The sequence below is a fragment of the Triticum urartu genome, chromosome 6 (genome assembly GCF_003073215.2).
Source record: "Triticum urartu cultivar G1812 chromosome 6, Tu2.1, whole genome shotgun sequence".
Lineage (NCBI taxonomy): Eukaryota > Viridiplantae > Streptophyta > Magnoliopsida > Poales > Poaceae > Triticum > Triticum urartu.
The window spans coordinates 52,417,931-52,490,019 of NC_053027.1; positions in this window are offsets into that span (position 1 = coordinate 52,417,931).

Here is a 72,089-nt window from a genome sequence, read left to right on the forward strand (position 1 = left end):
GACCACACAGAGAAATACAAACCCCTTATGTCTCTATAACAGGAAGACACACATTTCAAAACTGAAGTAGGAATATTAGAATCATATGAAATTTCTTATTTGAGCAAATAAAAAAAGGAATTATGAGTGGCATAATGTTTAGCTTCAAGGGTGGAGTGTTGGTAGTGCGACACAAAGCAAGTAGGCAGATTGTATTCCATGTAAAAGATCGAAGCCTATGTAAAAGCTGGAAATGCCACTTTCTTTCTATAAAATACAGTGTTCGTTGCCCACACATGATGGAAGAGATCACATAGAGAAATACTATTCACTCATGTCTACGGTTGTAGTATTTAGAAACAGGGTGGTCCACCCTAAAAGAATATTGACAACAAACATGACAAGGAAAGCATAGATGTAGTGAATCAATCATTTACTTGTGAGCTTACTAGGACAAGTATGCAGAATTGTAACTACAGTAAGAGACCGTCCAAAATCTGAATCAAGAAGTTTGTCTAGCACTTATTGTTTGCAACTAATCGACGTGAATAACTGGATATTATATCTAATGAGTAAGAAAGACAAGTAAAATTGTCAACAAATCTAGCTTGCAGAAGTAATCTGGGTCAATGTCACTACGACCAACAACCCAAAAGGACTAGTGTCTGTTCCTAGGGCCGGAATTTTGAAAACCCTGTGAACTTTACAGGTACTAAAGATTACCAAAATACATCTGAACCATTAAGTGTTGGTAGCACTGAGCACACAACAAACCCTAATGACAGTCCTCCCTAATGAGTAATGAATCAATTAGAAAATGAGTGATGAGGAGTGGCTGCTGAGTGTTGAGGACTTATCTCAGGATAAATCAGGTTGGCTTAGCTGGTGCTGCACGCCTTTGCCCTGAACGGATGGGAAGGTAGGCATGGCAGCGTGCCCGGGCAGCGGTGACACTGTTGGGCGAGCGGCTCCTGACCTCCTGTTAGTCTGGCGTCTCCTCCTAGAGTCATGCCGTCCGGGGATGGCAAGTCACCAGCGAGGCAGGTGGCTGGGGGCGAGTAGAGATCGGAAGCGCGCAACAGAACTGAGGGGAATCGGGCTCTGGGACGACCCAAAATCCCAGGGTGGGCCGGCCCACCGTGGGCACCCTGTAGAGATACACACCCGATCGGCGAACATGCATTTTTGAAACTAATTTAGGAACATTTAGCTGACCAACTAAAAGAATCTGTTTCAATAATATCAAATTCGTATTTGAATAACTAAGCTTGTTTAGCTTGATGGGTCGAGCAGTGCTATTATGACACTAAGCATGTATTCTGATCGTATAGTGATCATAAAAGGGGGAAACCGGAGAAATGATATTTAACAACCCTTGTTTGCTTTGAACTAAGAACTAAACTCTAAGAGCTGAAAAGAATGTAGAGTAACCAAGTTAAGATATATTTTTTGGTTGAGATCAAAAAGTTGATCAGATATGAAGTACCGCCTCTCTTGCGGCGCCCTGTAGGCATCGGGGGTGCGATGGCTATCGGTGGCGTTGAAGCAGATCTGTGACGGGAGACGGGTGCATCGGGGGATAAATCCCATTGCGGTGGAAGAGTAGGTTGTGTGAGCGGCCCCGGCAAAGAGGACGACGGCGCCGATGAAGCGAGAGGACATGATGCAAGGCTCTTGGTCTGTCGCCATGGATGAGAAATGTCCATCTCTAGCAGTGGACGACGCGGTCTTGGTAGGCGCTCCAACATGGTGGAGGACAGCGGCGATGGATGTGGTGGAGGACGGCGGCGATGGATGGGGTGGCGGACGGAGCCTGGTGTGGGGATGGTGTTCTAGCGCGGACGATGTATGAATGGGAAAATGGAGGGAGAGGTACGGGGAACCATGTTTTTGGGACGCGCCTGTCTGAAATATGGGAAAGTTATGAACTTAGCCCCCATTTAAAATTTGGATGTCTCGTCGGTTGGGGATATGACGGTAATCTCGCATCTCGCCAATATTTGCCCAGAGCGATTTCGGGCGAGGAGATGGTGGTTGGCGCCCATGGTTGGTGCCCATGTTGTATGAACGGGGCTGATAGGTAGGGCAGTTGTGTCACGTCTGAGTGAAGTTACAAACCTGCCCCTATTGAAAATATTTGCCTACATCGATTTCAGCCGAGTCGAGTTTGTTTTGTCGCCCACCGTGTATGAATGGGGAAATGGAGGGAGAAACAGAGGTCTTTTGGACGAGCTTGAATCAAATGTGTTTTACCGCCCATGTTTGGCGCCCACCGTGTCGGAATGGGCTCAGAGGCCATCGTGTCACGTCTAATTGAAGTTACTATCCTACCCCTATTCAGAGCAGTGGAAATCGGGCCGATGGATTGTCCGTGTAATGGGTAGACAATAATTTCCATCTCCCAAACACTTGGCTTCGGGCAACCAACGTGGGAGTGGACATTTTGCTGCTTCTTTTGAATTTTGGGACAATAAGCATCAACGTTTACCCTGGCAACTAAATTCGAATCCATTTTGTATCCCTATACGAATCTTTGTAAATCATTCTATGTGTTTTTATATATCTTCAAAAGGACAACAAAGATGTATTCCACTGTCATATATGAATATGGTTTACAAATGCCGATACTCAAATTCAGAAGCTAGAATCCAGTTTAAGGTGAATTCGAATATTTGGAACACTTCATGTCCAACTCAAATGTCACAAGCAGCATAATGTGTACTCCCATTTAGATATGTACACAAGCGATGTATCAAGATTCAAATACCGAGTCAATCAACCAAGAATGTATAGAACTAACAGACATATAAACAATTATAGAGTATATGGATCAATAATGTCAACTAACATACATAAGCCAGGCCGCTGTACTTTTCTTTGCTACAACAGCATCCTTTTTTTAGCCAAGCTACTACAGTATCTTCGCCCTTTCCGATGCGTGCCACTTATGGTCCATCTATACTACTATTATTGCTGAATGCACATTCAACCCGATTGGCATATTTTTAGGTCTGGCACAACAATCAAAATTAATTGTCTCCGAGTCTTATCAATTAATACAGACTTGTGCTCAAATAAAATTACAAACCAAAAAACAAAAAACAAAAAACAATTATTACATGATCTCTAAAACAAATGGTTTGATTGATTACATGAACAAACAACACAAAGGTTATTCAATGATGGAAAGAACATTTCACCTATGATTTACCAAATGGGAATTTAATTTCCTTTTTTCCTTCAGGACCTTAACAATGTGGTCAGTCTCAGCTTGCTTCGTTTTGAAATCCACCAAATATTTAATGGTTATCTTGAGTACTGATAGTGATTGTGCTGTTTGCTTCCTCAACATGTCAACTTCATATCTAAGTGCAGAAGCAGAATCTCTTTCTAACACTAGTTTAGCCTCTAGAGCATCAGCAGTTGGCAATTCATAATGCACGATTGGGCCGGTGCCACTGCTGTGGGATGATACAACTTCCATGGGGACCTCGCTCTTTGATCTTGGGCTAACCTGTTTTGCCATTAAAGTTCCAATTGGATTCAGAAAAGTTGAAGTTAGCAAAACATCTCAACTCAATGTTATAACAACAAACCAGTTAAACAAACAAGGAATTAAAGAGTTTCAATTTGATACTGAAAAGTAGTTATTAACATCATTGTAACCCATTGTTGCAGCAGCAAAGCAGTTAAACAAACAAGTAGCTATTTAAGTTCAGGCAAACAGGTAATTCTTAACAGTAAGTATCAAACACAGAGATAGGCACAGTCTATAATAGGATTAACAGGCTGTGGCATTATGTAATCAATAGCAAACTAAATTAAGCCAAGCAACGTAATTGAACAATTTTGCAATAAGTGGATAACTAAAATTCCGAGAAGCAGGTAACTGAACTTACGCTAGTTCTTTGTACAGGGACACTACAACTTGTTTTTCGCTTACAAGGTTGTACGAAGGAGTCCATGGCATCAATTGCTTGGATACGCAGTCCCAATACTTCTTTCTTCCCACACTGCATTGGTAAGTCGAATGGTTAATCTGGTAAGATGGTGCGTCCTTCATATGTTATATGAGGACGTGTAGTCAGACTAGTTGTAGCCACACACATCACACTGGCTTTTACTGTATATTTCATGCGATTACTTTCGGCATATCGAGATCTAAGAAATCTACAATAGGATGAAAAGACTGGTATCCTTCACATTATTGGCAAACTCAGTTCATAGAAACATGCAATTCAACCATTCTGTGGGTAAATCAAAAGCGCCACTGGAATATTTTTCACTACCCCTATCATACACGCAAAAGGGGCGACGCCCCCATAGGGTTGGTATGGGCGGCCGCCTCGGGTGGCTCGAAAGTGTGCACCTAGTTTCAGTCGTCCAGGTTGGCCCAGGCTAGTTTGTTTCGTCCCAACGCACGAGCAAGCAATGTAAAAAAAGAAGAAAAATGTTTCAATTTGGATAGGCCAATAGCATAAGTGCAAGGAAGGCCCTATAGCAGGCTCGCGGCCCAAAAAAGCACCTCCCATATCGATCGACAACAGGAAAAATCCCAATTCATCCGCTCCAGCCTCCAGTCTGGTTCGCTCCTATCCTACCCGCGGCTCGACAGATCGACACAACACTTCCTCGTGCCCTCATTGGAGGGCGGTCGCTTGGCTTCAAGCGAATGGAAGGACAAGAAGATGAAGATCCAATCCTGGGTGTAGCCTGCGTGGGAGGCAGCGGCGGCAGTACGGGCATGGCATCGAGCTTGCGCAAACTGATAGTCGTAGCTTGCAAGAGTAGCATGCGCAACGAGTAGGTACATCATATCCCTGATTATATCTAATTCAAACCTTCAATTTCTGGCCAATAGTTAAACCTGACGGTGTTGTAAAACTGCTTGTATGTAGGGAATCTATGAGGAAATGAAACCAATTTCTACATATTTTATAACTCCCCCAATCAATACTGAACTGACTGAATCTGATGAATCTAATCAAGTTTCCGGTGCAAACATCCAAGCTCATGTTGTTCTTGATCCCGAAGTGTCTAATGAACAGATTGCTAATGAAGGATTTGATGCAAACATTTTACATGCTCCTGGTGATGAACATATAGTGTCTAATGAGGCATCTAATGCAAGCATTTTGCAAGCTCCCATTGAAGGATTTAGTGTCTAATGATGATCTGCTATGTTGAGAGAGACATAGAGATTTGTAGGCATTGTTGACAAGCAAATTATAGTGCATTTTCATGGCTTGAGGAAACATCGAGGCCATCTACCAGAAAGTCCCCGTATCATGACAACGTAGCATAAATACTTTTCTAGTCTGTTGTTTGAAACTATTGGCATACTTGTGCAGCATAGATATATTGATATGCAGTTTGCGCACTGGTAATAGGTGCAATTACACTTCGATATTTTCAACCAGAGAACGAATAATTCAAGCAGGTACATACCATGTATGTAGTCCTTGTACACCATGTTGCATTTTGTGTTTTTTTGGTGCTTGCATCATTTAGTGTTTATAATCTGAACTACTTTGGATCATTAGCTGGTTTTCAAAGTGCATGTAGCTTCACATTTCTCAAGTTATGTTGATTTCCGAAGTGCAAGTGCCTTCGTATTTTTTAAGTTAAATGTTCGCGCCAGGTAACTTGAATTCTTGGATTCGCCACTGCACACAAATCATACACAAATGCCAGTACGAATTAAATGAAATGCAGGGACTTACGCTAGCTCGTTATACATGCTCACTTCAGCTCTTCTTGCGCTTGGGATGTTGAATGTACAAGTCCATGTTACCACTTGCTTGGATGTGCAGGCCTTGGGCTCCTTGCATCCCCCTCTGAATTTTTGACACGGTGAATGGCTGATCAAATAAGAGGAATCGACCTTGCTGTTGTACCGGAGGACAGATACTTACAAGGTTATACGGGTGTGCAGGATGTGTACCAGATACCGTAGTGCCGTCATGCTTCGTTAAAAAATGGATTTGCTTATTTTAGCTGATATCTCCAGAAGAAATAAGAGTTAAAGTCAGAGTTGGATAGGCGTGTAAGCTAAGAGAGCAGTGAAAGGATATCCAAACATCGTAGGAACAGTGCACAAGGGAGTGATGTGTGGATACCTAGTTCGGGCCGGCGTTTGGGCATGCTCGCCTAGCTAGAGTGCGGGTCACTTCAAAGCCGTTGAGGGTGATGTGCTGGCGTTGGCTGGCCACGCACGGATGCGGATCTTGAGTGGCAGCGGAACGCTATGATGTGGTGGACGAGACTGTTGGTGAAGCCCCAGCGCCCTCGGGGGGCAGTAGCCTCAGTGAGCTGGGAGACAGCGTCAGTGAAGCACACCTGATGCGGTGGAAGTCCGTGTATGTGAGGCACGTCGGTTGCGGTGGCCAACGTTGTCAGTGGACCACCCAGTGCGGTGGACGAGGGCGTAGATGAGGTAGCTCCGGTGCGGTGGTCAAGCGCGACTGTCATCTTCGTCGTCGTTGTTTGGCACAGAGGTGGAGAAAGAGACGAGACGAGGGGCAATTCGAACTTTTCTTGGGTTGGCGGCAAATTAGGGATTTGAGCAATCTGGGCGTAGAAGGGACGGTGGAGAAGGGAGATTTTGCAGGGCTGGAATTGGGGCCGCCGGATATTTCAATCCGAAACGTGGAAGGGCGAACTTATTTTGTCGTTGTCCTTTTCTTTGGGGGGGGGGAGGGGGGAGGGAGGGAGGGGTGTGGGTGGCTGGGTGCTAAGCATCCATCCGACACACGCGACCACCATGACACGATCCGCGGTCTTCCTGGTGCGCCTACATTTGAGAATGCAAACGAATCTGTATGTATTACCACGCCCATGTTTTCCTTGCAATAATTAGTCATTCGAAACGAGATACTATAAATTAATTAATGAGGAGTTATTTGAAAAAAAAATCAAAATGGTATCCACGCTATCCATACTAACATGGATAAGAGTGTGTGTCACATAATTAGTTATTTGAATTAGAGTGTGTGTGTCACATAGCGATCAACAATTCTAACGTGGATTTCGCATTTCACTGTATCCATGCTACTTTTTTAATTTATACAAATTCATATGTATATGATGAACACCATGGTAGTGAGAAAACTTTTGGATGGATCCAAACATATGACCTAGAAAATAGCACAACAAATCGAGTCAATGTCAACTTTTTGAATCCTAGTATGGCACGAATTTGAAATAATTACCCATATGCGTGGTCCTCAGTTCAAATCCTACAATGTACACCGAATTGAAACATCGATATTAAGTCTCGTACTATCTACATTCAAATGTTGTTTTTAGCCCCCCCCCCCCCCCGCGCACACACGCTACATACTTCCTGTATCGGTCAATCTTCCTCTCCTAACCACCACCTTAAGAAGCTATCGGTTTCCAACACACATCCATTCTTTCTCTCCATGTTTCGATCTCTAACTCTCTCAACTACACAACCCCCTTTTTCCACTCTGTTACGAAATGTATTTACCTCACGGACCCGCCATTGCACCCCATGCCGAGCTCTCTCTCTCCCCCTCTCCCTATCACCCTCTCGTGCTAAATACATGCATTGTCTATCTAGCCCCCCAATATCTCGTGCGCACGCACGCACGTTGTCTATCTAGGTCACTACCTCGAGATTGTCTCACTCTTTCTTCCGCACGGCGGGCCACACTCGCTCAATCTCGCTGTCTTTATCTGAGTCTCATTTAACCTTGTTTTCTTTCACACACAAATGATATATCTCCCTGTTCGGGCCTCGATCGACACACTCTATACTCTCTCACGGAGATTGTCTATCTAGGCCATTCCATCGAAGCCGCCCCACTCTTTCGACCTCATGGCGGGCCACGCTCGCTCTCTCTCTCTCTTTGTATGTCTCAATTGACCTCGCTCTTTCTCAGACAAAAACTATATATCACCATGTTTGAGCCCAATTCGATTCACATTGTATACTCTCTCGCGCACATTGTCTATCTAGGTCACTCTCTCCAACCCGTCTCACTCTTTCAATCGCACGACGACCCTATGTGATCGATTGACCTTCCTTCCTCCCACGCACAAAATATATCTACATGTCTTTGACTGAATCATCTCTCACGCTCTATCTTACATCCCTCACCCTTGCCAAAAGCTCAATCGGACAATATCTGTCCAGAGCATATATATTTGTTCAATGAATGTCGGACCACACTCACTTTGTCTCTCTAGCTATATGTCTCTCGATTGACCTCGCTTTCTCACGCCGTATCTTCCACACATTGAAGCTACCTCTCCATCCCTCGCAAAGCCGTTGCTATTTACATTGCGAGGGGCCCTGCAACCTTGGATTAATTTGTGTAGGCATTTATTCCAGTCGGTTTAGATTATATTTTCGTAGCATTCGGCCCACAACTACTTGAAACACCGTTGCAACCCCCGCAACTCCCCTAGTTGATTTCCCTCTAGCTCGGTCATCACTCTCTCGCACGTCCTTCCTCGCCTTCAACGTCGCACCATGGTATTATTGCAAAAAACTCTGTTGTTCTCTTTAATTTATTATAAATAAGATACAAAACTACACACCGATAGTCCACTTGGAATGGAAAAAATTTCGACCCACAAATTAAAGTGCTACAAACTACACACCGAGGGGCCCACATGTCATGAAACAAATTTGTATACAAATTAAAAAATAAAGGACAAGGATCGAACATGCGACCAGGGCCTTCAAGCCACACGTGAATAGGCAACATACGTAGAACATCAATGTTTGTTGTACCTCCCTTTGTTCACATAATGTTTTTATATTACCACAGCCTATTTAATTGATAACATGTAATATTATTTTTAGTACTATTCGCCTTCACTTACTGGTGAGTTCCATGTGTGCTCTCTCTCTCCTCCCCTTCTGCGTTTAGACGCACGGGCAAACACGAAGAACTCGCGGGCAATGCTGCCATTGGCCATATCTGGACACGTTCACAAGTTACGGCACCAGTTTCACATACTAGCAGCACTAGTAAGTGTGTACATGTAATGCACATTAATTTGGAAGTATATTAAGTGCATGCGGATATTAAGTAGGATATTATTTGCGTGTTATTATGTGATTAGCACTATTTTGGCATGAAATTAACTGCACACTAAACGTGTTGAGTGCTCGACATTGAAGCAATCTAGGTCGTTGGATGACAAGGAATACATGTGGCTTGATGGCATTTTATATTTAATTTGATATGGCTCTAGCAGAACATTCACTCGATCAAACCATAGATTTCATTCAGTCTGACTCCGACTTTAAATTATACAATGATCGATCTAAAATAAACAGAAATGATAAATGTTCGGATTTTAAGCATGGCAATCCGAACATTTTTCATGGCAAATTTAGATTACGCGGCGGCGGCGGGGTCATCTTGCGGTGGGAAGCGGCTCCTCTGCCGTGCTCTGTGTGTCGTCGGGCCACTGACCGACGGCGACGGCAGTGCCTTGCGCCGTTGTTGGCTTACTCTTGGATGTTGGCCTAGCTTCAAGGAAGGCCAAAATGTTCTGGACTTCAGAGCGAGTCAACTGGCGGGAGGAGGCGACTGGCATTGGTGCAAGGAAGTGGTCGACGGCGGCCATCCATGCCGCTGAGGGGGGCACGGGCACCCGCGCAGGGACAGGCGCTGTCAACGGCATGGCGGAGACATTGATGTGCACGGGCACCGGCACGGGCACGCACATCAGTGCACGCGCAGGCGCATGCGCTAGCAGGTGCACGGGCACCGGCACGGGCGTGCGCGTCAGTGCACGTGCAGGCGCATGTGCTTGCAGGTGCACAAGCACGTGAAAGTCGGCGGGGACCTCGTGGAACCCCGTGGCATCAAGCTCGGTGACAATGTGCGGCTCCCAGCCCATCAATGCCACGGGGATGGGGCTGGCGCAGTCGGGGCAATGGGAGCCGGAACGGGAGCGGGGACAGGCGCGGCGTCTTCCCGCAAGGCTAGTTCAAGCTCGTCCCAAAGCACCTTATGTTCTTGAGACTCCGACTGCGTGTCTTCCTCAGGAAACTGCAAGACTAAGGGCAGACCATCGTGATGCAGCATGGCGTACGTTTAGGTCAGGCTGGTTGGAGGTAGACGACAGGAGAATCGGAGAGGAAGAGAGAAGATTGTAGCGATACCGGGTAGTACAGGGTTGATTTTAAACTGCGGCGCCGGCGACATTAAAAGTAGGAGCAGTTGGGACGAAGGTGGGCGGCGGAGCCTGGTCAAAGGGCTCGCCTCCCGGTGAGCCTGCACAGCCTTCTGCTCGCACGCCTCCCTGTCAGCTAGCGCAGCGGTCTGCTCGCACGCCTCCCGTCGAATCACACGCTTGCTCGGACGGCACCTGCCGATGAGAAGGGGGACTCGTGGCGGCACATAAACGCCCATGGTTTCAATAGTGAAAGCGTTCGCCTTAACGTGACAGGTCTTTGTTCCAAAATACCTTGGCTCTTCATTTGTGCAACTTGTCATAAGCAGCTTGTCTCAAATTGAAGAAAAAAAATTACGAAGTAATATTTGTGCCATATCATGTGAACATGCTCAGTTTCAAGAATTTATGGTCACTTTTGGATTTTCTGAAATTTAAGATCCAGGATTCGAAACAATATCATAACCTGCATCATGCAATAAATTTTCAAGCCATACATCTGTCCTGTTGTATTTATTAAGATTTCTTAAGAAAGGATTTGGTCAAACATTTTGATTAGTTAGACTTCAGACAAGTTATATATGCAGAGCAAAAGGATAATCCCTCCATACCAGTGCATTGCCTGATATACTAACTCTAGTACTAGGCACGAACAAACGGGCTCAATTCTGTGCTCATCCTGGTGTAGTAGTAGTAGTACTAGGCAATGCAGTTGACGGGTGACCTTGGCGAGCGGTGACCGAGGAAATTGAACCGTGCTCGACATGGTAGCTAACGTTGTCTAGTTACTAAAGCATCCCTCCGTTGTTCATCGGTAGTCATTATGGACCGGGGACATGAGGGGAATTTCCTAGGGTTGGAATTCTGGCCACCAGATATTTCGACTCGAAACGCGGAGGCTTGACTGGTTGGTGTTGCCTAATGTGCATACCACGCACGCCACTAGAAGAACACGAGCCTGGTTTTTATTTTTTTTATTTTTTTGGATCAACACGAGCCAAGGTCTGGCTGGTATGCCATTAGGACCTACCATTCGAGAATACGAAAGGAACCTTTTAAATTGCCGAACGAATCTATGTGTATTACATGCCCCTATTTTCCTTGCAAATACTAATCTCAATGTGGTAATTGATTTATGACGAGTTGTTGGATTAGAGTGAGTTTGTGATATAGTGATCTCAACGTGGATTTCACATTTCATGGTATCCCTGGTAAGTTTTTCAATGCAAATTCAAATTTAAAAGATGAAAAATATGGAGGTGAGAAAACTTTGTATGTATCAAGCATATGACCACACACACACACATACACACACACACACAGAGACACCCACACACGAACACAACAACAATCCAATAAGTATACTGCATCTATTTTTCCAAACCATGCATGTATGGCACGAATTAAAAAATACTCCTTCTGTTCCTAAATATTAGTCTTTTAGAGATTTCATCAAGCGACTACATAAGGAGCAAAATGAGTGAATCTACACTCTAAAATATGTCTATATACATCCGTATGTGCCAGTCCACTTGAAATCTCTAAAAAGACTAATATTTTGGAACGAAGGGAGTTAAATGTTAGACATGCATGGTCCTCAATTCAATATTTGAAACGAACATGAAACTGAAACATGAATATTAAGTCTAGTACTACAGTACATGGAAATGTTGTGTTTAATTAGGCAGAGCTATGATTGTCGGGGGTCACCCCCTCGACCTTAGATAAAATTGTGAAGCTCTGTTTAGGGTTGTTTAGATAATATTTGTCCCCACCCTCCCAACCACCGATTGGTTGTGCACCCCCACCCCTCCTCCCCAGGAGAATATCATGTGCCCCATACCTTAGATGGTATATGCCAATACGAGTTGCTTGGAGCTTGTAGATCCGAGATATATCAGCTCACATGATGTCTTAATATTTTTACAGGAAACCTTGATCAGTTTGAGAATTGCACACAATTTGTACAAAAACTACTCAGATGCCCTCGGATCCCATATCCAACGACCTCGAAGCTCGTATCACCGTAGCATCTAAGATGAAGGAGGTCATCATATTCTCCTGTATGTAAGAATATCATGTGCTACCACACCTTACATTCTTTGGTGATACAAGCTCTTCGGAGTCGTTGGATTTGTGACCCAACACCTCCTCGATGGTTCGAATGGTTTTTTGCAGAAATGCCCCCAAAGAGTTCGGCCACTCCTTACAAGCACAAAGACTGCTCAGATGCCATTGGATCTCAGATCAAACAACCTCGAAGCTCGTATCACCATAGTATCCAAGCTGCGAGAGCACCTTATGTTTTCTCGCATGGGAGAATATGAGGTGCTCCCGCACCGTAGATTCTATGTTGATACGAGTTCACGGAGATCTAATGGCCCACAGTAGGAGGTTTGAATATTTTTGCAATATACGACTGAGAGAGTTTGGGAATTGCGCAGAAAGTACAAGCACTACGCATGTGCCATCTGATCACTGATCATAGGACCTAGATGCTCATATCACCGTAGCGGGTAATTAAGCTATGGGGAGCACCTAATATGAGCAACGGGGAGCCGTTGGATCCAAGATGCAGAGGCACACACGAGGCCTGAATGTTTTATTTGAAAAAAACCCTTTGGAGAGTTTGGAAATTGCGCATAATTACAAAGACTACTCCCAAGACATTGGATCTCCCTTCCAACGATGTAAAAACTCACATCACCATAGCATCTAAGCTGCGGGGTGGATGTGATATTCTATGCCGCTGTCATTTTTGTTCGTAAACTTGCAAAATACGTGTAACTTGCACTAGTAGAAAAAGGACCTAATGTGAGACACATTAGTGCTGGTTTGATTTTAGCCCGGTACTAATGGTACCATTAGTGCCGGTTCGAACGGCTATGCATTAATGCCGGTTCGTGTTGAACCTTTAGTATCGGTTCGTGCCATGAACCGGTACTAAAGGGGTGATGGCAGGCTGGCGTCAGGCCGGGGCCCCACGATCACCTTTAGTACCGGTTTGTGTCACAAACCGGTACTAAAGGGCTAACCTTTAGTACCGGTTTGTGCCACGAACCGGTACTAAAGGGGTCTGACCTATAGTACCGGTTTGTGTCACAAACCGGCACTATAGGGCAATTTTCAAACTCTACCCCCCTCCCCGTGTGTCGCCCTTTCAGTTCTGAAAAAATCAAAAGAAAATGATAAAAACTTCAAAAAATAAAATCCTTCGAGAGGTAGTTATATTACTACATCTACTAGTTAGGAAAATTTGAAAACTTGAATTTGGACATGTTTTGCAAAAAGTGTAGGGAAAATGTAAAACGGCTATAACTTTTGCATACGATGTCGTAAAAAAACGTATAATATATCAAAAAATTCAGCACGAAAATCCGCATCCGGTGTTGACCGCCTACGGCCTGTTTGCAATTTTTTAGAATCCTCGAATTCCAAAACGAAAAAAAGATATGGTCAAATTTCAGTTTTTTTTAAAAAAATTGGTTAAATCTGGTCAAACTACTTATTCAAGAAGAATTAATGTTACTACATAATTATTCAAGAATATTAATGTTACTCAATAATTATTTCAATTTTTTAAATTTGGTCAAATCTGGTCAAACTATGGTCAAACTGTGGTCAAACTATGGTCAAACTTATTCAAGAAATATTAGTGTTACTAAATAATTACTGTTTTTTAGAATAATAGTTTCAAACTCAAACGGTGAAACGTGTGACCTAATGCTCAAGCTAAACTGCTAAGGATTAATAAGATTGACAGCTTACATTTGTCAGGAAAACAACAAGTGCAGACTTGGAACGTAGGGGTAATAGAACTCTGAAGTTAAGCGTGCTCAGGCTGGGGGAGTGAGAGGGTGGGTGACCGGCCGGGAAGTCAGGCGATTTGGAATGAGTGATCCACACTTGAGCAGTTAAGAGAGGTGATTAGAGACAAAATCATCAAATAATTCAGAAAAATTAAAAATAAAAAAAAATCAATTTTTTTTCCAAAATTTTCAAAAAAAAATTCAAAAAAACCTTTAGTACCGATTGGTGTTACCAACCGGTACTAAAGGTCCCCCATACCAGGGCGCGAGCTCACGCCACGTGGTGGCACTATAGCGCCGGTTCGTGCCGAACCGGTATTAAAGGGGGGGCTTTAGTGCCCACCCTTTAGTGCCGGTTATGGAACCGGCACTAAAGGCCCTTACGAACCGGCGCTAAAGCTCCGTTTTCTACTAGTGTTGTGCCGTTACTTGTCTAACCGCGCAAAGTATTTGTTCAAAAAAAACATCCTACACTGAAATATCGGAACAACACACGGGGGTCCCACTTGTCATTAATTAAATTTGGACCTAAAACTAACAAATTTGAAAGACGAGATTCGAACTGGCAACCTGGACTACAAAGCGTAAGTCGATAGCCTGAAACAACAATAGTTGTTGGCTTTGTCCCATAACTTGATTTTATACAGTATTACGTTGAGTAGAGTAGAGGGAGTGCCTCGTCAACATGTGCATGACCGTTGACTCACTTACTGGTGGGTCCCAGGTCTGCGATCTCTCTCTTCTCTCCATCGTCTAACCTTTGCACGGGCACACAAGAAGTGTGGCGCTAGCTTGACGTGGTGTTATTACAACTTAAAAAATCTTGGAAAATAGAAGAATCGCGGCATTGCTCTGGTGTTTGAGTGCGGCATGATTTTTAATTTTTTGATTGACGGGAGCAGGCACGGCAGGATTTTTAATTTTTTGATTGACGGGAGCAGGCGCGGCAGGATTTTTAATTTTTTTATTGACGGGAGCAGGCGCGGCAGCAATTAGTCACGATGACTCCGCCTGTAAAACCCACTGCTCCCTGATGTGAGAAGTCGTCGACTGGTGTTTTACCATGGTTAAAACCAAAAGATTCCCCGCTCCTCGGCTGGCTCCCTCCACCTTCTCGTAGATTGCATTGCCTTTCAGCCGTTTCGCCCCCTACATCACCAACGTCATGCGCCTCATGAAGCAGAGGGACTTCGGTGCCCTCTTCATGGGCATGTCCATGTCTCGGCGCAACATGACCGTTGGATCAAACTCAGACGGTGCAGATCAGTCACTGTAGAACAAAGCATGTGGGTGTGTTTGGTTGCATTCTCATCTCAATATAGTTGTTTCCTCTTCGTGTATTTGTGTTAACCTACTAGCGTGGACTCATGCACCCTTCATGCACTCTGCCAAACACCCAAAAGTGGGTCGGGAAGGTAACTTTTGCTCCCATCCCGTGCACCCTTCATACACCCTGCCTAGCACTATTCGTGCTTCATATGGTTCATGTTTCATGGAGTACTGTAGCACCATACTCTCGATGCGCTGTAGACCTATTTCTGTTAACATCGATATCACCGTTCATTCTCGACTGGATAGTCAAAAAAGCGGTACTATGTTACTACATTACTCTTCATATAGTTGACATGCGCACACCATCATTTGTTGTCGTCATATCTTACTACACTAGCAACAAGATTATGTAGTACTAATGTATGAACCACTGCACATGCCTAGTAGTAGGAGCACTGTGTATGTTCAAGTGGCTACCGTGTTTCGCACTCCTCCGTCGTAAGAGTGGAAACGCTTGCTGTAATCATTTTTTCTTCAGAAAAACAATGGACACGCTCTACCATGCGGATCCTTCTCCAGCCATGCACTAAATTACTCACTTTCGCCGACATGTGGGACAGCCAGCATCGGGGTCCACTAGCCATGCACTAAATTACTCTGTAGTAGAGTGACGCTAGACTACCCCGATCGAAGCACCGCAGTAATGCCCAATGAGCCTTCAAATCACAAAACCCCCTCCTTTCCACCAGTAAGTGGGACGGATGAAGCAACCATCATTTCAGTCTTCTCTCTCAGCTTCCTCTCCACCCAACTCGCTTCTCCCTCATCTTGTTCTTCATTTATTCAAGAAAACCCCGACCTGCTTCTGCCATTGTTCTTCTGTCCCAAAGAAGGAAAGGTGAGCGCATCAATGGTGTTGATTCTGGCCAAGGCCCGGTCTTGCAACCCCGAGACTGATCCTATAACTCCCTCTCTTTTCTTCTTTTGGGTTTGTGATTATGGTTTCTTTTCTTTTATTTCTATTTGACAGTTTCTTGATGGACACTAGAGCACCGGCCGAAGTGATGTCTATGGCTCTGGCTAAAACCGTCGAGGCTCATGGTACGAAGAAGAGCAAGCACCCCGCTGAGACTACCACAGACAAGCTCAAAGCCATCGCCCTGTCCAAGCCCCCCTCTCCGGGATCCCTCATTAAGAAAGTCTAGGTAATATCTCTTCTTGATGATCTTTTTCTCGATCTTGATCGTGTTTTTTCATCTACCACGCAGTATTAGTACTAGTAGTACAACTTTCTGGGTGATCTTGCATGTGATTTTTGTGTGCCAAATGACGGTTCTAAATTTCTCTTTTGACAAAAACATGCGAGAGGTTGACACTGATTTCTTATAGATTACTTTCAACTACTCCCTCTGTCCCAAATTTCTTGTCTTAGATTTCTCTAGATACGGATGTATCTAATACTAAAATGTGACTTGATACATCCGTATCTAGACAAGTCTAAGACAAGAATTTTTGGACGGAGGGAGTACTTTATAAACATCAATGCTACCTTTGAAGAGGGTATATTTGCCTCAGTAACTTGTGTTATGGATACTGCAAGTAATCCCTCTGCTCTCATGCCTTTGAAGACATGTTCTAGTGTCTTTGTTCACTCATTTCTATGCGTATATGTAGTCATATATGGAGTATAAAATCGAAAATCATCTTATATATTTGAACGGAGGTAGTAATAAAATATGGTTTCTGTTTGAATTAGAACCAGTTCCGTGGTGGAGATGAAGTTCTCAAAGTCATGCCGTGTGAGCGGGAAGACCTGAGGATGAGTTCTACTGCTAAACTATCCAGCTGCTGTGTCCTTGTCTCCATGTGTCTTGAACTAGTGTTTTCCTGTAGCATTGTTGTCAAGCGTGTTCTCGAGGCTGTACTTGACCACAACAATTTCCTGGCTGTGCCTTCCATTACGAAGGGTGTGGTTCTTGTAAAGCTTCCCAACAAATCTAATGCGGCTTGTCTTCATGATCATGTTTATGAGTGGAAAGACCACTCTATTAGGTTCTCCAAGGTTGACGAGATGGTGATGGTGCATGTAGACATCTCTCACGAAGTCCATGGCCTAGTCAGTTATGTGGGGTTCATCCCGTAGGTCGGTGGCAAGAAATAGTCCGCATAGTTTAACTAATGCAACTTTGCTTGTCTGTAGTAAGTACTATTGTTTAGTACTCGATTTGTGTTTGTGAACCCTGTATTGTTTATTAGTACTGCCGCTTTTGTTGTGTGGTCAGTCCTGGGAATGGTCTATGTTAACGTCTCTCCACTCAATTCAGTCTGTATATTTTGAAGTATCCAGATCATCTTTTTTGTGAGGAAGGTTTATCAATTATGGTTACACTGCAATATCTATATGCATTGAAGGGTTTATCGCACCCACCAATATTTCCAGTCCCATGGATGTTCGACCCATACGAGTTGTCACGACCTTTGGACTATCCTATTTGTGGGAGTAGGCGGGGCCCCTGCATGCCACCCATAGTTGGACGATCAAGCTTCTGTTTAGTACTTCAACATAGTGATTTCCTGGTAAGGATTCACTCATGTCACATCAAGTAAGTCTTATTGATTTACTATCTAAATATTATTGATTTAATGTCATGTTTTCTTTCTTTTCTTGCAATTTTATGATGCAGGTTTTGCCATGTGACATTCATCACAGAATAAACCGTTTGGTTTGCTCTACGATGGCTATTTTTGCAGGTTTCACTTCTTATGTCGTGTCAGTATCGAAGGCACTGTCCATCACTTATATTTCTCGAAAAAATTGGATCAGTCTGTTGTCTGAGTACAAGCTGAATCCCTATGATGAACTGCAGTTTCGTCTAACGAAAATGCCACAATTAGTCCTTCTCGCATTTAAAAGAAATGAAGAAAAAAACTGGATCACGGTAACGAAGCCTAGTCAAGTTAGAAAGCTGATCATAGCAGACCAGACACGATCGCCATTGTCTCGCACATCGGTACCACTTTTAGCAACGGATCGAGCACTGTTAGTTGCTCTAGAACTGATAGCGGCATCAGCTCAGTCTGATCCAGCTGAGGATTGGGCACCGACCGCGTCTACGAATTAGGCTGATCAACCGGAGGATCGGGCATCGACACCGGCACCTGCTCTGACACCGACACCAACTCTACAAGGAGCACCATCTCTGGTAGCATCAGCGGCTTCGGCACCTGCACCAACACTTGCACTTGTATCTTCTCCAGCCCGTGCAGCGGCAACCGAACGAGCAGTTGCACCGGCAACAGACTGGGCTGCAGTTCACACTTCATATACCAAAGTCCTTACAAAAACCGACATGTCCACCTTCTTGGTAAGCATTGGCCGCCCAAGTGTTTCGCTCTTTTTTCTTTCCATGTTGTTTCACATGATTCACTGTGTTGATCTAGCTATTTGGGTATGTCTTCTTGTTTGCAAACAGAGAATTCCTAGAGCAACGAGGGAGTCGTTCAACAATCCGGGCGACATCGGCCAAGTTTCTCTTACCATGCGCAGCCTTGGTGTCAATGAACCTGCTCAATATACTGTAAGTACAAAGGATGGTCGCATGATGATTGATGCTAAAGTATAGTCAAGGTTCAAATCTAAATCATATCTTGCGGTAGGGGATGATCTCAAAATTGAACTTTCTCGGGAAGGAGAGCTGGTCCAAATCAACTTTGAAATTCTTCTATAGCAGCACGCAACTGCCGAACTAATCTATCCTATGAGAGATTTTGATTTAATAATCTGGCATGGTGAAACACGTGTCCTGTGTGTATAAGTAATACGACAGTATTATTTATCACATGGTATATCGTTGATATAATTGCAACTCTCATTGCTGGTTAGGAACTGTCGTTCGATTTCATTCCAATAGTTGTCGTGCTTTATTCAACTTTGTGTATTCGCCTTGCGACAACATCTAAAACCAGCGCCTTACCGACCGCTTGCAATATGAAAAGCGCTGAGGTAGAACACATGGGCCCCCAAACATGCAGGGTGGGCTGATAACCCACAAGTATAGGGGATCGCAACAGTTTTCGAGGGTAGAGTATTCAACCCAAGTTTATTGATTCGACACAAGGGGAGCCAAAGAATATTCTCAAGTATTAGCAGCTAAGTTGTCAATTAAACCACACCTATAAACTTAATATCTGCAGCAAAGTGTTTAGTAGCAAAGTAATATGATAGTAGTGGTAACGGTAGCAAAAGGTAATGATAGCAAAAGTAACGTTTTTGGTATTTTGTAGTGATGATAGCAATAACAACGGAAAAGTAAATAAGCGAAGAACAATATATGGAAAGCTCGTAGGCAATGGATCAGTGATAGAGAATTATGCCGGATGCGGTTCATCATGTAACAGTCATAACCTAGGGTGACACAGAACTAGCTTCAATTCATCAATGTAATGTAGGCATGTATTCCGAATATAGTCATACGTGCTTATGGAAAAGAACTTGCATGCCATCTTTTGTCCTACCCTCGCGTGGCAGGGGGTCCTAGCAGAAACTAAGGGATATTAAGGCCTCCTTTTAATAGAGTACCAGACCAAAGCATTAACACATAGTGAATACATGAACTCCTCAAACTACGGTCATCACCGGGAGTGGTCCCGATTATTGTCACTTTAGGGTTGCTAGATCATAACACATAGTAGGTGACTATAGACTTGCAAGATAGGATCAAGAACTCTCATATATTGATGAAAACATAATAGGTTCAGATCTGAAATCATGGCACTCGAGCCCTAGTGACAAGAATTAAGCATAGCAAAGTCATAGCAACATCAATCTCAGAACATAGTGGATACTAGGGATCAAACCCTAACAAAACTAACTCGATTACATGATAAATCTCATCCAACCCATCACCGTCCAGCAAACCTACGATGGAATTACTCATGCACGGCGGTGAGCATCATTAACTAGGTGATGGAGGAAGGTTGACGATGACGATGGCGATGGATTCCCCTCTCCGGAGCCCCGAACGGACTCCAGATCAGCCCTCCCGAGAGGTCTTTGTTGGGGAACGTAGTAATTTCAAAAAAATTCCTACGCACACTCAAGATCATGGTGATTCATAGCAACAAGAGGGGAGAGTGTGATCTACATACCCTTGTAGACCGACAGCGGAAGCGTTAGCACAACGCGGTTGATGTAGTCGTACATCTTCACGGCCCGACCGATCAAGCACCGAAACTATGGCACCTCCGAGTTTTAGCACATGTTCAGCTCGATGACGATCCCCGGACTCTGATCCAGCAAAGCGTCAGGGAAGATTTCCGTCAGCACGACGGCGTGGTGACGATCTTGATGTTCTATCGTCACAGGGCTTCGCCTAAGCACTACTACAATATTATCGAGGATTATGGTGGAAGGGGGCACCACACACGGCTAAGAAAACGATCACGTGGATCAACTTGTGTGTCTTTGGGGTGCCCCCTGCCCCCGTCTATAAAGGAGCAAGGGGGAGGCCGGCCGGCCCTTGTGGGCGCGCCAAGGAGGAGTAGGATTCCTACTCCTAGTTGGAGTAGGTTTCCACCTTTCCTAGTCCAACTAGGAGAAGGGGGGAAAGGGGGGAAGAGGGGAAGGAAGGAAGAGAGGGGCCGCGCCCCAAACCCCTTGTCCAATTCGGACTGGGCTTGGGAGGGGCGCGTGCCACCTCCTGGTCCTTCCCACTAACGCCCATTAAGGCCCATTGCTTCTTCCTCGTATTCCCGTAACTCCTCAGTACCTCCGAAATTACCCGAATCACTCGGAACCTTTCCGATGTACGAATATAGTCGGCCAATATATCGATTTTTACGTCTCGACCATTTCGAGACTCCTCGTCATGTCCCCGATCTCATCCGGGACTCCGAACTCCTTCGGTACATCAAAACTCATAAACTCATAATATAACTGTCATTGAAACCTTAAGCGTGCGGACCCTACGGGTTCGAGAACAATGTAGACATGACCGAGACACGTCTCCGGTCAATAACCAATAGCGGAACCAGGATGCTCATATTGGCTCCCACATATTCTATGAAGATCTTTATCGGTCAGACCGCATAACAACATACGTTGTTCCCTTTGTCATTGTTATGTTACTTGCACGAGATTCGATCGTCGGTATCTTAATACCTAGTTCAATCTCGTTATCGGCAAGTCTCTTTACTCGTTTCATAATACATCATCTTGCAACTAACTTATTAGTTGTAATTCTTGCAAGGCTTATGTGATGTGCATTACCGAGAGGGCCCAGAGATACCTCTCCGACAATCGGAGTGACAAATCCTAATCTCGAAATACGCCAACCCAACATTCACCTTTGGAGACACCTGTAGAGCTCCTTTATAATCACCCAGTTACGTTGTGACGTTTGGTAGCACACAAAGTGTTCCTCCGGTAAACGGGAGTTGCATAATCTCATAGTCATAGGAACATGTATAAGTCATGAAGAAAGCAATAGTAACATACTAAACGATCGTGTGCTAAGCTAATGGAATGGGTCATGTCAATCACATCATTCTTCTAATGATGTGATCCCGTTAATCAAATAACAACTCTTTTGTTCATGGTTAGGAAACATAACCATCTTCGATTAACGAGCTAGTCAAGTAGAGGCATACTAGTGACACTCTGTTTGTGTATGTATTCACACATGTATTATGTTTCCGGTTAATACAATTCTAGCATGAATAATAAACATTTATCATGATATAAGGAAATAAATAATAACTTTATTATTGCCTCTAGGGCATACTTCCTTCAGTCTCCCACTTGCACTAGAGTCAATAATCTAGTTCACATCGCCATGTGATTCAACACTAATAGTTCACATCACCATGTGATTAATACCCATAGTTCACATTGTCATGTGACCTATACCCAAAGGGTTTACTAGAGTCAGTAATCTAGTTCACATTGTTTATGTGATTAACACCCAAAGAGTACTAAGGTGTGATCATGTTTTTCTTGTGAGATAATTTTAGTCAACGGGTCTGTCACATACAGATCCGTAAGTATTTTTGCGAATTCTATGTCTACAATGGTATGCACGGAGCTACTCTAGCTAATTGCTCCCACTTTCAATATGTATCTAGATCGAGACTTAGAGTCATCCAGATCTGTGTCAAAACTTGCATCGACGTAACTTTTTATGAAAAACCTTTTTTTTCACCTCCATAATTGAGAAATATTTATTTATTCCACTAAGGATAATTTTGACCACTGTCCAGTGATCTACTCTTAGATCACTATTGTACTCCCTTGCTTAACACAGTGTAGGGTATACAATAGATCTGGTACACGGCATGGCATACTTTATAGAACCTATGGCTGAGGCATAGGGAATGACTTTCATTCTCTTTCTATCTTCTGCCGTGGTCGGGTTTTGAGTCTTACTCAATTGCACACCTTGTAACACAGCCAAGAACTCTTTCTTTGACTGTTCCAATTTTTGAACTACTTCAAAATATTGAAAAAAAAACTTATCAAGCATCTTGATCTATCTCTATAGATCTTGATGCTTAACATGTAAGCAGCTTCATCGAGGTTTTCTTTGAAAAAATCCTTTCAAACACTCCTTTATACTTTGCAGAATAATTCTACATTATTTCCGATCAACAATATGTCATACACATATTCTTATCAGAAATGCTGTAGTGCTCCCACTCACTTTCTTGTAAATACAAGCTTCACCGCAAGTCTGTATAAAACTATATGCTTTGATCAACTTATCAAAGCGTATATTCCAACTCCGAGATGCTTGCACCAGTCCATAGATGGATCGCTGGAGCTTGCATATTTTGTTAGCACCTTTAGGATTGACAAAACCTTCTGGTTGCATCGTATACAACTCTTCTTTAAATCCATTAAGGAATCTAGTTTCGTTTATCCATTTGCCAGATTTCATAAAAATGCGGCAATTGCTAACATGATTTGGACAGACTTAAGCATCGCTACGAGTGAGAAAATTTCATCATAGTCAACACCTTGAACTTTGTCAAAAAGCTTTTTCGACAAGTCTAGCTTTGTAGATAGTAACACTACCATCAGCGTCCATCTTCCTCTTGAAGATCCATTTATTTTCTATGGCTTGCCGATCGTCGGGCAAATCCATCAAAGTCCATACTTTGTTCTCATACATGGATCATATCTCAGATTTCATGGCCTCAAACCATTTCGCGGAATCTGGGCTCATCATCGCTTCCTCATAGTTCGCAAGTTCGTCATGGTCTAGTAAAATGACTTCCAGAACAGGATTACCGTACCACTCTGGTGCGGATCTCACTCTGGTTTACCTACGAGATTCGATAGTAACTTGATCTGAAGTTACATGATCATCATCATTAGCTTCCTCACTAATTGGTGTAGTAGTCACAAGAGCAGATTTCTGTGATGAACTAATTTCCAATAATGGAGAAGGTACAATTACCTTATCAAGTTTTCTATTTTCCTCCTACTCACTTCTTTCGAGAGAAACTCCTTCTCTAGAAAGTTTCCGAATTTAGCAACAAAAGTCTTGCCTTCGGATCTGTGATAGAAGGTGTATCCAATAGTTTCCTTTGGATATCCTATGAAGACGCACTTCTCCGATTTAGGTTTGAGCTTATCAAGTTGAAACTTTTTCACATAAGCATTGCAACCTCAAACTTTAAGAAATGACAGCTTAGGTTTCTTGCTAAACCATAGTTCATACGGTGTCATCTCAAACGGATTTAGATGGTGCCCTATTTAACGTGAATGTAGTTGTCTCTAATGTATAACCCCAAAACAATAGCGACAAATCTATAAGAGACATCATAGATCGCACCATATCAAATAAAGTACGATTACGACGTTCGAACACACCATTACACTGTGGTGTTCCAGGTGGCGTGAGTAGTGAAACTATTTCACATTGTTTTAACTGAAGACCAAACTCGTAATTCAAATACTCTTCTCCACGATCAGATCATAGAAACTTTATTTTCTTGTTACGATGATTTTCCACTTCACTCTGAAATTCTTTGAACTTTTCAAATGTTTCAGACTTATGTTTCATCAAGTAGATATACTCACATCTGCTCAAATTATCTGTGAAGAACATAAAATAATGATACCTGTCGCGAGCCTCAATATTCATCGGACCACATACATCAGTATGTATGATTTCCAACAAATGTGTTGCTCGCTCCATTGTTCCGAAGAACGGAGTCTTAGTCATCTTGCCCATGAGGCATGGTTCGCAAGCATCAACTGATTCATAATCAAGTGATTCCAAAAGCCCATCAGCATGGATTTTCTTCATGCACTTTACACCAATATGACCTAAACGGCAGTGCCACAAATAAGTTTGCACTATCATTATTAACTTTGCATCTTTTGGTTTCAATATTATGTTTATGTGTATCACTACGATCGAGATCCAACGAACTATTTTCATTGGGTGTGTAACCATATAAGGTTTTATTCAAGTAAACAGAACAACAATTTATTCTCTTACTTAAATGAATAACCGTATTACAATAAACATGATCAAATCATATTCATGCTCAACGCTAACACCAAATAACACTTATTTAGGTTCAACACTAATCCCGAAGGTGTAGGGAGTGTGCGATGATGATCATATCAATCTTGGAACTACTTCCAACACACATCGTCACTTCACCCTTAACTAGTTTCTGTTCATTCTGCAACTCCCGTTTCGAGTTACTACTCTTAGCAATTGAACCAGTATCAAATACCGAGGGGTTGCTACGAACACTAGTAAAATACACATTAATAATCTGTATATCAAATATACCTTTGTTCACTTTGCCATCCTTCTTATCCGCCAAATACTTGGGGCAGTTCCCCTTCCAGTGACCAGTCCCTTTTGCAGTAGAAGCACTTAGTCTCAGGCTTAGGACCAGACTTGGGCTTCTTCACTTGAGAAGCAACCTGCTTACCGTTCTTCTTGAAGTTCCCCTTCTTCCCTTTGCCCTTTTATTGAAACTAGTGGTCTTGTCAACCATCAACACTTGATGTTTTTCTTGATTTCTACCTTCGTTGATTTCAGCATCACGAAGAGCTTGGGAGTTGTTTCCGTTATCCCTTGCATATTATAGTTCATCACGAAATTCTACTAACTTGGTGATGGTGACTAGAGAAGTCTGTCAATCACTATCTTATCTGGAAGATTAACTCCCACTTGATTCAAGCGATTGTAGTACCCAGACAATCTGAGCACATGCTCACTAGTTGAGCGATTCTCCTCCATCTTTTAGCTATAGAACTTGTTGGATACTTCATATCTCTCAATTCGGGTATTTGCTTGAAATATTAACTTCAACTCCTGGAACATCTCATATGGTCCATGACGTTCAAAACGTGTTTGAAGTCCCGATTCTAAGCCATTAAGCATGGTGCACTAAACTATCAAGTAGTCATCATATTGAGCTAGCCAAACATTCATAACGTCTGCATCTGCTCCTGCAATAGGTCTGTCACCTAGCGGTGCATCAAGGACATAATTCTTCCGTGCAGCAATGAGGATAAACCTCAGATCACGGATCCAATCCGCATCATTGCTACTAACCTCTTTCAACACAATTTTCTCTAGGAACATATCAAAATAAACATAGGGAAGCAACAACGCGAGCTATTGATCTACAACATAATTTGCAAAATACTACCAGTACTAAGTTCATGATAAATTTAAGTTCAATTTAATCATATTACTTAAGAACTCCCACTTAGATAGATATCCCTCTAATCCTCTAAGTGATCATGTGATCCAAATCAACTAAACCATGTCCGATCATCACGTGAGATGGAGTAGTTTCATTGGTGAACATCACTATGTTGATCATATCTACTATATGATTCACGCTCGACCTTTCGGTCTCCGTGTTCCGAGGCCATATCTGTATATGCTTGGCTCATCAAGTATAACCTGAGTATTCTGCGTGTGCAACTGTTTTGCACCCGTTGTATTTGAACGTAGAGCCTATCACACCCAATCATCACGTGGTGTCTCAGCACGAAGAACTTTCGCAACGGTGCATACTCAGGGAGAACACTTCTTGATAATTAGTGAGAGATCATCTTAAAATGCTACCGTCAATCAAAGCAAGATAAGATGCATAAATGATAAACATCACATGCAATCAATATAAGTGATATGATATGGCCATCATCATCTTGTGCTTGTGATCTCCATCTTCGAAGCACCGTCGTGATCACCATCGTCACCGGCGCGACACCTTGATCACCATCGTAGCATCGTTGTCGTCTCGCCAATCTTATGCTTCCACGACTATCGCCACCGCTTAGTGATAAAGTAAAGCATTACAGCGCAATTGCATTGCATACAATAAAGCGACAACCATATGGCTCCTGCCAGTTGCCGATAACTTGGTTACAAAACATGATCATCTCTTACAATAAAATTTAGCATCATGTCTTGACCATATCACATCACAACATGCCCTGCAAAAACAAGTTAGACGTCCTCTACTTTGTTGTTGCAAGTTTTACGTGGCTGCTACGGGCTTAAGCAAGAACCAATCTTACCTACGTATCAAAACCACAACGATAGTTTGTCAAGTTGGTGTTGTTTTAACCTTTGCAAGGACCGGGCATAGCCACACTCGGTTCAACTAAAGTTGGAGAAACTGTCACCCGCTAGCCACCTTTGTGCAAAGCACGTCGGGAGAACCGGTCTCGCGTAAGCGTACGCGTAATGTCGGTCCGGGCCGCTTCGTCTAACAATACCGCTGAACCGAAGTATGACATGCTGGTAAGCAGTATGACTTATATCGCCCATAACTCACTTGTGTTCTACTCGTGCATATAACATCAACACATAAAACCTAGGCTCGGATGCCACTGTTGGGGAACGTAGTAATTTCAAAAAATTTCCTACGCACACTCAAGATCATGGTGATGCATAGCAACGAGAGGGGAGAGTGTGATCTACGTACCCTTGTAGACTGACAGCGGAAGCGTTAGCACAACGCGGTTGATGTAGTCGTACGTCTTCACGGCCCGACCGATCAAGCACCGAAACTACGGCACCTCCGAGTTTTAGCACACGTTCAGCTCGATGACGATCCCCGGACTCCGATCCAGCAAAGCATCGGGGAAGAGTTCCGTCAGCACGACGGCGTGGTGACGATCTTGATGTTCTATCATCGCAGGGCTTCGCCTAAGCACCGCTACAATATTATCGAGGATTATGGTGGAAGGGCGCACCGCACACGGCTAAGAAAACGATCACGTGGATCAACTTGTGTGTCTTTGGGGTGCCCCCTGCCCCCGTATATAAAGGAGCAAGGGGGAGGCCGTCCGGCCCTTGTGGGCGCGCCAAGGAGGAGTAGGATTCCTACTCCTAGTTGGAGTAGGTTTCCACCTTTCCTAGTCCAACTAGGAGAAGGGGGGGAAGGGGGGAAGAGGGGAAGGAAGGGAGAGAGGGGCTGCGCCCCAAACCCCTTGTCCAATTCAGACTGGGCTTGGGAGGGGCGCGCGCCACCTCCTGGTCCTTCCCACTAAGGCCCATTAAGGCCCATTACTTCTTCCTCGTATTCCCGTAACTCCCTGGTACCTCCGGAAATACCCGAATCACTCGGAATCTTTCCGATGTCCGAATATAGTCGTCCAATATATCGATTTTTACGTCTTGACCATTTCGAGACTCCTTGTCATGTCCTCGATCTCATCCGGGACTCCGAAATCCTTCGGTACATCAAAACTCATAAACTCATAATATAACTGTCATCGAAACCTTAAGCGTGCGGACCCTACGGGTTCAAGAACAATGTAGACATGACCGAGACACGTCTCTGGTCAATAACCAATAGCGGAACCTGGATGCTCATATTGGCTCCCACATATTCTACAAAGATCTTTATTGGTCAGACCGCATAACAACATACATTGTTCCCTTTGTCATCGGTATGTTACTTGCCCGAGATTCGATCGTCGGTATCATAATACCTAGTTCAATCTCGTTATCGGCAAGTCTCTTTACTCGTTTCATAATACATAATCTTGCAACTAACTTATTAGTTGTAATGCTTGCAAGGCTTATGTGATGTGCATTACCGGGAGGGCCCAGAGATACCTCTCCGACAACCGGAGTGACAAATCCTAATCTCGAAATACGCCAACCCAACATTCACCTTTGGAGACACCTGTAGAGCTCCTTTATAATCACCCAGTTACGTTGTGACGTTTGGTAGCACACAAAGTGTTCCTCCGGTAAACGGGAGTTGCATAATCTCATAGTCATAGGATCATTTATAAGTCATGAAGAAAGCAATAGCAACATACTAAACGATCGTGTGCTAAGCTAATGGAATGGGTCATGTCAATCACATCATTCTTCTAATGATGTGATCCCGTTAATAAAATAACAACTCTTTTGTTCATGGTTAGGAAACATAACCATCTTCGATTAACGAGCTAGTCAAGTAGAGGCATACTAGTGACACTCTGTTTGTGTATGTATTCACACATGTATTATGTTTCCGGTTAATACAATTCTAGCATGAATAATAAACATTTATCATGATATAAGGAAATAAATAATAACTTTACTATTGCCTCTACGGCATATTTCCTTCAGTCTTAGGGCTTGGTGGGGGCTATGTATCATAAAACACAATTAATCCATCACTCTGATTTTTTTCTCCCCGAAAGCAAACATATAGAGTTGGAGTTGAGGTCGAAGGAGCTCCAGGGGGCCCACAAGGTAGGGGGCACGCCCAGGGGGGCAGGCGCGCCCCCACCCTCGTCGCTAGGGTGTGGGCCCCCTGGTCTTCATCTTTTGCAAGGATTTTTTATTATTTCCAGAAAGACGTTCCATGAAGTTTCTGGTCATTCAGAGAAGTTTTGTTTCTGCACATAAATAACACCATGGCAATTCTGCTGAAAACAGTGTTAGGTCGGGTTAGTTCCATTCAAATCATGCAAGTTAGAGTCCAAAACAAGGGCAAAAGTGTTTGGAAAAGTAGATACGACAGAGACGTATCAACTCCCCCAAGCTTAAACCTTTGCTTGTCCTTAAGCAATTCAGTTGATAAACTGAAAGTGATAAAGAAAAACTTTTACAAACTCTGTTTGTTCTTGTTGTTGTAAATATGAACTAACCATATTCACAATAACGCTTAGGTCCCATGTTTACTCATATCAATGTCATAATCAACTAGCGAGCAATAAAAATAAATTTCGGATGACAACACTTTCTCGAAAAAATCATAATATGATATAACAAGATGGTATCTCGCTAGCCCTTTCTGAGACCACAAAACATAAATGCAGAGCACCTTTAAAGATCAAGGACTGACTAGACATTGTAATTCATGGTAAAAGACATCCAGTCAAGTCATACTCAATGTAAACTAACAGTAATGAATGCAAATGACAGTTGTGCTCTCCAGCTAGTGCTTTTTAATAAGAGGATGATGACTCAACATAAAAGTAAATAGATGGGCCCTTCGCAGAGCGAAGAAGGGATTTGTTGAGGTGCCAGAGCTCGGTTTTGAAATAGAGGTGAATAATATTTTGAGCGGTATACTTTCATTGTCAACATAACAACCAAGAGATGGCGATATCTTCCATGCTACACACATTATAGGTGGTTCCCAAACAGAATGGTAAAGTTTATATTCCCCCTCCACCAACAAGCATCAATCCATGGCTTGCTTGAAACAATGAGTGCCTCCAACTAACAAGAGTCCCAGGGGGAGTTTTGTTTGCAATTATTTTGATTTGATTTGCATAAAGCATGGGACTGGTCATCCCAGTTACCAGCCACTTTCTCGTGACTGAGGAGCGGAGTCCACTCCTCTTGAGAATAACCCGCCTTACATGGAAGATACATACAGCCCTAGTTGATACATGAGCTATTCGAGCATACAAAACAGGATATTTATTTGAAGGTTTAGAGTTTGGCACATACAAATTTACATGGAACGGGAGGTACATACCGTACATAGGTAGGTATGGTGGACTCATATGGAATAACTTTGGGGTTTAAGGAGTTGGATGCACAAGCAGTATTCCCGCTTAGTACAGGTGAAGGCTAGAAAAAGACTGGGAAGTGACCAGCTAGAGAGCGACAACAGTCATGAACATGCATTAAAATTAATCAACACCGAATGCAAGCATGAGTAGGATATAATACACCATGAACATAAATATCGTGAAGGCTATGTTGATTTTGTTTCAACTACATGCGTGAACATGCGCCAAGTCAAGTCACTTAAATCATTCAGAGGAGGATACCACCCTATCATACCACATCACAACCATTTTAATAGCATGTTGGCACGCAAGGTAAACCATTATAAGCTCCTAGCTAATCAAGCATGGCACAAGAAACTATGATCTCTAGTTGTCATTGCAAACATGTTTATTCATAATAGGCTGAATCAGGAACGATGAACTAATCATATTTACAAAAACAAGAGAGGTCGAGTTCATACCAGCTTTTCTCATCTCAATCAGTACATCATATATCGTCATAATTGCCTTTCACTTGTGCGACCGAATGATGTGGATAATAATAATAGTGCGCGTGCATTGGACTAAGCTGGAATCTGCAAGCATTCAGTAAACAGGAGAAGACAAGGCAGTATGGGCTCTTTTTTCAGATCAACAATAATGCATATAAGAGCCACTTCAACAATTTAATCATGGTCTTCTCCTATCGACCCACAAAGAAAAGAAAAGAAATAAAACTATTTACACGGGAAGGCTCCCAACAAGCAAAAAGAAGAACATGAAATCGTTTTGGGTTTTCTTTTTAATTACTACTACAAGCATGGAAAGTAAACTAATTAAAATCTACAACTAAATTTTTTGGTTTTTCTTAAGGTTTATTAAACACACAAGAAGAAAGCATAAAAAGAGAAAATAAACTAGCATGGATGATACAATGAAAAAGTATGAGCACCGACATCTAGCAATGAGTGTGTGAACATGAATGTAATGTCGGTGAGAAATACGTACTCCCCCAAGCTTAGGCTTTTGTCCTAAGTTGGTTTATTGCCACGGATGGCCTGGCGGATTTCCATAGTAATAATTGGGGTCGTACTGCGAAGAAGAAGACTCCGATTGCCACTGGTTGGCAATCATCTCTAGATCCCACTGGTAATTAGAATGTCGTGGAGGATCAACTTGTGGTTCTGACTCTGGCTCTGTGGCTGATGTAGGGTTCCGGTAGACATGAATAGCCTCTAACGGAACAAGGTATTGGCCTGCAGATAAATCAAACAAGGAAGGAGCAGGCAGGGTAATAGTCTCAGGATGATGTTTATCAAAGAACAATTTGTATTTAAGCTCCCCTTCCCTATTCTTAACAATAAAATCGTGTGCCACCATACTCTTATAATCTAAATAAACAGGAGGCAGTAATTTTTCTTCCTTCTCATAATGCCTAATAGGTATGTTAAAATGTGCAGCTAGGCGTAAAGCATAGATGCCTCCAAAGATGGGGCCCTTTGTACGGTTCAGACTTAACCGTTTAGCAATAATACCGCCCATACTAACAGAGTTATCACAGAATAAACCGTGGAACAAAATAATAATATGAGGAACACTAAGGTTTCCACAGTTTCCGCGACCAATTAAGCAACAACTAGAAAATATTGCAAAGTAGCGTACAACAGGAAAATGTATGCTAGTGATTCGTGCATCGGAAACCTTCCTCGTTTCCCCTGCAGTGATGGTATCAATAAACCCATCCACATCACCGTGGTGTGGTTCCTCTATTGTGCCCTCGAAAGGGATCAAACAAACCCGACAAAAATCATAAAATGACATCTTCTTATGCTCATCATATAAATAAAACTCCACCGTAGGCGGTGAGCTCCTAGCATGGAAATGAAAGTTTTGCACAAAGATATTGGTGAGTAAGAGATACTGTTCGCGTTGGTCATGGAGGAAGGCAGTGAGGCCTGCATTCTCAGCCAATTCATAAAAATCATCATAAATCTCGGCTGCACTCAAGAAATCATTGGAAGTCCATTCACATGGCTGAACCTCCGTGGTGCGAGGCAGATTATATTTGGGCCTCTCTGCTTTTTCATTTCGCTTTTCCTTCGATCTTTGGCTTGATGAGCCCCTCAAAAATCTCTTCATTATTTTCTGAAAAATTCTGAAATTTTTAGTAACTTCAAGGAAAAGTGAGCCAAGCTCAATAAAATTGATAGCAACTACTCCTACAAGTGCCTCGAGCCTACATCGTGCATTAGAACTACTTGGAACCATATAAATTCGACATGCAAGCTCAAGAACAGGGTCACCTAGGTAGCACAAATTTGCAATGAATAAAGCACTAGAACAAAAACTAATTGGACCAATGGAGGAGTCATATAGCAAGGAATAATCCCCCAAGCAGTTTTGTGAGAGGTGCTTTGAGCAAGGAGATAAAAAATGGCAGCAAAATGAGCTTGGACTCGGGTTTGAACTGGATAATCGTGTTTGTGGGAGGAAGGAATGTGTGGGTGCGGGAATAAGTGGAGGAGGGCCACCGTGGGCCCACGAGGCAGGGGCGCACCCTGTAGGGGTGGGCACGCCCTGGACCCTCGTGGCCAGGTGCTTGCTCCCCTGCTGTGTTCTCTTTGCCAGATATTCCCAAATATTCCAAAAAAAATCATATTTAAATTTCAGGGCATTTGGAGAACTTTTATTTTCGGGGTATTTTTATATTGCACGGATAATTTAGGTAACAGACAGAAAATACTATTTTTATTTTATTTAATATAAATAACAGAAAGTAAAAGGTGGGTACAGAGAGTTGTGTTTTCTAAATTCATCCATCTCATGCTCATCAAAAGGAATCCACTAACAAGGTTGATCAGGTCTTTTTAACAAACTCAATCCGAATAACATGGAACCGGAGAATCTTCGAATAACACTAGGTTACCTCCACGGGGATATGCACATCCCCAATAATAAGAATATCATATTTCTTCTTGACAGTAGGAAGAGGAAATTCAAGACCTCCAAAAATAATCGATGGAATTTTTCCAATAGAATTGATACTGTGGACTTGAGGTTGTTTCCTCGGAAAGTGTACCGTATGCTCATTACCATTAACATGAAAAGTGACATTTCCTTTGTTGCAATCAATAACAGCCCCTGCAGTATTCAAAAATGGTCTTCCAAGAATAATAGACATACTATCATCTTCGGGAATATCAAGAATAACAAAGTCCATTAAAATAGTAACGTTTGCAACCACAACAGGCACATACTCACAAATAGTGACATGTATAGCAGTTGATTTATCAGCCATTTGCAAAGATATTTCAGTAGGTGTCAACTTATTCAAATCAAGTCTACAATATAAATAGAGAGGCATAACACTAACACCGGCTCCAAGATGACATAAAGCAGTTTTAACATAGTTTCTTTTAATGGAGAATGGTATGGTGGGTACTCCTGGATCTCCAAGTTTCTTTGGTATTCCACCTTTAAAAGTGTAATTAGCAAGCATGGTGGAAATTTCAACTTCCGGTATCTTTCTTTTATTAGTAACAATATCTTTCATATACTTAGCATAAGGATTCATTTTGAGCATATCAGTTAATCGCATACGCAAAAAGATAGGTCTAATCATTTCAGCAAAGCACTCAAAATCCTCATCATCCTTTTTCTTAGATGGTTTGGGAGGAAAAGGCATTGGTTTCTGAACCCGTGGTTCTCTTTCTTTACCATGTTTCCTAGCAACAAAGTCTCTCTTATCATAACGTTGATTCTTTGATTGTGGGTTATCAAGATCAACAACAAGTTCAATTTCTATATCACTATCATTACTAGGTTGAGCATCATCATGAAGATTATCATTAACATTATCATTGGTTTCAGGTTCATTACAAGATTGTGTTTCAGCATCAGAAATAGAAATATCATTTGGATTCTCAGGTGTTTCAGCAATATGTTCACTAGAAGCATGCAAAGTCCTATCATTTTTCTTTTTCTTCCTTTTATAAGGACTAGGTGCATCTATATTATTTCTCTGAGAATCTTGCTCAATTCTCTTAGGGTGGCCTTCAGGATACAGAGGTTCCTAAGTCATTCTACCAGTTCTAGTAGCCACTCTAGCAACATAATCATTATTCTTACTATTCAATTCATTGAGCAAATCATTTTGAGCCTTAAGTACTTGTTCTACTTGAGACGTAACCATAGAAGCATGTTTACTAATGAGTTTAAGTTCACCTTTGACTCTAGACATATAATCAGCCAACTATTCAAGCGTATCGGAATTATATTTCAATTATGTACCAAAATAAGCATTAAAGTTTTCTTGTTTAACAATGAAATTGTCAAACTCACCTAAGAATTATCTAGCAGACTTATAACGAGGGGGTATCACCTTCATCAAATCTATAGAGAGAATTTACCTTTACTACCTGTGTCAGGTTATCAAGACCATGAATTTCTTCAATAGATAATGGATTAAGATCATATGTTTCTTCCACAGGCGGTAAATTAAGACCGTGTATTTCTTCAATAGGAGGTAAATTCTTAACATCTTCAGCTTTAATACCCTTTTCTTTCATGGATTTCTTTGCCTCTTGCATATCTTCAGGACTGAGAAATAGAACACCTCTCTTTTTTGGAGTTGGTTTAGGAATAGGCTTAGGAAGTGTCCAATTATTTTCATTAGTCAACATATTATTCAATAGAATTTCAGCTTCATCCGGTGTTCTTTCCCTGAAAATAGAACCAGCACAACTATCCAGGTAATCTCTTGAAGCATTGGTTACTCCATTATAAAAGATATCAAGTATTTCATTTTTCTTAAAAGGATGATCAGGCAAAGCATTAAGTAATTGGAGAAGCCTCCCCCAAGCTTGTGGGAGACTCTCTTCTTCAATTTGCACAAAATTATATATATCCCTCAAAGCAGCTTGTTTCTTATGAGCAGGGAAATATTTAGCAGAGAAGTAATAAATCATATCCTGGGGACTACGCACACAACCAGGATCAAGTGAATTAAACCAGATCTTAGCATCACCCTTTAATGAGAACGGAAATATTTTAAGGATATAAAGGTAGCGAGATTTATCATCATTAGTGAACAGGGTGGCTATATCATTTAATTTAGTAAGATGTGCCACAACAGTTTCAAATTCATAGCCATGAAAAGGATCAGATTCAACCAAAGTAATTATATCAGGATCAACAGAGAATTCATAATTCTTATCAGTAACATAGATAGGTGAAGTAGCAAAAGCAGGGTCAGGTTCCATTCTAGCATTAAGAGATTGCTGCTTCCATTTAGCTAATAACCTCATGAGCTCGTATCTATCTTTGCAAGCTAAAATAGCTAGAGAAGCTTCTTTTTCCAAAACATAACCCTTAGGAATAACAGGCGATTCATATTTATTAGGGGGAGAGTCTTCATCATCACTTTCATCAATGTTGTCCGTTTCAATAATTTCATTCTCTCTAACCCTAGCAAGTTGTTCATCCAGAAATTCACCAAGTGGCACAGTAGTATCAAGGATAGAAGTAGTTGTGTTTGTTTTTTTATTATATTTAATAAAATGCTGTGGGGTGTAAGCCCTGCAGTCTTCATGGTCAAAAAAAGGATAGAAGTAGTTTCATCATAAGTATCATGCATAGCAGAAGTGGCGTCATCAATAACATGCGAGATATCAGAATGAATGGCAGAAGCAGGTTTAGGTGTCGCAAGCTTACTCAAAACAGAAGGTGAATCAAGTGCAGAGCTAGATGGCAGTTCCTTACCTCCCCTCGTAGTTGAGGGATAAATCTTGGTTTTTGGATCTCTCAAGTTCTTCATAATGATAAGAAGATATAAATCCCAAGTGACTCAAAGAATAGAGCTATGCTCCCTGGCAACGGCGTTAGAAAATAGTCTTGATAACCCACAAGTGTAGGGGATCGCAACAGTTTTCGAGGGTAGAGTATTCAACCCAAATTTATCGATTCGACACAAGGGGAGCCAAAGAATATTCTCAAGTATTAGCAGCTGAGTTGTCAATTCAACCACACCTGGGAACTTAATATCTGGAGCAAAGTGTTTAGTAGCAAAGTAATATGATAGTAGTGGTAATGGTAGCAAAAGGTAATGATTGCAAAAGTAATGTTTTTGGTATTTTGTAGTGATGATAGCAATAGCAACGGAAAAGTAAATAAGCGAAGAAGAATATATGGAAAGCTCATAGGCAATGGATCGGTGATAGAGATTTATGCCGAATGTGGTTCATCATGTAACAGTCATAACCTATGGTGACACAGAACTAGCTCCAAGTCATCAATGTAATGTAGGCATGTATTCCGAGTATAGTCATACGTGCTTATGGAAAAGAACTTGCATGCCATCTTTTGTCCTACCCTCCCGTGGCAGCGGGGTCCTAGCAGAAACTAAGGGATATTAAGGCCTCCTTTTAATAGAGTACCGGATCAAAGCATTAACACATAGTGAATACATGAACTCCTCAAACTACGGTCATCACCGGGAGTGGTCCCGATTATTGTCACTTCGGGGTTGCCGGATCATAACACATAGTAGGTGACTATAGACTTGCAAGATAGGATCAAGAACTCGCATATATTGATGAAAACATAATAGGTTAATATCTGAAATCATGGCACTCGGGCCCTAGTGACAAGCATTAAGCATAGCAAAGTCATAACAACATCAATCCCAGAACATAGTGGATACTAGGGATCAAACCCTAACAAAACAAACTCCATTACATGATAAATCTCATCCAACCCGTCATCGTCCAGCAATCCTACGATGGAATTACTCACGCACGGTGGTCAGGATCATGAAATTGGTGATGGAGGAAGGTTGATGATGACGATGGCGATGGATTCCCCTCTCCGGAGCCTAGAACGGACCCCAGATCAGCCCCCGAGAGCTTTTAGGGCTTGGCGGCGGCTCTGTATCGTAAAACACAATGAATCCTTCTCTCTGATTTTTTTCCCCGAAAGCAAATATATAGAGTTGGAGTTGAGGTCGGAGGAGCTCCAAGGGGCCCACAAGGTAGGGGGCGCGCCCAGGGGGGCTGGCGCGGCCCCCACCCTAGTGGCTAGGGTGTGGGCCCCCTTGTCTTCATCTTCTGCAAGGATTTTTTTTATTATTTCCAAAAAGACGTTCTGTGAAGTTTCAGGTCATTCCGAGAACTTTTGTTTCTGCACATAAATAACACCATGGCAATTCTGCTGAAAACAACGTCAGTCCGGGTTAGTTCCATTCAAATCATGCAAGTTAGAGTCCAAAACAAGGGCAAAAGTGTTTGGAAAAGTAGATACGACGGAGACGTATCATGGGCCTGCGGCCCAAAGTCCAGAACCGTGAGCCTGTCTGAGTATTATATTCTCAGCTGAACCCCCATAATGCCCGTGTGTTGCACGTAACATCAAGATGCATTTGTATGAGTATTTTTTCTTCTGAGATAAAAGGATGAACGAGGGAAGGCCTTATTTGCAAATGTGAATAGGTGTGTGGGTACCTTTGTCGGAGTAATAGGCCACGGGTAGGCCAACCCGAGACCCAGAACCTTTCAAGACATCGGGGCAGCCTGTGCCCCTCAAGACCCCAGGATGAAGGGTCGCCTTCTGAGGAGTCGACGGCAAGACGGCCGACTGCCCGCTCACGGCCGAGTCCCAGGGACGACTTCAGGATAAAGCCGACTCCCGACTGGCGACTTCCAGAGAAGCTGGCTTTGGGGAGTTGTCCTGCGACTCCAACAAACCCCATGACCTCACCAAAGGGGACGGGGCAGGGGCGTGGCTACAGCGAAGCCCACCCCCGCCCCTTACCAAGGGCAGGCATGGCCACATCACGCCGTACACCGGAAGGTCTCCGTGCGGCGTGGCAGTGTTGCCATGCCGTCCCTGACATCAGCACCGCAGGGCCGAATCCTGCACCCACGACGGCTTTTATGTACGGCCTAGAGGCAGCAGGCCCCACCAGTCAGTGAGACCTCAGGAGACGGCAGGAGAACCACCAGTCGGACCCGTCGGGAGTCGGCCCGGGGGAGTCGGCCGAGCCCTCCCCCGGGGCCCACGCGCCATTAATCAGGATGTGATGGGGAGTGGCAACAGTGATCGCCCGCCAGGCGGCGGGGCTGTTGCCACGACCTCATGATCAAGCCCGCGTCATTAGAAGCACGACTACAGTAATCAGCAGCCGGCAAGACCCGCCCGCGGCGGACGCGGCCTGTCGGCTCCGTACCAGGCCAGTCGGCGGGGCCCGCCAGTCGGCGGGCCCCAGCGGTCGGCAGAGAAAACAGAGGCCAGAGGCACTGACGGCTGGGCCCGCGCCCAGCCAGATTACCATTGTACCCCTGGGGGGTAGGCCTATATAAACCCCCAGGGCACCCATGCAAAAGGTTGGAACCCATTAGCTCTAGACCAGATCATATAGAAGGGAGAGAGCTAGCCTTGCCCTCTCCTACCTCCAATAAACAGCTCAAGGAGCAACCGTGTAAACACTTTGCCATAGTGATCATGCGGAGACCCCGCAGAGCAGCAGTAGGGGTATTATCTCCTCGGAGAGCCCTGAAGCTGGGTAAGATTCGCCGGCGTGCATGTCTTCGCCTCATCCCTGTTTCCACGCACCGGTGACGTTCTACTCGCCCCCACCATGATAAGCCATCCTTTGGCATATGTCGCACCAAAACCCCGACATTTGGCGCCCACCGTGGGGCCTGGTGCACCGCGCCCGGAGACCTGTTCTGGACGGGAACCCTTTTTCTCCCTGGAGATCGCAGCCAGCCAGGCACGCCAGACGGAGTTTGCACCGACGCGCTAAGCGGCGTTGAGATCGCCTGCGCGGCCAGCTCCTTGGCCGAACTTGTCGGCGAGGTCCGCCTCTCCGACGAACCTGCGTCCAACGCAGGCACGGGCGGCCCCGAGAACCTCCTCGTGGGCCTCCTCCATCAACTCCACGTTTTTGGCGAGCCTGCCGTAGACTTGGAGTCCATAGGCTCCATCGACCTGATGCTAGTCGACTCTGACACCGCGTCGCTCGACGCGTTCCCCACCAATGTGGTGGTCTACGACGAACCTCTCCCTCGCGTGGAGAGCAACGGAAGCACCGTCACCGAGGTGCTAGTCACCAGTCATGACGAGCTCCCGGCGGAGGAGCGCACGACTCACTCGGCGCGGTGCTGCAAGACCTAACTGCGGCCATTCCGAAAGACGCTGATGCAGAGACGTTGGAGGCGCACCGCCTTCAGCTCGTTGAAGGCGCGAAGAAGCTGGCCAGCATGAGGCGAGATGGATCGCGCCGTCGGCCGGCCCCGGCGGGGCCCAGCCGCCTTGGCACGGTCCAGCAGCGCGGCGTAGCCATCGCCAACCTTGTTTGGGGCAAGCCGCCCTGTGTACACTACACCAGCGGAGAACATCCGAGCCGCCCAGGCAGCGGCGGATGAGCTGGACAATTTCGAGGGCGAAGAACGCCGCCTCATGATGGAGCGAGTCCAGCGGCTCCTCGACGCGGCCGCCGCGCAGAACGAGGCCGGCTGCCGCACGGAGGCGCCGCAGCGGCCAAACGACGACCTCACCAAGATCAAGGCGCGACGTCTCGGACGCCGACTGGCGGCGCCCGAGGAAGAAAGGACAAGGAGCCGGCTGTCAGCCACAGTCGGACTCGCATTACCATAGAGCGCGACCGAGACGGCCGCTCAAGAGTAGTGGAACGACGGGACGACTGTCCGCCTCCCCCTCCCCGCAAGGAGAGGCGAGTCTCCCCGCCGCCTGTTGACCATCCGACTCTCGGCGACCGCCTTGGCCGCCGAGAGGGAGTTGGAGAGAATGACGCCCGCCACCGGATCGACCGACTTCACCGATCCTTAGCGCTGGAAGAAGAAGACGAGCTGGGTCCGCCTTGTTTCGGGCCCCGCATTCGGGACGAGCCCTTTCCCAGAGGGTTCACGCTCCCAAGAGACACGCCCAAGTATACCGGCTCCGTGAAGCCGGAAGACTGGCTAGTCGACTACTCCACGGCTGTCAGCATAGCAAACGGCAACAAGCGTGTCGCCGTAAAGTACGTTCCGCTCATGCTCCAGGGCACGGCCCGGACATGGCTGAACAGCTAAAGCCCCGCAGCATCAACAGCTGGTGACTTCACCGAAGCGTTCGTCCGCAACTTCACCAGCACGTACAAGCGTCCTCCCAAGCCTCGTCAGCTCTCCTTGTGCATGCAAGGCCCCGACGAGTCGACTCATGATTACCTCACGCGTTGGGCCGAGCTTCGGAACTCCTGCGAGGGCGTGCACGAGGTGCAGGCCATCGAGTACTTCACGGCCGGTGCAGAGAAGGCACACTCCTCAAGCACAAGCTCCTTTGCGAGAGCCAGAAACCCTCGACGAGCTGGTGATCATAGCGGACAAGTACGCCACGGCCGACTCCTCCATGAAGGCGGAGATTCAAATCAGCACAACTGGCAAAGTGGCCCCTCAAGCTCCAAGAACTCCGGCGGGCAGACGCCGGCCGGCGACAACAGCAGGGCAACCATAAGCGCAAGGCCCCGCAGCCGGCTTCCAAGCAGCCGGCAGGTCACGACCGTTGAAGCCCAGCAGCCAGATGAGCATCCCCCGCCCAAGCGACAGAAAGGCGGCAAGCCAAACTTGCTGCCGGCCTTCTCCTATGAGCAGACCTTGGATGGACCTTGCAAGTTCCACAGCGGCGCGAAGCCATCGAATCACACCACCCGGAAGTGCCACTGGTTCCACCAGGATCGCCAAGGGAGACGGCCTCCTGCCTCCGCCGCCGCCCCAGCAGCCGGCTGTCAGGCCAAGTCGGCAGTAGCAAGACGAATACCCTGAAGAGCATGGAGCCTACGTGGTGTTTACCAGTGTGGCTGATGATCGACGCAGCAGGCGGCCAGCGACAAGAGGTGAATGCAGTAGCGTCGGAGACGCCAGAGTTCATGCACTGGTCCAGAAGCCCATCAGCTGGAGCAGGGCTGACCACCCAGAAGTGATGCCGAGTCCGGGCTCCTATGCCTTGGTCCTGGACGCCACCTTTGCTACGGACAGACGAGCCGCGCGTTTCTCGCGAGTTCTGATAGACGGAGGCAGCAGCATCAATATCCTGTACAAGGACACCATGGAGAAGTTAGGAATCAAGCAAAGACAGCTTCAGAACAGCCGAACTGTGTTCCACGGCATTGTTCCTGGGCTTTCCTGCTCGCCAATCGGCAAGATCCTGATGGACGTCCTCTTTGGGGACAAAGATCACTTCCGTAGAGAGTCTGTTTGGTTTGAGGTGGTGGACCTTGAGAGCCCATACCATGCGCTGCTTGGCCGACCTGCCTTGGCCAAGTTCATGGCGGTCCCCCACTACGCCTACCTCAAGATGAAGATGCCCAGTTCCAGGGGAATTCTGACTGTGGCTGGCGACTACCGGAAGTCGTCTGCTTGCGCGGCTGAGAGCAGTCGGCTGGCCGAGTCCCTGGTAATTCGCCGAGAAGCGGCTCCTTGAGCGAGTTGTGGCGATGGCCGGCAAGCAGCCTGAGGTATCGCCCAACCCAAAGGAGTCGGAGGCTGAGGGTTCGTTCAAGCCGGCCAAAGAGACAAAGAAGATACCCTTGGATCCGGAGCACCCAGAGAGGTACGCTGTCGTAGGCGCAAACCTCGACAGCAAATAGGAAGGCGAGCTCGTCGATTTCCTCCATGAGAATCGGGACATCTTCGCATGGTCCCCCAAAGACATGCCAGGTGTACCGACGGAATTCGCCGAGCACAAGTTACATGTCCGATCTGATGCAAAGCCGGTCAGGCAGCCCCTGCGCCGCCTATCAGAAGAGAAGAGAAGAGTTGTCGGAGAAGAGATAGCCCGACTCCTAGCAGCCGGCTTCATTATGGAAGTGTTCTTTCCAGAATGGCTAGCAAATCCGGTCCTGGTACTGAAGAAGAACAAGCAGTGGCGAATGTGTATTGACTACACGAGCCTCAACAAGGCCTGCCCCAAGGACCCATTTGCTCTACCAAGAATCGATCAGGTGATAGACTCCACAGCCGGATGCGAGCTGTTGAGTTTTTTGGATGCATACTCAGGATATCACCAGATCAAGCTGAACCCGGCTGACAGACTGAAGACCGCCTTCATCACGCCGTTTGGAGCCTTCTGCTACCTCACCATGACGTTCGGCTTAAGGAATGCCGGCGCCACCTTTCAGCGTTGCATGCAGAAGTGCCTCCTCAAGCAGCTCGGCAGGAACGCCCACGTCTACGTGGATGACGTGGTGGTGAAGACGGAAAAGCGGGAACACTGCTGGAAGACCTCAAGGAGACCTTTGAGAACCTGCGCCGGTTCCAGATCAAGCTCAATCCCGAGAAGTGTGTCTTCGGAGTACCAGCCGGCCAGCTCCTTGGCTTCCTGGTCTCTGAACGCGGCATAGAATGCAACCCAGTAAAGATCAAGGCCATTGAGAGAATGGAGGTACCCAGCCGACTGCTGGATGTGCAGAAGTTCACCGGCTGCTTGGCGTCCATCAGCCGATTCATCAGTCGGCTGGGCGAGAAAGCTCTCCCCTTATACCAACTCATGAAGAAGACCACTTTTTTCGAGTGGAACCATAAGGCGGACGAAGCTTTTCTCCAGTTGAAGAAGATGCTGACTACTCCACCCGTCCTGGCGGCTCCGACTCCCAAGGAACCTATGCTCCTGTACATCGCCGCCACCAGCCGGGTAGTCAGCACGGTCATTGTAGTGGAACGCAAGGAGGAAGGCAAGGCGCTACCTATCCAGAGACCGGTATATTACCTGAGCGAGGTACTGTCGACCTCCAAGCAGAACTACCCCCACTACCAGAAGATGTGCTATGGCGTACACTTTGCTGCCAAGAAATTGAAGCCTTACTTTCAAGAGCATCCAATCACGGTGGTCTGCACGGCCCCACTTGCCGAGATCATTGGTAGCCGAGATGCTTCTGGCCGAGTGGCCAAGTGGGCCATAGAGCTGGCTCCTACACCATCCACTACCAGCCCCGCACCGCTATCAAGTCACAAGCACTGGCCGACTTCCTCGTCGACTGGGCCGAGACCCAGTACCTACCTCCAGCGCCTGATTCCACCCATTGGCGGATGCATTTCGACGGCTCCAAGATGCGCACTGCTTGGGAGCCGGCGTCGTCCTCACCTCTCCCAAAGGCGACAAGCTCAAATACGCGCTGCAAATCCACTTTGCCGCCTCCAATAACGTCGCCGAGTACGAGGCGCTCATTCACGGGCTCCGGCTTGCCAAAGAACTTGGCATCCGCCGGATCTTGTGTTATGGCGACTCGGACTTAGTGGTCCAGCAATCATCTGGCGACTGGGACGCGAAAGATGCAAACATGGCGAGTTACCGTTTCCTCGTGCAGCAACTCAGCGGGTATTTCGAAGGGTGCGAGTTCCTCCATGTGCCAAGAAACGACAACGACCAAGCAGATGCCTTGGCACGAATCGGCTCTACCCGCCAAGCAATACCATCTGGCGTCGCCCTTCAACGCCTCCTCAAGCCGTCTGTCAAGCCTTCACCAGAATCAGACTCCATTTTTGTGCCGGCTCCTCCCGAAGACGTCGGATCCGACTCCAGAGCTCCGGCAGTCGGTACGGGATTTTGGCGGATGACTCCAAAGCCGCCACAGTCGAAACCCGGCCCGGGGACTGCGGTGGCGGACTCGAAGACTCCAGAACTCGGCCCAAGGACCGCGCCAGTCGGCCTGGGGACTTCATTAACCCAGCAAGCGTGTTGACTCCAACCCGCCGCCTCCCAGCCCAACCGCCCTCGTCCAAGTCGCAGTTCTGGCAGTCGAAGAAATAGCAGCACCCTCATGGGCCCAGCCCATCCTCAAATTCCTGGTGAACAAAGAGCTGCCGACTGATGAGACCTCAGCTCGGCAAATACAACGCCGGGCGGCAGCCTACACCATAGTCAACAGAGAGCTGGTCAGGCGCAGCGTCACTGGTGTCTACCAGCGCTGCGTAGAGCCAGAGCAAGGCCAAGCGATTCTCAAAGACATCCATCAAGGCGAGTGCGGCCACCATGCGGCTTCAAGAGCACTCGTCGCCAAAGCCTTTCGACACGGTTTCTTCTGGCCAACTGCCTTGGAAGAGGCCAAGGAGTTGGTCCAAAAATGCAAAGGGTGCCAGAAGTTCAGCTCCAAGCCGCACCAGCCAGCTTCTGCACTCAAGACCATCCCCATTGCCTGGCCTTTCGCAGTTTGGGGTCTAGACATGGTGGGACCATTCAAGAACACGAGGTGGCTTAACTCACTTACTTGTCGCAGTGGACAAGTTCACCAAGTGGATAGAAGCAAAGCCAATCAAGAACTGAACGGTCCGACTGCCGTAACTTTCATCTCCGATATCACAATTCGGTACGGCATACCACAACATCATCACCGACAACGGCACAAATTTTGCCAAAGGCGCCTTGGCCCGTTTCTGCGCAACACAGGGCATCCGACTGGACCTAGCGTCCGTCGCCCATCCACAGTCAAACGGCCAGGTGGAGCGAGCAAACGGCCTCATCCTGTCCGGCATCAAGCCCCGGCTGATCGAGCCTCTGGAGCGCTCGGCTGGCTGCTGGCTCGATGAGCTCAGCCGTCCTCTGGAGTCTGCGCACGACTCCAAACAAGTCAACCGGCTTCACGCCTTTCTTCCTCGTCTACGGTGCCGAAGCCGTCATCCCAACGGACATAGAGTTCGACTCCCCACGAGTCACCATGTACACCGAGGAGGAAGCAGAAGAAGCACGACAAGACGGCGTCGATCTGCTGGAAGAGGGCCGGCTGTTGGCACTCAGCCGGTCCAGCATCTACCAGCAGAGCCTGCGCCGATACCACAACAGGAAGGTCAGGCCAAGATCTTTCCAAGAAGGCGACCTTGTGCTCCGGCTGATCCAGCGAACAGCCGGCCAGCACAAGCTGTCGGCGCCTTGGGAAGGCCCTTTCATCATCAGCAAAGTACTGGGCAACGACTCCTACTACCTGATTGACGCTCAGAAGCCCCGAGCACGCAAGAGGGACGACTCCGGCAAGGAGACAGAGCGGCCATGGAATGCAAATCTCCTCCGAAGATTTTACAGTTGATGCAGTATGTACCACGCTACCTTTTGTATTAAAGTACCAAGACTTCGGGCCCCCCGAGACGAGCTCGGGGACTGCCCTCTTTTGTCTGTATGATAAAAATTATGCCTACAAGTATGTTACTCTTTGTCATGCCGCTTGGCACCGGGCTCGACAAGTCGGCCCGGGGACTTGCCGCCTTGCACTATGAAATGCTTCCTGCAGCCGGACAAGTAGTGTGTAACACCTAAACCGTCTTCTGTCAGAAGCCGCAGCTCGCAGAGCGACTGTACGGTGGGCAGAGGTAAGGTAGAATGCTTCGCATGAAAAATGGTAAGGACTCAAAGCATAAAACATAGCTCAAGACGGCTTCCAGCCTTTCTCGCAAACCGACTCTCGATAGTCGGATTGCCGCTTCTATTCAACTTGCTCAAAACTCTTAAAAACGGCTAAGTACTTGCTTTCCCAAAGTAGCCAAGCACTTGATCCAGCGACAGTCCGCAGAGCGGCTGTCCGATTGGCAAGGCAGGCAACTAAGAGAAAGCGGCAAAGGAAAAAAGCCAAAAGAGCAATGAGCAAGAAAAGATAGAACTCGGATAAATATATTTACATAACATAGGCCCTTGGCCGAATTTCGAGAAGTTCAAAATACACCCCGCGGGTGGAATTGTGCGAATTAACAAGTTCTTCAAAGACTACTGAAGCAGATAAAATAAAAAGGATACAGCGGCAGCTTAGGAAGCAGCAGACGGATTCGGAGGGTCGGAGGAGGCGCCAGCGTCAGGCGTCGGGGCGGCCGGCTGGCTAGTCTCGGCTTGATCGCCTCCGGCGGAGTCGGGTCGGTCGCACGCGGCTCGTTGCTGGAGGCGCAGTCGAGCTGAGGCTGGCCGTCTGCTCCGTCTTCTGGTGCCTCCGCCTCGCCTCCGTCCTCCGCCTCGCCCTCTTCCTCGACGCTGGAGCCAATCACCTCCGCCGAGTCCTCGCCGTAGTCTGGGTTCATCCCAAACCACTCCGGCGGTACCTCCTCGCCGTCTTCAGACCGCTCGGGGACGAAGATGCTGGTGTCGGTGTACTCGGCGATCGCCGCAGCACGCTTGACGAGGGCGTCTTCCGCAGCTGCCAGCTCCGGCTGGGCCTCCGACCGAAAGTGGCCAGCCGGTCTAGATCCAGCCCCGGATACCATGCCTTGACGAACTCCAAGGCCCGGCGCGCTCCAGCTCGGGCCAAAGATCCCTTCCACGCCTCAAGACGACCAGCCGCGACCTCTAGCCAGTCGGCCGTCAGGCTGGGGGTGCGCGGAGCCTGCTTGTCCGGCCACAGGGCGGCAATCGCCTGGGCACCAACACGCTGAAGCCGGCGCAACATCCGATGAGCTGGCCAAAGGCGATCCTCGATGCTCAGGATGTGTCCGTCAAGAGTTCGGGGGCGTCGGTGGCAATCTTTGCGCCCTCCGCCCTCTGACCTTCACGGTCAGCCTCGATGGCTTGGATGGCGGCCCGCGACTGCCCAGGAAAGAAGTCTGCAAAGACAGGAAGAAACGAAGAAGCAAGTCAAAAAACAGGAGTCGGCACGACTTAAATCAGCAGCTCGAAGAAAGAAAATAAAGAAACTCACCATCAACGATGTCTTCGATCTCATGGAAGCCGGAGGCCAGCATCGCCTCCTTGTCAGACCAGGAGGAGCGCTCGCTCGCGAACTCGGCCAGGAGGGCGGTCTCCGTCTCCTCCGCCTCCCTCTGCGTCTTCACAAGCAGCTCCTTCTGCTCTGCCAATTGAGTAGCCAGCAGATCGCGCTCCGTGGCGAGCTTGCTGCACTCCTCCTCTTTGGCGCGCAAAGCGGAGTTGGCGTCGCTCAGCTGCTGTTGAAGAGCAGCGTTGGCCCCTGAGAAGAAGAAAGAAAGAAGGCGTCAAGTCATCAGTAAAGAAGGTCGCCGGGGAGATCCGGCCCGACTGCTCAGCAGTCGGCCCGAATCTCGGGGACTACAGCCCGCGGGTGCGCCAGCGCGCCCCGCAAAGAAGGAAAAGGACTTACTCCGGCTCTCCGACAATCGGCGGTCCGCTTGCCCAGCTCTTCAAGTTACGGTTGAAGGCAGTGACGCGGAGGTTGTGGTAGTCCTGCGACAAGTTTCAGACAAAAAGTTAATACCCAGAGTTCATCAATTGGAGTTCCGGGCCGCCTGCTCAGCAGCCAGCCCGAAACTCGGGGACTACACCCAGTGGGTGCGCTGGCGCGCCCCCACAGAGAGGAACAAGAAAACAAAGACCAAAGGAAAAAACATACCCGGACGGCTGCCCGCGATGCAGGAACGCCTTGGTGCAACTCTGGAGAGCGTCGCCCTCAGCACGAAGCTTCGCCTGGACGTCCAGGAGCGCCTGGTTCAGCGGCCCTGTGCCGCCTCCTCGCACCCACCCAATGGGCGCGCGCTCGTCGCTTCGGCGTCTGGGTCGCCGAGCTGGCGGTGCGGCTTCCAGGGGGCGGGGTGCCGCGAAGTCGCCTTCTCCAGACGGCGCGCGTTGGTGAGCCGACCTGGAGGAGTAGCCTCGCCACGGCCTCGTCTTCGGTCGGCGGCACCGAGGGTCCGCTGGCTGCTTGCCTTGCGCACCTTCAGACGGCGGCGGAGGCGGCGGCGGAACGTTCACGTCCGGCGTAGAGGGGTCGCCGCCTTCCCTCTCCACACGGGGGTTCTCCCCGCGGCTTCCCCAGTCTGCCCCGTGAACTCCGGCGGCGCGCAGAGTTCAACGGGGTGACGAACACCGCCGACTGGCGGCGTGCGGCTTCCTCAGCCTGCCGCTTCATCGCGGCGGCGGCTTCGGCCTCCGCCAGTTTTTTCTTGGCGGAGGCCTCCGCCCTGTCGGCCTCCGCCTTCTCCAGGCGGAGGGCCTCTTCTTCGTTGCGCTTCTCCTGCGCATTCCGCTCCGTCGCCTCCCGGAGGTCAGCAGCGGGGTCAATCCGCCGAGTGGTGGCGGACGTCTCCGCTGACCCCATGACGGAGGCGGCGGTGACCCTCTCAAGAGAGAGGGGAGCCCTGAAGCAAGAGGGGCAAGCAGAGACTCAGACAAAGTCACAAAGAAAGAATAAAACTTTGAAGACAGAATACTCACGGGAGACCAATGGCGGCTTCTTCACTTCCTTACGGAAGCGGATGGCCTTCGCGCCGCCTCGTCCCGCCGGGTCGCCGCAGCCGAACCTTGGGCTTCTTCGGCCGACTGCCGAACAAGGTCGGCACGGCCCTGCGCTTCTTCCCGCCGCCTGGAGCGCCCGGCCGGCAGAAGAGCCCGCGCCAGGCTGGCTGCTCCTGGCCGATGGCGAGGGGCGACTTCTCCCTCGGCATCCTCGTCAGGCCATTCGGCGAAAGTGGCCGAAGGCCTGAAGTCGCCTGCTGTTCCTCCTCCTCCCTTGGCGTCGTCTTCCAGAGCCGCCGCCCCCAGATCAGAGTCGTCGACGTCGCTCTCCGCCCGGTCGGCGAGGAACTCGCGGGCCGGCCCCGAGGTACCAGCTGGCGAGTGGAGGAGGGGATTCTAACCAAAGCTGACTGGTCAAAACAAACTCGGCAGGAAAGAAGACAGTCCAAAGAGAGAAAGGAAAGGCAACTCACCACGGGCGGGGAGTTGGCACGGGAGTACGGCTCCTTGCCGAACCGCCAATCCTCCAGGAGCTTGCTGTCCGAGAGGTAGTTAACCATGAAGGCACCTCTTCGTGAGGCATGTCCTTGGTGCACATCCGACTCGGGTCACGGTGCCCGCTCATCTGGCATATCATGTGGGGGAGGCCTTGGAGTGGGAGAACTCGGCGCGCCACGAAGGCGGCCAGCAGGTCTGGACCAGTCAGCCCTCCGACTGCGTCAGCACTCGGAGTCGCGTGATGGCGCCGGCTCCCGCAGGCGTCAGCGACTTGGCCCGGTACGATACCAGTTAGGCAGTCGCCCAGCCGGCGGGCCGGCTTCGTAGGCCGGCAGGTTGACCCAGTCCGCCCTCGCGGAGGCGTTCCTGACGTAGAAGTAAGATCTCTGCCACATCTTCACCGACTTTATCAGTGATATGGAGGGGAAGGGATTGTCGGCCCCGACCTTCGCACGACGATGAAAGCGCCGCATTGAGCCGGCACGCCCGCAGCCTGGTGCCGAGCTTGGAGAAGAAGAACTCCCCCAGAGCTCGAGGGTGGAGAGGACTTCGAGGAAGCTTTCGCACAAGGCCACGAAGGCGGACAGCAGCACCACTGCGTTGGGGGTGAGGTGGTGCGGCTGGAGGCCGTAGAACTCCAGGAAGGATCGGAAGAAACTGCTTGCCGGCAGCCCCAACCCGCGCAGGCAGTGCGAGCGGAAGATAACCCGCTCGCCCTCCTGCGGCGCGGGGGAAATCTCCCCCTTCGGCGCAAGACGCACCTGCACGCGATCCTCGCCGGGGAGCCGACGAGTCCGGCGGAGGAACTCGATGTGGTCTTCATGAACATCGGAGCCGTCCCAGGTGCCGGAGTGCACAGGGGGAGGCGCGGCGGCGGAGGAAGAACTCATCGCGAGCAGTCGCCGCAGCGTTCACCGGAGCTTGGGCGCGCGGCGGAGCGAAGAAGAAGAGGAAGGAGGAGAGCGAGGAGCAGCAAGAAGGAAGAGAGCGAGGAGTAGTGGGAAGGAGGGGCGCGCGTGCCCTGCTTTACCCCCTACTTATAGCCCTGTGGGCTGCGAAGCCGAGGGGGCGGTCGTGGGGATTTACTACGCCCACGGCCCCACGACACCCACGATCCACGATAAAGTTACTGTGCGCAGTAACTCCACGGGAATCCCAACCATCCACTGGGGCCGCAGCGGACCGCTCGGGCGCCGAGGCGCGATAGTGGCGGGCCCCGCCTATGGGCCTGTCCCGTCGCGTGCGTAGGCTGGCAGGATGGCCCAGCCACGTGCCATCGCATGACAGGCCTAGAATGGGCGGCGGCCTGGAGGCTTAGCTAGCACGCCACTTAAATCCCGCCGCGACGTTCGAAATACTGAGGGAGTCGGAACTGAGTGAGTCTGAATCGAGCGAGTCCGACTCCTTCTAGTCGGCCCGGCAGAAGTCCATCAAAGACCATGTGTGGAGCACCCGGAAAGAGAAACTGCTGAGGCTTCTCGGCCGATCGTCCGCGGTGCCTCACCAGCTTCAGGGACTACTGTCGGAGTAATAGGCCACGGGTAGGCCAACCCAAGCCCCAGAACCTTTCAAGACATCGGGGCAGGCTGCACCCCTCAAGACCCCAGGACGAAGAGCCGCCTTCTGAGGAGTCGACGGCAAGACGACCGACTGCCCGCTCACGGCCGAGTCCCAGGGACGACTTCAGGATAAAGCCGACTCCCGACTGGCGACTTCCAGAGAAGCCGGCTTTGGGGAGTCGGCCTGTAACTCCAAAGAACCCCATGACCTCACCAAAGGGGACGGGGCAGGGGTGTGGCTACAGCGAAGCCCACCCCCGCCCCTTACCAAGGGCAGGCATGGCCACAGCACGCCGTACCCCGGAAGATCTCCGTGCGGCGTGGCACTGTTGCCATGCCGGCCCTGACATCAGCACCGCAAGGCCGAATCCTGCACCCACGATGGCTTGTCTGTACGGCCGAGAGGCATCAGGCACCACCAGTCAGTGAGACCTCAGGAGACGGCAGGAGAACCACCAGTCGGACCCGTCGGGAGTCGGCCCGGGGGAGTCGGCCGAGCCCTCCCCCGGGGCCCACGCGCCATTAATCAGGATGTGATGGGGAGTGGCAATAGTGATCACCTGCCAGGCGGCGGGGCTGTTGCCACGACCTCATGATCAAGCCCGCGTCATCAGAAGCACGGCTACAGTAATCAGCAGCCGGCAAGACCCACCCGCGGCGGACGCGGCCTGTCAGCTCCGTACTAGGCCAGTCGGCGGGCCCCGGCGGTCGGCAGAGAAGACGGAGGCCAGAGGCACCGACGGCTGGGCCCGCGCCCAGTCGGTTTACAATTGTACCCCTGGGGGTTAGGCCTATATAAACCCCCAGGGAACCCATGCAAAAGGTTGGAACCCATTAGCTCTAGACCAGATCATATAGAAGGGAGAGAGCTAGCCTTGCCCTCTCCTACCTCCAAGAAACAGCTCAAGGAGCAACCATGTAAACACTTTGCCATAGTGATCATGCAGAGACCCTGCAGAGCAGCAGTAGGGGTATTATCTCCTCGGAGAGCCCTGAAGCTGGGTAAGATTCGCCAGCGTGCATGTCTTCGCCTCATCCCGTTTTCAGGCACCGGCGACGTTCTACTCGCCCCCACCATGATAAGCCATCCTTTGGCATATGTCGCACCAAACCCCTGACAACCTTTTTGCAAAATTGTCGTAGTTTCCTTCCTATCCGTTAGATATAAATCGGACGGCCTATATTGCAGGATGGCAGGCACACCATCATCACCAACTCGTCTATACTGTGTTAAAAACAACTATGTTTTTCATAATTATATATGTTATATATACTCCCCTTGATTTTTCTTATGTATAAAGTTGTGATATAAAAGATTTGTATATTTCTTTACAGAGGGAGTATCTCTCTGTCAAAAATAATTTTTTGTGTAACTAGTTACTCTTGTCTTTCTACTTCCTGTCGCTGATATGTGGGGCATCCGGCGATGGGGTCCACGTGCCATATGCACAAATTAGAGTGCACAACTGCACGGTAGACACACCCCGGTCGTAGTGCTGCAGTAATGCCCAATGAGCCATCAAATCACAAACCCCCCTTTCCAGCTTTAGCAGTAAGCTGGACGGATGAAGCGGTAATATTTCACTGGGCCTGAATCCCCTTCTCCCTCGTATGCTTGTTCAGAGAAAACCCCCTCTCGGCGATTGCATAGGGTTTTCTCATGGAGAACCAAGTACGAATTCTTCATCCATCCTCGATAAATCCAAGCGACCTTGTCGTGGGTAATCCTAGGATGGCAGCCGCCGCCGTTGATGCATTTTTCTTCCTACTAAATCTATTGTGTTCCATTTGCAGTGCCCAAAGTGCGAGGACCCTACAGGTTTCTGCGCCCTCGGCGAGATGCCACACTTGTTCCTTCTCATCCTAACACAAGATTTTAAGGCACGCATAGTATGTTCCTAGAATCCTCTTTTCTATCCGGGAAGGTGGGGTTTTTTTGAACATGCTATCGACTAATTTGGAAATTTGGATTGCTATATTTGGATAAAAGGTACTACCAGTACGATGGTCAACACTGACGTGAAGGAGGAAGTTATTTCGAGATTTGGATAGGGAATACCGTGTGTTCTCATATTATTTTTCCTGCAGTGCATTATTTGCTCTGCCAGAACAAATGTACTCAAGATGCTCAGCCTTGGCATAACTGAAGACACCAGTTTAATGGCCAAAGTGAAGACAAGCCATGGATATAAGTTCTGAGTTGGGTTCATGAACCAAGAAAATCGCTACTTTTTTTATGGCCGAACTTGGATAAACTTTCTCAAGTGTTACAGACTGAAAGTTGGTGCACAAATGTTGAGGGAAATAGCAGAACCTGGTCTCATCTACACTCTAATCTTCCAACCCGACGTCGTTCCAATTGTTCATCCATGTTTGTTTTGTATCTGGGTCTTGCTTGTTGCCTCGATTACTTCTTAATCCACCTATTCTATCTAACTAATCACAATTTAACTTTAGAAGTAGCAACGAATCTCTCACCAAGATGCTACTTATAACTAATGTTTTCTTATAATTGGTGGCACGTGTAGGTTTTTTCAGAGTTAAGCATGCTGCTCGTTTGTTATTCTGTAACAACTCGGCTGTTACTGATGGCACCGAAGTTGACTGGGACGACATCCACAAGTTCCTACACTTTATTGATCGTCTTGAGGTCCTTGTGGGGAGTTTCAATGGTGCAAGGCCATGTGGGATATGTGTGCCACTGCTGCACTCGTTGAACATGTCCATCTGTGCCGAGAAATTTATGGTACGAGCTGTTTTCTGTTATATTGTTGTTCATAAACTATTGCTTATACACAGTTTTACAGCTGTGATCTTGAAACAGAAACTGGCTAGTTTTATTGTTCCTAAACAGATGCCTGACCATGGTCGGGTCAGGCTTGTGCTTGGTCACAACATGATGTTTATGTCTACCTACTCCATTCCCCTTGGAGGTGAAAAGATACTTATTCATGGGTGGTCTCAAATAATGTAGGCCCGTCCATCTTGGACAATAGGACAAAATATTATGTTCCTGCTTTTCCATGGCTCTAAAGCGAATATCCTGTTTATTGACCACATTGCGAGATGAAGCCACTTTCAGAAGGTTGTGGATGCGTGGGGTGGCGCCTAGGCCTTGTCCTAGGGCTTGGCGGCCTCACCCTTGGTTAACTATAGGCCGAGTAGCACTGTTTGAGGCATGCTTTGTACGGTTGAACCTGTATAAGTACTCATACTGCTTTCAGCTATGGTTGTTAAGTGCCCCTGCTGGTTTCAGTTAAGGTTGTTAAGTACTCCTACTGCTTTTACAGTCTGCCATGTTTCTTCAGTCCTGTATTCCTCCAGCCGCCAATACCAAACCAGCGTCGACGGGGCCACCTGCTTCCGTCTCCCATGGCTGGCTGTGCCTCAGCGCACGCATCGCCACCCCACCATTTCCTAAATCTTTAACGCCGACGTACGAGGCCTCGCCGTCGTCCTCCGCGCGCTTTGGTGCGCTCGCCGCTGTGCCGCCCTCTCGCATTGTCAACATGGTCAACAAACAACAGGAATCGGCAGAAGTACGTGGAGAGGATGATAGTACGGGCCCACCATGTCAGCGTAAGGAAAAATAAAATGCTTCCTCCTAGTGTTTTGCTGACATTTAGGACCCACGACATTGTGAGCATATATAGTCAATATACAAGAGAACGGCACAAGATCGGCTAACACCTAGGATGTAACTGCTCAAGCAGTATTTTTTTGTTATTGTTGAGACGGAGCAGGGTTTGAACTGGGTTGTGGCCCGTCTAGCCCAAGCTTATATTTTATGTTCACCATGTGACTAGCCCAGCTATTTTTTCTTTGTGAAAATGAGCCCAGTTAATTTTTTCTGAAGAATACCCAATCCAGGCCTATTTATTTTTCTACGCCCTGATGGGCTGCAACTCTTTCAAGACCCCTGCAAATCTTGAAAGTAATATGAAATTGGTTGTAAATATAAAAAACAGATGACAAATTGGCAATTACTTTATAATTTCTGAATTTTTTCACATTTTTAGATTCCTATTTCACTGGCCATTAACCTAATTTAAATATATCTTCACAATACTTTAAATCTGGCTTGATATTTCGGTATTAAAAATAGTTTGGAACCCACAGAAATATGCAAAATTGGCCCTGGCCAACCAAAGAAAACGGACTGCAATAAATTGCATAAGAAGTCGCAATGAGCTATATATAAATTATTAAAAAGGAGGGAATGGTCTGACTTATGGGCCTATTAAGTAGACGCGTATGCAATATTTTTTTAGTTATTATATACGTCAACAAACGATTCTAGCAGACGTAATTGTTGGATGTCAATCCAACGGCCGTCGTGTTTCTTCAATCTCTGATGTTCTTGCTCCAGCCGCCAAATCCAGCACCGGCGGGACCGCCTGCTCCTGCCTCCCATGCAGGCCTCACCGCCCCCTACTACTCCAACCGCTGGCCAGGGCATCCCTCTACTCACCCATACCCCCTTTTATTCTGCGGCGATGCTAGCCTCACACCGTAGCCGAACCAGTGAACCCTCGTACTCCTCTCCGCCTGGGCATCCACTGCCGCGTCTTCCCCGGCCCCGGGTCGTCCCCTTCCTAGGCCTCGCCGTCATCCACCGCCCTAGTGCTCTCGGCGTGGCGTAGTCAACATGGTCATGGAATGACTTCCATCGGAAGAGTACTGTCATGGAGAGGCTGACGGCTGGGTCCACGGCAGCTGCAAGGAAGTGCCACCTTATTACATGGAAAATAATTATTCCTCCACCTGACAGTAGGGATCCACCGGATGGGCCACCGTATTTGGTGAAAAAACGTTTCCCCTGACTACTGGGACCCACCGGACGGGCCATCGTATTTCACAAAAAAAGGTTCCCCCCGCTGTCAGCTCGGACCCACCGGAAGTGCCACCTTATTACACACAAAAAATGAATACTCCCCCTGCTTGTTGGCACCCACCTTGGTGGGAGGCTGACTTGTGGGCCTACTAAGTTGACGGGGATGGAGCGATTTGTCAACTTAGTCAATATGGAACGGTTCTAGCTCCAGTGACCATACGATGTCCATCCAACGGCCGTAGTGTTTCTTCAACCTCTGGTCTTCCTGCTCTAGCCGCCCAAAGCAGCGCCGGTCGTGCCGCATGCTCCTGCCTCCCGTGGCTGGCTGTGCTGCCGCGGAGGCCTCACCGCCCCTACTATTCCCACCGCTGGCTAGGCCATCCCTCTACTCACCCACACCCCCTGTTATTCTCCAGCAACGGCAGCCTCACACCGCATCGAACTAGTGAACCCTCGTACTCCTCTACGAGTGGGCATCCACTGTCGTGTCTTCCCGGGCTCCGTGTCGTCCCCTTCCTAGGCCTGGCCGTCGTCCACCGCCCTGGTGCTTCGGCGCGGCGTGGTCAACATGGTCAAGGAACAGATTCCATCGGACCTGGACTGTACGTGGAGAGGCTGACAGCTGGGTCCACGACCGCGGCAAGGAAGTGCCTCCTTATTATGCGCAAAATAATTATTCCTCCACCTGATAGCGGGGATCCACCGGATGGGCCACACTATTTCACGAAAAAATGTTTCCCCCTGACTGCTGGGACCCACCAGCTACATTTTCGCATGCAAGGAAGTGTGTCCGGGCAAAAAAACAATTCGCACCCCTGACTACTAGGACCCACCAGCTACATCTTCGCATGCAAGGAAGTTCCTGATAGTCGGGACCCACCTGGTCGAAGCATACTATCATTGTCATTTTGGTCGCGAACGTGTACGTACATACTGGTCAATGTAGAGGCGCGCAGTGTCGTAGTAGAGGTGTGCACGTAGCATGTACACGTATGTACAGCGGCCAGGGTGCAAGAAAGTAAATACGGCCACGTACGTACATACGGGCTGGGCCACGAATGCCTACTCGCGCGTACGTATGGCCAGGGCTCGTGTACATGGCTGGGTCAGAACGGAGAAACTGCGTCGTCGTCGTGTTCATGGGGAAGCAACGGAATGCGTCATGTTCATCGGGAGGCAACGGAACGCGTGGGAGCCAACCGGCTTGGACGGAACAGCCGATGGAAACGAGGCCTGGCGTACCGCAAAATGGAGGAAATGGCCTCGTGTTCGACCGACCACATTCGAAACGGGATCATATTCATTGGGAGGGGTGTGGCGTACCGCAAAACGGGACTCCACGGGATACTGTTCATCTCCACCGTCGACCCCCTCTAGCCTCCATGGGCTACTGTTCATCAACCATGGACCTCCTCCAGCCTCCACCTGTGACTGTTCATCCACGGGCTCCTATTTATCTAGCCTCCACCGCGTGCTACTCCACCTGCTACTATTCAACCAGCCCTCTACACGGGCTCCTGTTCAACCACCCCTCCACGGGCTATTGTTCATCCAGCCCTCCACCGTCTACTGTTCATCCAGCCCTCCATGGGGTGGTCCTGTTCATCCATCCCTCCACGGGGTCCTGTTTAGCCAGCACCAACCAGCTCGATCGATCGGGGTCCTGTTCATCCAGAGGCAACACCACGGGGTCCTATTCATCCACCCCCACCAGGAACTGTTCATCCAAACCCCCCAGCAACGCTCACTGTTCATCCAGAGGAACACCATGGGGTCTTATTCATCCACCCCGACCGGGAACTTTTCATCCAAACCCCCCAGCAATTTTCACTGTTCATCTAGAGGCAGCATCGATCGGCTTCAGTTAGCAGCAGTAGCAAAGGAATCGCTCGATCGGGTTTAGTTAACAACCATTGATTGATCGCTCGGGTTCAGTAACGCGTAGCCTGCAGTGCAATCGAACCAGTGAACCCTTGAGCCCAACGCCTTGCTCGGGTTCAGTTAGAGCCCAACGGCTCGCACCCACACACATGCGTGTATGAGAGAAACGCGCATCGCTCGGCCCCGACCATCCACCATAATCGGGAACACCCCGATATTTTCCTTGCCCTTGCTTCTACCACGGTTTTTTCCGTCATGGACGGCCCAAAGAATGTCATGCAGTTGCGTCTCTGGCCAGCCCAGGACGAAAAGCCCATTCTCTGTCATGATTTTTTATCATAGAAGTAGGACCCCACCACATCTATGATGATACCGGGTTTTGTCACAATTATCGTCATAGAAGTGTCATAAGTATGACAGAATTTTTTTTTCGTTCAGCCCAAAATGTCAGGGATGTGTCTTTTTTTGTAGTGGTCGCATGTCGGAATTTAATCCCGAAGGACCACAAACCCTTCAACACTTCTTCGGCACCACACACAAAGGGATGTGGAGGTTATTTTTCGGGAAGTAGAAACATTGGCCGGACATCACCGAAGATGCCGGCCTTAACTGCAACCGTCCGGATACCCCGGTAAGCACTTGGCTCCCGAACACTTTACAATTATGCATATCGTAATATGGTACTAAGCAAGCTATTTTTTCCAGGGCTGGACAAAGTGGAGCTACTTATGTGTTCGGCACCTCTGCCTGAGGGCCCAACGAATGCTGTTCTAACAAGGATGTTGGCCATGGCACCATACCAGAAAGCCAATGAAGGAGGGCAAGGTGGAGAGTGAGAGGACCAAAGATGGCCCCTATTCCAAGGGTGCATCAGACATTGTGTCTGGAGGAATCAAAGTCCCCCTATCCGAAGACAAAAGTGAAGGGGTGGCATTGTCTCACTTCCGCCTAGGAAGAGAAGGGCCGCCTCTGAAGATGGGGAGAAGTAGGCTTCCAAGCGAGGAAAGATGCCTCAGGAGGCCGGTTCAGGCTTGGAGGACGCCGACGCGCAGTCTCATGAAGAGGACAAGCCTCAGGCTAAATCGTAACTGAATCCAGGCTGTTTTAAACATCTCTCGCTCCTTTCTTATAATGCGCAGAATGTATATTTTTTGTTTTTTAGTTCGTCACGCAGTCTTCCTCAACAATCCTTTTCCTCGAGGGACCTTCTCCTAGAGATGATGGAAAGCGAGACGCCCCCACCGGACTCCCCGTCCAATAGGGCGGACGACTTGGAGGTGTCGTCGCGGAGGGTCTCCCCGGCCAACAAGTGGTGCAAGGGATGATGAAGACATTGCCCGAAGGTAATACTTTGGTGGCCTAGGGTCCAGGGGACAACAATGAGGGCCCCAGACAGTCCGACATACAGCCGGATACGAATGAACTAATCCCTTCAAGGGGTGGCCGTACTCTTATAGCAGCCTCCGGAGATCCAGAGGCGCCGGATATCTTGACGAACATGCTGCGGCAGGCGTCTGTCTCAGAGGAACATCGTACCTTAATGGGCACGGTGGTTGAAAAGGTCCAGTGCACGAAGAACGGATTGGATGGGGCCTTTGCGAGCCTAATAAGAGGCTTCGAGGTTTGTACTGTAATATGTGCAATTGTGTTTTATTCGCAAAATACACCTATGTATAGATAGTAGCCCCTGAGACTCAGGTTGGCTTCCCATGGGAGGCGAACGGAGGATCAAGAAGGAACATTCAAGGATTAATCTAATTGATTTGAACACAGCCCCTGGCTACTTCCCAGACTACGTATATTGCCGAGCTACAACGGAAGCTTGATATGGCCGGGGATGACATTGCGTTAATCAATGTGCGTCTTGACGAATCGCAAGGTATGTGTTCGGGGTAGTCCCTTCACATACATGTTTGTGATATAAGCATAATGCTGAAATTTATATACTATAATATGCATGGCTGCAGATGGTGCTGCCGCCGTTGAAATTCTTCGGGTGGAGTTGACCCAGCCCAAGGAGCAGGCCCGGTGTAGTAATGTGGCTGCCGAAAAGGCATCGGCTGATTTAAAGGACAAACGAGCCACTCGGCGTCAAGACGAGGAGAAGATATCCACAATGGCGCTCGAACTTAAAAATGCTGCTAGCCGCTGTGAACTCCTTGAGAAGCAGAATGAAGCCAAAATGGCTGAAGTTGACAAGGCCTTACGAGAGGTGTGGGAGGCGCGATCTGAATCCAGAGCTGCCCGTGAGGAGATCCGGCAAGCTAGGGAGATTGTGGCTGGTGAGCCATTTTTGCTACAGACTAAGTTCAGCGATCCGAACTATGCTCAGCTTAACCAATTATGGAGTTCTCTGGACAAGTTTTTAGACTTGCCGAAGAGTTCTTCCGATGCGGCACAGTTTTACCAGGTGCAAGAGGGGTATGCAATGGAGATGCTTTTTTGGTCGCAATTCCGCGCATCGAAGTGCCCCCTGTTGCTAGATGAGCAGATGTCCCAGTGGGCCGAGCTTCATAGGATATCTAGCGCTGCCATGAAGAATGTCATAACCCGGTTATGGACAACTGAGCCTGTTCCGAATAGCTACTTTGGCTTGGTGCAACGGCTTGTTGACGCGGTGCCACGTATCGACTCTATGAAGCGGTCGGTGTGCATCGAGGGTGCACGGATGGCCCTTGCCTGAGTCAAGACATTCTAGGGGAAGAGGAAGGCCATCGATGTTGCAATGAAGAGTCCACCCAAGGGAAAGGATCACCAAGAACTGGAGCATTATTTTGAAGACGTCCTAGTGGCTGCCCGATTGATAGAGGGCCAGTGCTCGAAGGACATAATGTTCGAGTGAGGTGTATGAGAATTGTACGAGACAATTTTATAGTTAATCTGTTTTTATATATTGCTTGAAAGTTTGTGTTCCTCCTGTGTGGCCATTTTAATATAATCTAAAAGTTTTCCAGTCGTCAGCTTCTGCCCCCTCGTGGGAAATACGGGGGTGTTCGGAAAAGCATTTGATCATTCTTGACCCAACATCTTGGTCCGTGAAGGAGGTGTCAATGCGGCGAACCAGGTAACTAGACTATAGGGCGTTAACACGTTCACTTAGCCATAGGAGTTTTATGGTGGGTCTACGACATAGCCCCTGGAATGTATGCGGCTTATTCATACGATGCATGTACATATTTGACCGAAAAAGAGGTCCCTCATGTGAAACGGAGGAATCGCTAGAGATTCCGAAAAGTCATCGAGTGGTTGACCAGCTCTCGCCGCATCATGACAGTCAGTTTTCGGCTTTCTCTACTGAGGTGCTGAGCCAGGTGAACCGGAAGCACAATCGCAGAAGTTCTCCCTTTACTACCCTAGCCGATAGAGCGGAACGTAGGATAGCAAGCATAGGAGCCGGGCAACCAAACTATTGACCCAAGACATGATTCAGAGCCGATGCATATATGGCCAAACTCGCGACGCTGAATTATGATGCAAAAGCTGTCTGGACTTTGTTGGCAACTCAATTGTTCCCGTATCGAGCCCCTGCCAAGTTTAAGCCGGGGTATATCTGTGAAACAACCATAGGAGGTGTGTTCAATTGCGGAAAGAAGCGGATAAATAATACTGGTAATGTGAACTGGGACCTGAGCGATATGCCAAAGATTACTTGATATATGTAAACCCACGACCCCGGCTATTTGATATGCCTTGGGTCGAAGGCAGAGGAAAAAGGCATGTTACAGGCTCGAAAAAGAGTGCGGTCTACAAAAAGTTATTTTGGACCTCCTGTCGCACATCTGCACCGCCTGTCCTCGGTGAGGGGAATCCTTGAAGGAAGTAGCCCCGTAGGTAAGTGTACGGATCTGAACTCCGATAGAGTCGGTTTTAGATGTTTCTCCTTTGCACCACCTGTTTTTAAGAGCTAATGAAGAAAGAAGAAAAAAGGTAAGTAGATGAAAAATGTTACCGGAGTGCTTATAGACTTGTCCGTATTATGCTTCCGCCAATGCCCATGGTATCTTAAGCGCGTAGTTATGTATGTGCGGTATAGTTTTAACGGGTATATGAGATGGGCAACGGAAGCCGAACTGCTATTTCTGCTCCGGATTTGATCGATCTTTGGGGGGAAATTGCTTCTGGCCTTCAACACTTGGCTGGTGAATCGTTCTGTCGCCCCTATTGCCTGGCGGCCCCCTTCCCTTGTGTTCGGCATTGGGCTTGCCGGCCTGCTTGAGGACCCAACCGTTTCTATTGGTATGATTAGCTGGTTTATTGGGGTGGCCATGAATCTGGGAGGGTCGGTCCAGTGTCTTGTCTAGGTTGGATGGTCTGTCTCTGTTCGCCTTGAATAGCTTTTTCCGTTGACCAGGCTTAAAATTGCTGAATCCGGCGTTGACCGCTATTTCACGTGATCTTTCATTATCATTGCGACTGTTGTGTTTACTTTGTCCTGGCTTGCCGTTGCCATCTCTTGTTTCGGAAGTGCCCAGGCCGCTGGCGCTATTGCTTCTACGAGCGAGCCAGCTGTCTTCTCCCGCGCAAAAGTGGGTCAATAGAGCGGTAAGGGCTGTCATGGATGTAGGTCTTTCTTGACCGAGGTGGCGTGCAAGCCTTTCATCCCGGACGCTGTGTTTAAAGGCCGCAAGGGCTTCCGCGTCCAGGCAGTCGATGATTTGGTTCTTTTTAACTAAGAACCTAGTCCAGAGCTACCTGGCTGACTCTCCGGGCTGCTGGACAATGTGACTTAAGTCATCGGCGTCCGGTGGCCGGACATATGTTCCTTGGAAGGGTTCGCAAAAGGCGTCCTCCAAATCTTCCCAGCTGCCAATAGAATTTTCGGGCATATTGTTTAACCAGTACCGAGATGGTCCTTTGAGTTTTAGTGGTAGGTATTTGATGGCATGAAGGTTGTCCCCACGGGCCATGTGGATATGGAGGAGGAAGTCCTTGATCCATACCATGGGGTTTGTTGTTCCATCGTATGATTCAATATTCATAGGTTTGAACTCGTCTGGGAATTGATGCTCCATTACTTCACCTGTGAAGCAAAGAGGATGCGCGACGCCTCTATGTTGGGCCACACTATGACATACCTCCATTGGAGTCTGTTTGCGGTTTTTGGCCCGGGCGTGGCTAGGTTTGTCACGTTCGTATAGGTGGCCGTCATTACGTGTCGAGGTATGTCCTCGTGATCTGTTGGTCGCTCTTGGGTGTCCTGATCTGCTACCCGGGGCGGTGATGGTCGTGTGCACAATCCCGATCTATTTTGTTCTTGCCTTTACGGCGACGTGGGGCGCTCTGGTGTTCGGCTTGAATTGCTGCTTTACCCGGACCAAGTTGTGGTTGACCTGACGTCCTGTGCGATAATGGCACAGGCTCGAGCGCCCTGTCGTCGCCCTGGGGTAGCAATCTACTCTTCGGGTAGCTTTTGGCTGGGCCACTAAGGCCGTATTGTTCGGTGGCTAGGACTTCGGTCCATCTATCATTGAGCAGATCTTGGTCGGCTTGAAGTTGCTGCTGCTTCTTTTTTAGGCTTCTTGCAGTGGCCATTAGTTGGCGCTTGAAGCGCCCATGCTCAAGAGGTTCCTCAGGTACGATAAAATCCTTGATGCCGAGACTCACCTCGTCCTCAGAGAGCGGAAGGTAATTGTCATCGTTTGAATCCTCATACTTGGCCCGCTTACCAGGGCTAACCTGCCCATCTTCCCCTTCATCCTGGTCATTAGCTGTATCAACGGGGTCTTCGCTGTCTTCGGTGTCGTCGTCCATACCGTCAATGTTCTCGGAGTCGTAATCAAGTGTATCGGTTGAATCCTCGACCGTGGCTATGAAGTGGGTGGTGGGTGGGAAGCAAAATTCTCCACCGCCAGCCCCTGGTTCGAGCCGGATATAGTTCGGCTGTGAGTCCTCTGTCAAGGACATGTACTTTAACGAGTTTAGCACATCGACCAAAGGTGAGTGCTGGAAGATCTCCGCGGCGCCGAATTCAAAGATCAATAAATGATCAAGCTTGGCGTCCGTGGGCTCACGTGGTTCAGAACTTACGGCCGGAGACAAGTCCGGAGTTCTGGTGACCAAGACATCATGAGAGGTTGAGTGAATGTGCGGCTCCAACGTCGTGGAATCTGTGGCCTCCGTAGTAGGATCAATCCTCCCATCCTTGGATGGCGTGGCTTGCTCCAGATCTAGGGCAAGAGCGGTTATAGGAGCAATCTCCTGGATGCGGCCAGATGACAGATTTTGGTCATGATCATCTGGGTGACTGGAAGCGGCTACCGCGGTTTCGAATCCGGTGAAGATCAAGTCACCACGGATGTCCGCAACGTAGTTCAAGCTCCCGAATATGACCTGATGTCCAGGGGCGTAGCTTTCGATCTACTCCAGATGGCCAAATGAGTTGGCCCGCAGTGTGAAGCTGCCGAACACGAAGATCTGTCCGGGGCGGAAGGTTTCTCCTTGGACAGTGCCAATATTGACGATCGAAGGGGCCATCAAACCTTTTGGCGACAGCACAGAGGAACTCTCAATGAAAGCACCAATGTTGGTGTCAAAACCGGAGGATCTCGGGTAGGCGGTCCCGAACTGTGCATCTAAGGTTGATGGTAACAGGAGACAAGGGACACGATGTTTACCTAGGTTCGGGCCCTCTCTATGGAGGTAATACCCTATGTCCTGCTTGATTGATATTGATGAGTATGAGTATTACAAGAGTTGATCTACATCGAGATCATAATGGCTAAACCCTAGAGGTATAGCTTGTATGGCTATGATAATAAATATCCTATCCGGACTAAGTCCTCCGGTTTATATAGACACCGGGACGATCTAGGGTTACACAAGGTCGGTTACAAAGAATGGAATCTATATATCCGGTCGTCAAGCTTGCCTTCCACGCCAAGGAGAGTCCCATCTGGACTCGGGTGTAGTCTTCGGTCTTCGTATCTTCACAGCCCATCAGTCCGGCCCATGGCTAACAGGCTGGACGCCCGAGGACCCCTTAGTCCAGGACTCCCTCAGGCGCCCCCTTCCTTCCTTCTCCTTCTCCCTTCCCTTTTTCCTATTCCATGTGGGAGGTGGAATCCTAGTAGGACTAGGGAGTCCTAGTAGGACTCCACACTTTGGGTGCGCCCTATGAGGGCCGGCCTCCTCCTCCATCCATCCTTTATATACGTGGCCAGGGGCACCCCATAGACACACAAGTTTATCATTGATCCCTTAGCCGTGTGCGGTGCCTCCCTCCACCATAATCCACCTTGGTCATATCGTAGCGGTGCTTAGGCAAAGCCATGTTCCGGTAGCATCATCATCACCATCATCACGCTGTCGTGCGGACGGAGCTCTACCTCGACACTCTGCTGGATTGTGAGTTCGTGGGACATCACCGAGCCGATAGTGTGCAGATCGCGGAGGTGCCGTATGTTTGGTACTAGGATCGGTTGATCATGAAGACGTACGACTACATCAACCGCGTTGTCATAATGCTTCCGCTTATGGTCTACAAGGGCACGTAGACAACACTCTCCCCTCTCGTTGCTATGCATTACCATGATCTTGCATGTGCGTAGGATTTTTTTTTGAAATTACCGCGTTCCCCAACAGTGGCATCCGAGCCAGGTCTATGCATAGATGTTATATGCACGAGTAGAACACAAAGGAGTTGTGGGCGTGGGAATATACATATTGCTTGCCATCACTAGTTGATTCTTGATTCGGTAGTATTGTTGGATGAAGCGGCCCAGACCGACATTAACATACGCTTACGCGAGACTGGTTCTACCGACGTGCTTCGCACACAGGTGGCTAGTGGGTGTTAGTTTCTCCAACTTTAGTTGAATCAGATTCAATGAATCTTTCTGAAGATCAAAAAGCAATCACTATACCGCGTTGTGGTTTTTGATGCGTAGGTAAGAACGGTTCTTGCTCAGCCCATAGCAGCCACGTAAAACTTGCAACAACAATGTAAAGGACGTCTAACTTGTTTTTGCAGGGCTTGTTGTGATGTGATGTGGTCAAGACGTGATGAGATATAAGTTGTTGTATGAGATGATCATGTTTTTGTTGAAGTTATCGGCAACTGGTAGAAGCCTTATGGTTGTCTCTTTATTGCATAAGATGCAAGTGCCAAATAATTGCTTTACTTTATCGCTATGCGATAGAAATAGTTGCAAGAGCAATAGTTGGCGAGACGACCATGTGACGACACGTTGATAGAGATCAAGATGATGGAGATCACGGTGTCATGCCGGTAACAATAGAGATCATGACGGTACTTTGGAGATGGAGATCAAAGGCACAAGATGATGATGGCCATATCATGTCACATATTTTTGATTGCATGTGATGTCTATCCTTTATGCATCTTATTTTGCTTAGGTTGGCGGAAGCATTATAAGATGATCTCTCACTAAATTTCAAGGTATAAGTGTTCTCCCTGTGTATGCACTGTTGCGAAAGTTCTTTGTGCTGAGACACCACGTGATGATCAGGTGTGATAGGCTCTACGTTCACATACAACGGGTGCAAGCCAGTTTTGCACACGCGGAATACTCGGGTTAAACTTGATGAGCCTAGCATATGCAGATATGGCCTCGGAACAATGGAGACCGAAAGGTCGAGCGTGAATCATTTACTAGATATGATCAACATAGTGGTGTTCACCATTGAAAACTACTCCATCTCACGTGATGATCGGACATGGTTTAGTTGATTTGGATCACGTGATCATTTAGATGACTAGAGGGATGTCTATCTAAGTGGGAGGTCTTAAGTAATATGATTAATTGAACTTTAATTTATCATGATCTTAGTCCTGATTGTATTTGCATAACTATGGTGTAGATCAATAGCTTGTGATATTGCTCCCCGTTTATTTTTGATATGTTCCTAGAGAAAAGCTATATTGAAAAATTATAGTAGCAATGATGCAGACTAGGTCCGTGATCTAAGGATTATCCTCATTGCTGCACAAAATAATTATGTCCTTGATGCACCGCTAGGTGACGGACCTATTGGAGGAGCAAATGCAGACGTTATGAACGTTTAACAATGCTCGGTATGATGACTACTTGATAGTTTAGTGCACCATGCATTACGGCTTAGAACCGGGACTTCAAAAATGTTTTGAATGACATGGAGCATATGAGATGTTCCAAGAGTTAAAATTGGTATTTCATACTCATGCCCGTGTCAAGAGGTATGAGACCTCTGACAGTACTTTGCCTACAAGATGGAGGAGAATAGCTCGACCAGTGAGCATGTGCTCAGATTGTCTGAGTACTACTATCACTTGAATGAAGTGGGAGTTAATCTTCCAGTTAAGATAGTGACTGACAGAGTTCTCTAGTCACTATCACCAAGTTACTAGAACTTCGTGATGAACTATAATATGCAAGGGATGCCGAAAACGATTCCCCGAGCTCTTCGCAATGCTTAAATCGGCGAAGGTAGAAATCAAGAAAAACATCAAGTGTTGATGGTTGACAAGACCACTAGTTTCAAGTAAAAGGGCACGGGAAACAAAGGGAACTTCAAGAAGAATGGCAAGCAAGTTTCCACTCCCATGAAGAAGCCTAAAGCTAGACCCAAGCCTGAAACTGAGTGCTTCTACCGCAAAGGAAATGGTCACTTGAAGTGGAACCGCCCTAGATACTTGGCGGATAAGAAGGATGGAAAAGTGAACAAAGGTATATTTGATATACATGTTATTTATGTGTACTTTACTAGTGTTCATAGCAACCCCTCAGTATTTTGATACTGGTTTAGTTACTAAAGAGTAGTAACTCGAAACGGGAGTTGCAGCATGAACATAAACTAGTTAAGGGTGAAGTGACAATGTGTGTTGGAAGTGGTTCCAAGATTGATATGATCATCATCGCACACTCCCTACACTTTCGGGAGTAGTGTTGACCCTAAATAAATGTTATTTGGTGTTTGCGTTGAGCATGAATATGATTTGATCATGTTTATTGCAATACAGTTATTCATTTAAGTCAAAGAATAATTATTTTTCTATTTACATGAATAAAACCTTCCATGGTCATACACTCAATATAAATGGTTTATTGAATCTCGATCGTAGTGATACACATATTCATAATATTGAAGCCAAAAGATGCAAAGTTAATAATGATAGTGCAACTTATTTGTGGCACTGCCGTTTAGGTCATATTGGTGTAAAGCGCATGAAGAAACTCCATGCTGATGGACTTTTGGAATCAGTTGATGCTTGCGAACCATGCCTCATGGGCAAGATGACTAAGACTCCGTTCTCCAAAACAATGGAGTGAGCGACTGACTTATTGGAAATAATACATACTGATGTATGCGATCCGATGAGTGTTGAGGCTCACGGCAGGTATCATTATTTTCTGACCTTCACAGATGATTTGAGAAGATATGGGTATATCTACTTGATGAAACATAAGTCTGAAACATTTGAAAAGTTCAAAGAATTTTAGAGTAAAGTGGAAAATCATTGTAACTAGAAAATAAAGTTTCTATGATTTGATCGTGGAGATGAATATTTGAGTTATGAGTTTGGTCTTCAATTAAAACAATGCGGAATAGTTTCACAAACTCATGCCACACGGAACACCACAACGTAATGGTGTGTCCGAATGTCAAAATCGTACTTTATTGGATATAGTGCAATCTATGATGTCTCTTACCGATTTACCACTACCATTTTTTTGGGGTTATGCACTAGAGACAGCTACATTCATGTTAAATAGGGCGCCATCTAAATCCGTTTAGATGAAACCGTATGAACTATGGTTTGGCAAGAAACCTAAGCTGTCGTTTCTTAAAGTTTGGGGTTGTGATGCACTACAAGAAATATGTCAACTTGTGACCAGCACTATTGGTCACTGAATGGTCACTGTTTTCAATTTGTGACCTTTTTGTGACCAAAAACATCAGGTCAAAAGCTGGCGGTCGTAAACTGACTATAGCGATCTTTCTTCTGGAATGGTCGTAGACGTTTATGACCAAAATACGTCTACTGTGGTGTTTTGGTCACTAGCAACCTCCCCAGGACAGGTAGGCATCCAGCGTGGCAATCTGATGTGGCACAAGATTCTGCCCGGTCCAATTCGATTTTCTACATGGGCCTAGCCCAACAATTCGGCCTTTTTAAAGTATTTTTTTCATGTGCTTTTATTAGCTACATGGGTCTGACCCAGTAATTCGGCCCATGTATTTTTTAGGCAAGCCCTTTTAATATATGTATTTTATGTTAATTTCGGTTAGCTAGATGGGCCTGGCCTACAATTTGGCCTTTTTATTTTCTAGCGCATGACATGTTGCGGTCCATTTCTTTTTTATTTCCAGCTTTTTTTGTCAGCTCCAGTTTTCAGATGGGTCCCAATTGTCAGGTTTTTTATAGCTTATTAATAAGCAATATATATGTATATATCAAACAGATAGAAGAGAGAAAGCATATGAAAATCTTCAAATAATAGCTAAAATAACTTTATTACAATATGCTATACAGAATAGAACACGTGAAACTACATACACTCATTCACATCACAACAGCCAGCTTCCATACACTCATTCACATCACAACAACCAGTTTCACCATCGAATCTTGCATACCCAGGAACTTCAAACTTCACCCAGATCCACACAAATCATAAATATTGGGATCTACAAATAAACCGTTACTCTTGGATACCACAAAACATGCTCTTCAACATAGGAAGAAGTCATCAACGGAGTTCTACCAACAATACAAGCTCCATTCACCTACAAGAACAGAATGGAATATCAAGTACTTGGATCGTTCAAGCAGATTACAACCAACATATATATATGTAGAAGTACATCAGTAAATATGATGGAGCAAATCAGACAACAGAAACACTTATACAGCCCAACAAATGGGTGATGACGACAAGCAAAAAATATACTCCCAGGTTTGGACATAAATAGTGTCAGATCAAGCAGAAGACAATAAGGCAGTAAACATATTGTCACATCCTCTTTGACCCTCTTCAGATCAATTAATCTACATAGCTTCAATTTTATTTGTGCTTTACAGCAAAGAGCAAAACTAAAGAGAGCAAAGCATAGTTGATGATGGGTTGGTGAATTACCTCGATGGCGTACTTGATGGTAATGTCGATCCTTCTGGAGTTACTAGTGTTCGTCCACAGACATAAGCATAGAAAAGAAAACATGATTTCAGCAAAACTAAAACTGTCAATGAAAGTTGAATAACAATGCAGCAGATTAGCTCTTAGCATGGAGGAACATCACCAAATTAAACAAGATGGTTGTTCAAGTTTCTATATGAGTATTCATGATTTCAGTTTGTCATCATCGTTTAAATAGCTTGGCAAATATTGACAGCAAAGAAACAAAAAATTGAAGTCTATAGATTTGTGAGCATGCAGTAGATTGTTCACATCCTAATGAAATACATGGAAAAGAAGCTTGAACTATACTAGCAATAGAAATCAGTCAGCAGTATCTGAGAGTGACTGATGGTTGTTTCAACAAACAAACAGTTTCTTAACATCTTAACATGGACCAAAGAACCGTTGTTACTTCACAATGAAGATAAATATATCGACTCTAGCAAGCAAGGACCTGACCTCTCCTTTCGGAAGAAGAGGTTTCAGTTTTCTTGTCACAAATTTCATGGCTAATGTGGTGGTGTAGTAAGCAAACATTTTAGTTTAACTTAGCACACCATTTTTTAATTATTCTTTTCAGCACGCTTTCACCAATGACGTAGTGTGAATAATACGAGAAATAGAGAAATAACACTGAAATTTTGAGACTAAACAAATGCACTATGTACCAGATCGAACACTCTTAAATCAGAACCAAAAAAATATGCCATCTATTATTAATCTTACAAAAAAGCACTCAATCTTCACTTCCATCGCTCCTTCAGGTTGCAAATCTATGTACACGCATTTCTGGAAATACAAAAGTACAAAATCCATCATCTCTATTGTAATAAGCGAAAAACACTCAGCACTAATGAAATTGTTCCTTGCAAACCCAAAGAAGGGAAACAGAAGGGTTAATCATACAACTATATTAAGAAGTCAAGTAATAATTGAATGAGACATCAAGGCAGTAATGAGGCCTTGATGTTCCCTCGACAAGGTTTCGATATATACGGATATACCATATTATTTTGGTACAATTTCGTTAAATATCACATAAAAAAAGCATATACTTGATAAATTGAGTAGGTGATAAATTTTCTTAACTTTAAACTAACACCACCAACACTCATTCCAATTCTATAGCACAAACAGTAAGGTATTTACCCAAACTGTACCACTGTAAGCTAGCGCAAACACTTGCATGCATTAATGTTCATTCTGTAGTAGCACACTAGCTTGCGGCACAGGGCCACCAAGCCTTTATATAGGAGCACTGTACAAGTACGCACATCACTTGCATGCACAAATCACTCCTATGTAGTAGACTAGTAGTAGCACACTTGCTCTTGGCAACTAACTTTAATATGTTCACTGTTGGTCTAATGCGTAGATGACTAGGGGAGATGCATGCATGCTGATGACCAAGTCACTATATATTGCAGACAAACACATCATCCCAGGATGATTGGGGCTGTATGATTTTTGTATGATAAGCATCAACAACAAATGGAAGTTAGTTTTTACCGGCTTCTTGTTTACTCCTAGTTGTGCCCACGTGATGACTTAAGCAACTCCTCCAAGGTTCCATAGCCACCTGTCAAATTAACTGAATGTCAAAACACTTGTTGAAGAACTGTATTTAGAAATTTCTTTCACTTATGGAAGAATTGTACAGGTACTTAGTAAAGCAATAAAAGCGTCAACAAACCAAGCCATTTCGCCCTTCCGCTCTTGTATGCCAGAAACAACTCTATAGGAGCATGGATCAGGGACAGTAAGAAACTAAGCATCCAACTGTAATATAACTTGACCTACATGATCACCTAATACCAATAGGAGCATGGATCAAGTTTGATATAGTAAACAGCAGTATAAACATGACGGGTGGCAATAATGTACTACTAAACAGTAGTGCTCCCCCAGCCAGCTTGTTGCAGCTCGGCAGAGTGGGGACCCAACACTCCCCAACTCCACAAGACCTGGAGCAAGCAAACTAACAGTAGGGTGAAATTGATATCTATCAAGCCTCTACCGATTTGGTAAATAAAACAGACAAATTTAAGTTGCTGATGTAGTACAAGTCGAATAAAAATGTTGCAGATTTGTTTGTGGGAATTGAACATCAAACCAATTTCATTTTCAATTTTAGGAACACACATACAAACTGAAGTAAACCAAATCCCCCAATAATGTGTGTCAAATGCTGTCCAAACTAAAACTCAACTGCAGGTATCCCTCTCCTATGTTACAACCAAACTACATGGCAGGATTGGATCAGATTGGACCAACCCAAATCAGAATAGCTAGCTAGCAAGGAAGGGAAGGGGTCGTCCTTCTCTTACCACAACCGTGGTTGTACCGCTTCAGCTTTTGATCTTCACTGCCACGTGCCGTGGTACGTGCTGAAGAAGTCGCGTACATCTCGTGAAGGACGTCATGGAATGCGAGATGCACTGCAGACCATGAGAAGGAACACCTCTTCCCTGCCTCGCTCGTCACATATCAGCTGCTGTAGGGTGACCCGCGCTATGGATGCCATGGGAGGAGTGTGGCCTGGTGGATCTGGGAGGAAGGGGGAGTATGTGAGGCGAGGTTGAACAATCTGAGGGAGACCGAAACCCTAGCCATGGGTTGGAGAGGGATGGATGGGTGGGGGATTCAGCGGATCTGGCAGGTCCTAGTGTTGCAAGGTGAGAGCAGGTCGCCGGTGCGGCACCGCGGAGCAAGACTCTCCTAGCCGCGGCGGCGTGGCCCCTCGGCGCCGCGAAGGCGGCTGAGAAGGAGGGGAACACCACCGAGGAGGCAGTGGCGAGGGAGGGGGAGCGCGAATGC